The sequence below is a fragment of the Leuresthes tenuis genome, unplaced genomic scaffold (genome assembly GCF_036924035.1).
Source record: "Leuresthes tenuis unplaced genomic scaffold, fLeuTen1.0.hap1 SCAF_13, whole genome shotgun sequence".
NCBI classification, from domain to species: domain Eukaryota; kingdom Metazoa; phylum Chordata; class Actinopteri; order Atheriniformes; family Atherinopsidae; genus Leuresthes; species Leuresthes tenuis.
The window spans coordinates 20,274,350-20,346,438 of record NW_027325367.1 but is presented as its reverse complement, the minus strand read 5'-3'; the positions used below and the strand labels follow the sequence as shown (position 1 = coordinate 20,346,438).

The 72,089-nt window shown below is 39.4% G+C and overlaps 2 protein-coding genes across 2 annotated transcripts; both read left to right on the top strand.

Annotated features, from left to right (window-relative positions):
- Window positions 1–22,775: 22,775 nt before the first annotated feature.
- emilin1a (elastin microfibril interfacer 1a) lies at window positions 22,776–50,927 on the top strand. The gene is made up of 12 exons (XM_072362503.1): window positions 22,776–23,125; window positions 37,992–38,108; window positions 41,840–42,018; window positions 42,609–42,699; window positions 43,163–43,271; window positions 43,369–43,545; window positions 44,665–45,945; window positions 46,756–47,170; window positions 47,473–47,598; window positions 47,775–47,792; window positions 47,892–48,026; window positions 49,241–50,927. Exons 1-12 carry the CDS (start codon window positions 23,013–23,015, stop codon window positions 49,558–49,560), a joined length of 3,081 nt encoding a protein of 1,026 aa, XP_072218604.1. The 5' UTR covers window positions 22,776–23,012; the 3' UTR covers window positions 49,561–50,927.
- A 1,737-nt stretch (window positions 50,928–52,664) lies between these two features.
- ankef1a (ankyrin repeat and EF-hand domain containing 1a) lies at window positions 52,665–66,967 on the top strand. The gene is made up of 11 exons (XM_072361889.1): window positions 52,665–53,004; window positions 53,752–53,959; window positions 54,595–54,756; window positions 59,542–59,741; window positions 59,846–59,995; window positions 60,279–60,402; window positions 60,715–61,537; window positions 63,743–63,969; window positions 64,125–64,270; window positions 66,427–66,582; window positions 66,812–66,967. The coding sequence occupies exons 2-11, from the start codon at window positions 53,770–53,772 to the stop codon at window positions 66,965–66,967; spliced, it is 2,334 nt and encodes a 777-aa protein (XP_072217990.1). The 5' UTR covers window positions 52,665–53,004; window positions 53,752–53,769.
- The last annotated feature ends 5,122 nt before the right edge of the window (window positions 66,968–72,089 follow it).

The window sequence follows — 72,089 nt, the reverse complement described above, 5'->3', positions numbered from 1 at the left end:
GAAAGGTAGCTTGACATGTCCCTGGTGATGGATTGCTTTGTCTGTGCATGCAGGTATGTGCACTTCAAAGAGATAAAGGGATGGCTCAGATTTTTAGACACGGGGTGTTAATGTCTTTCTCACCAATAGTCACGACCTTTATGTACAGACATCCTTAAATGACAAGCATGGATAACAGGGATTGTGGCATGTTAACTATAATAAAATAAGAAATAAGGCTTACACTGATCTCAGAATTTCTAAAGAACATTTTTGACAAAAATTTCCATACAGCTTAAAGGTTTTGGGCTTAAGTACGCCACCAACTTCAACCCAACGAGGGGGCTTGACCTCTCAAGATAATTACATGAACCACGGTGAAAAAAACATGGACGGTCTTCCAAGTCTCAAATGGGCAAAGTTTCCAAAACTTTTTAAGAACATGGTTCAAGGAGAAGCATTAAACTTCAGTGGATGAAGAGGATGTGCGGGAAAAAGTCGAAACACAGTCGAAGCACCTGAGCAGCTTTGTTGCTTGACTCAACTTCAATAGTTGATACAATGCAATATAATAAGGCTATTTCTTTTTTTTACCACGAGTAGTTTTCTTGTAACCCAAGCAACTACAATGCCAACTACCCCCGCCAAAAAAACATTAGTTTCCCACTGTCTTTGGAATAGGAGTTGTAAATAAATAAAATACAACATGAGCTTAACACGCAAAATAGGCTTCACAAATGCCATTTTATTATTTAAATGCCCCAAATAATATCATACAGTTGTGCCTAATTGTACAGTACACCAATGTTTTTTTTTTGTTTTTTTTTTTCATTCTACATACATTTAACTTCACCAATGTTACATCTTGAGCTACATCTTGAGCTACCGAGGTTTCAGAAAAGCAGCAGAGTACGATGACTCTGACCAGATTATAATTGCACTACGCACATTAAGAATGGGCAGAATGGAGGCTTTATGCCATTCTCAGCAACAATTCAAAATTAGTTTTAGAAACAACAGCAGTGGCAGAAGTTAATAAAACTTTTGTGCAGGTTAAATTCTTCTCTAAACAGTCTCTCGGTGGGTCGTAATCACAGCAGGCCAAGGTCAAGTAAACAAGTTAGCTGGATTCCTTCTGGTCCCCAAACAGTCAGTCACAGGCAACTTGGTGATAGTCAGCAATTTCATACACCTATGCACAGAAACACTGACAGATCCAATGCCACAACCTTGTCAGATATTCATCAGTTGGACCCTGAGCTGCAGCTCATGAAATGGGAGATTCCCAAAGTTCCGTGTGATTAAAATGAAGAAATAAGTTAATGTCAAAGGAATGTTTCATCATAACATTAGGGCTAGTAGAAAGAGGTGTTGACCCTGTGTGTATATTTCCCACAATCCACTGAAGCATAAAGATAATGGAAAAGCTTCATGATGATAGACAAATCAAGACATAAAAGATAAACATTGCCTCAATGTATTACAAGAGTCTCTGAATCATTCATAGACTTTTAAACAGTTGAACTATTTTTATTTTTTTACTTGAACCTATCAGACAAATTTGTTGTAAATGTTAGTGTTCAGTGATTCAGAGGCGATGATGTCACGGCATGGCATGAGAACAGTCTTAGGTTGGACCGCTCTATCTGCCAGCTCTCTGAGATAAAAGAATTCTTGTTCACAGTCCAGTGAGCCCTGCACTATCTCTTGCTTGATGCTGAGGTCAAGGTGGCTAGACTTCCCACACAGTTGGCACATGTGGTCAAAACTCCTGGCACGTACATTAAAGTAGGATTTTTGGTATTTTTTTGCCCACTTCTCAAAGCAAATTTACACCCTTTCATATGAGGGCAAATTTTTTCAGAAAAGCACATAACAATATAGTCAATGGTGCATCTGCAACTGCAAGTAAGGGGGCTTTGGTCCAAAGTAACAACGCAAAAGATTTTTCCCAAATCACAGCACAGAGGCCATATGAATTAGGTGCCTCGTCACTTATACAGGTGCTTTAAGAATGAGGGTGTATGAAACGACACAAGTCTAGAAAATAATTTTTTTCATGACAGAGATGGATGAAATGGTGCAAAGAAATGGTACAATTTATTTGCAAATCATACACTGTATCAAATCATATATTAACCTGGAAACAACATTCCTCAAACCTCACACAATATATCAAAATGATGTGAGATAAAATGATAACATAATCAAAAACTATGTGTTAATTATTATCTAACTGTTTTGCTAAATTAACTGTTATTGTTTTTTCACCGTAGAATAAAAAAAACAATAACTGTCTATGCTGTAGTACTGTATAAAGAAAACTAGAGAAATCAGTGGGTTTGGATCTAGTTTTGTTTTGTTTCATACTTGTTACATCATACAAGAGCAGGCAACGCTGTATGAGTTGACCTTGTAAGAGACATAAAAAACATGAAGAGGCAAAGCAAATTTGAGATAGGCAAATACAGAAAACAAGCATATGAGTAATGCCAAAATTGCTGGTTTTCAACTTTTCAGGTATTTCAGCAAAGAGATATTAATGTATTGCTTGATAGTGTGTAGATGGCATTTGATAAGGATTTTATTTCCTACTTGATTGCTACGTAACATTAATTGTCATACATTGCGCCTTTAAATTCTAGCCAAGTAGAGGAACAACAGAAAACAATTGCTGGGATCAAAGTAACAGATAGCAGGCGTGTTAACCAAGCTGGCTGTTTGTCTATGATCATTTCCATTTAAAGCAGCCATAAGCTGCTGGACTTAAGATTCAAAGCATTGTTTTCAGAATCTGAAGAGATCAAGGTTTAAGGCAGACTATGGTTAAGACTTCAGTCATTTAATAAATGGCTGTCAAGCCTGAACAGCTTTGGGAGTGGACCTTAAAAAGAATATACTGTCTCAAGTCAAATCTCTCTGTAAGTCTTTTTCAAGCCGTTTTCTATAGTATGAACACATTTTTTTTTTATCCATGTGATGTACTGTGGTGGCAGTTACACCTTTGCTTTTCTTGATAATTAAAAGACTTTGGTTTTGAATAACTGCAGTGTTATCTTCAAACACTACCCCTTCTAACTTCAATGCTAAAACTGTCTAGGTGTGTTGAGGGGACTATTCATTCAGCACTCTTCGTGTTTTTCCTTTCCATGGAATATCAATTCTGTGTTTCACTTCATCCTGCTGGCTGCTGCTTTTTGTATGCTGTCAGAACTGTGGGCGTCAAGGACCATATGAATGCCTGGCTTTGTATGCTGGCATGTGTGGGCTGGGATCACCTCTACTCTTACCGTTAAGGTGGAGGCAAGAAGGGGAAAACCAATGGGTTGGTCTTATTACCAGTGTATAAAGTCCTTATTTTTAATAGAGTATTCCAGACTGGTGCTCGGGATTTTCAAAAGTCTTTCCAAAGGATTCTATTGAGCTACTTCACACCAAGACACAGGGAGGGGCTGGGAAAGTACTTGCCTAAATAAAAAATAAGCTGTTGCAATTGGAGGCACAAGCAATACTAGCATTTTACTTTCATTGCTAAACCCCTTTGGCATTGCTAAACCCCCTTCTCTTCCAGGGAAAGTTAACAGGAAGGAAAACAGAGGAGGAGGTGTGGGGAGCAGGGAAAGGAATTAGGGCCAGTAATCAACTTTGCTGCTGATCGCCAGTGTGCATATTCAGGTGGCTGTATCTGTTTCAGCTAAAAAGGCCCCCAGGGCCGGTTATAGGTGAAGGCGGACTCCAGCGTACCTCACCAGATCAATACACGTTAGCAAGGACAAAGAGCACCGTTTAGAAAACAAAAATTCCAAGTAGCGGGAAAGCAAAGTGAAACAGAGGCAGTCTGCTATTTGCTTTGGATGGAGTTTCACTATTACGCTCATTCCACCGCAGCTGAACTTGCTGCAAAAAGTGATGGGTGGTGTAGGTGATAGTTCATAAGATGGTGTTCTCTCATAAGCACAAGTATGCCCGTAAAGAAAGAAGTAACGTGTTTAAACAAGTTTTCGCCTCTAAAGCGCTAACAAAGTTTTCTTCACTCAAGCCTTGTTTTTTTTTTTCCAACTCTAACTCTTATTAAAGCTCCTGCTTCTGCTGCTAATACTGTCCAGCTTTCTGGTAAATGAGGGAATCAGTTGACTGGTCAGGTTGGGACGAGTGCAGTCAAGCACAAGTGTGCCCCAGAAGACCCTAAATTCTCAAGGCTGGACATTCCCTTTTAGGGAATTTGAAGTCCAGGGCAGAGGTTTGGGATCATTGCAGAATGACATTTTGATATTTAGAATTAGGATTCTGCTGGATAAGCAAACATCTTTTGCAGTCTTCTCTTTAGGGGGTTGATACCTAACTCTTGCATATCATGTGGCAATATCTTATTTACCTTTTCTATTTTAATTTAGCTTTTCTTTTCACTTTTTTCAGCTGGTGCAGCTGTAATAACTATCTATACTCTGACTTACTGTACCCTTCTCATTATTCTGTACAGACCACAGCTGCTACTTTTGGAAACATAAAACCTGTGTGGATTTTTCCTGACATTATATTTCAGAATAACAGTTTTAAAGTTTGAGCTAAATTAAGGGGAAATCCTGAATGGGGTAAATCAGTTAGACACAGGGAGCAAAATGCTCATGAACATGATCAAAACTGTGAACATGCTTGACTCTGCTGACTTCTGACCTGGGCAGCCTAAGGCCATGCCGATGTCCCTTTTTCTGCCTTCAGATGCTCACCATTAGGTTCAGGAACAAGCACGTAATCTCTTTCATGGTCATCCTGTGTCAGGCGAGGCACATGAAAGAGTAAATGAAAAACTAGCAAACTTGTTCAGCATCCAAAACATTTGACCCTCCATCTTCATTTATCAGTGCAAAGGAAAAATAAGCACTCAGTCTGCTAAGTAAATCACAGCGTAAATGTCAGAACACTGATGCCAGAATATGACTCTTGTAAGTTCAAATAATGGTTTTCCCAAGAGTACCAGCTTCTGGATAAAAGTTAAAATCGGTCTGCTCTGAAGTGATCAGAGTACAGATAATAAACAGTGCTTGTTTTCGAACAGAAAGGCTCTGTAGAGCAATACAGGGTCAAAGCCACCGCCACAAGATGCATGGGATTGCTGCATACACATGGTAAACATTAAGCTTAAGTGAAACACTCATAATATAAGACAATGTGCAAATCTGGGCTTTTTTTCTAGACTTGTTGACAATACTGGACTTTGTTCGAGTTTAGGTCCGAGGTTAAAATTTTCCGGATGGGCACTCGATAGATGGACTCTTCCTTCTTTTCTCTTCCTGTCTGTATGTCTGTTTCTCTTGTACAAGGCCTCTCCATCATCCCCCTCCCCCATGCAGATAGTGTGAGAAAAGGACTTTTATAGTTCAGTAACAGAGCATACCACAACTAAACAGAACTTGTTAAGGTTATTTTACTGAATATAAATATGTTATTTCGGCAGTTTAGCTTGACAGTGGTTTCAACTTTCATGGGACTTAAAGTCAGATTGTGTCAGATACACAAAAGTGTTACACAGTATCTGGGGATGAGCGTACATATAATATGTGTACATGCGTGGCAAGGGTCCTTGGTGCTTAAACCTCAGCGGTTCCTAATTAATTCTACCTCACATCCTTATAAACATCCTGCTGTAGCTCCCTCATGGTGTGTTTATAAGCTCAAACTCTTCTCACACACACATGAAAGCCCACACAAGAGGTTGGTTTCCTAACGTAAGATGAAATGTGAATAACAGCAAAAGGTGTGCCATCACCGGCACATAAGGCAGCCTTCAAAGTGCTATAAAATCAAAAGAATGTAGAGACATCAGCATTTCCTGAATGCGAGCCATTTTCTTGTAGAGTATGCCAGATTGTTTCTTCTACAGAAGCGTATGACATTTCAGAGTAAATTGGTAGCATGCGCCGTGGCTCAGTTTTCTATTTGCACTGCATGGTTTCCCTTATAATCACTTGCCTTCTCTGTTAGGACAATAAGAGGCAATCTATATGATTTGTGGAGAATTGTGACACTTTGCCACTGACTGAATAAACAAAGATTTATATGTTCAGCTAACTGATGTTCTGAGATTAAACTGGTTCAAGGCATCATCTCACAAGGGATAATACCACCCTCATCCTCAGAAGGACTGAGTAAATGCAGGACTTCTAAGACAAACATCCGTGATGATAAGGGCTGGGGTAATGACTATAATGATGAGAAATTGTTTCCCCTGAGCCCCACCCGGCATCACTAGTTCACACGTTTCAGCAGAGCAGAACAGATATCAAAGGCCAAGAATTGAGTCTAGCTATTCATTTCCACATGTAATAGTGATAGGACATTATCTTGGGGAAAATAAACAGAAACGTGCCTACGTTGGTGTTGGAAGGTAGTACATTCTGCAAGTGAAAGTAGTTGAATTCTCAATCAATTCTAAAGCTGTGGTGGTCAATTTTTATTTCAAAACGTATCCAGAAAACTTTGAGAAATGTGTCATAGTTGCTTGTAAAGACAAATAGGGAATGCTCACCTAATTCTACCATTTAATCAGGTTTATTAAACATTTTTTGCATCTGTTGACTCGTTGCAGTGTTTTGTTCTGTTTTTATGGCCTGCAACTGTCATGAAACACTTCATTTTCAAAAGAAAAAAAAACAAAAAACCTGAATAGTAGCTTCCCAGCAACAAAGACAGGAGAGACTTGACATTTTACGAGTTCACGAAAGATATTAACTCATCTTGTATTTGATGCCAGCAACATGTCTCTAAAAATTTGGGACGAGGCAACAAATGCTACAAAAGTGTCAGGAACCTCGGACTCAGGAGCAGGGTCAGTTTGGATTCAAAGAGATGTTTATTATAAACACACAAACCACAGCAAGGCAGGGCGAGGATCTCCAAGCAGAGCAAAGTAAAGGCTGTGAAAGACCTAAGCACTCACCTCAGTAACTATGGGGGAGGATGAGCAATGAACAATTTAACTAAACAAAGACACGCTCTCCTAATGAGGCGGATTTAATAAAGGACGCACTCTAACAAAACAGAGGCTCTATGAAACTAACTATAAACAAAAATCTCTCCTTGAAAACGCAGGAACAAACAAAGCTATGAAACTTACCGTATAGAATAAATAAACTATGACTAAGAACAAGAATAAATTACAAACAAGATAGCACTGCAGGAGAAACGCTCACTGCAGGCTCGTGGAATCTGTGGGTCAAAGTAAGGCTGGTAATGCCGCTCATGAGCGGAGACAACATACTGGCACAAGACAAGGGAAACGCAGACTATTTGAACTCGAGGGACCAAGGGGAACAGGTGGAAACACTTGGGAATCAGGGAAGACAATCAGACGCCTGACACGGGAGGAAGGGCAAGACACCTGAAACGAGTGGGGAAGGTCAGTGATTCTTCAAAATAAAACAGGAAATGACGAGACAAGACATGAAACAGAACGTAAATCGTGACAAAAAGTAACTTGTAACAGCTGGACGAATGTGTTGCAACTAATTAGATCAACTGGCAATAGATCAGTAACATGACTGGGAATAAAAGAGTGCACCTCAGAGAGGCAGAGTCTCTCAAAATTAATGCACAGAAGTTCAGCAACATGCAAAAAATGGCATATTCTGGAGCAATTCTCATAATTTATATATATATAAAACATAAAATTATTCAGATAATCTGAAGACAAAAGACAGGGCTAAGAATCAGTATTTGATGTGATCCTCTGGCCCTCAGGTGACATTAGACCACTGTGCCTTTTCTCAGCATACATGCGTGGGATTATGTGCTGTGCGAGTAAAGATTGAAAACATTCCAACTTTCTCTATGGGTGATCATCATACATGTCTTAATCAGTCTTAATCAAGATGATTTCAAGATGGCAGCTCCCTGAACTCCTTGTGAGTGAGGTCTGTAAATTTTAATGTTTTAGTCGTGTTTCAGTCAGTCAGTATCGGTCATACATACGTTTGAATATGGGACACGTTGCAAGCTCTTTTTGAGTTCCCCATTCTGATATATCTGGGACTTATTTTTGAGACACATTAGTGCCAGTTGTCTCAGAACTGTTTGAAGCCTGGGCCTCTTTGGGATCCACTAGCTCTGCAGTAGCTAGTCATCAGCCACCAGCCCTGAAGAAGTTAGCCTCCACCAGGCTATCAGTCCCCAGCGCTGCAACAGCTGGCCTCCACCAGGCTACTCGCCTCCAGCTCTGCAACAGCTAACTGGCTTTCGCCAGACTACCAGCCTCCAGCTCTGCAACAACCAACTGGCTTCCACCAGGCTACCAGCCTCCAGCTCTACAACTGCTAGCCTACACCAGGCCATCAGCCTCCAGCTCTGCAACAGCTAGCCTCCAACAGGCTACCAGCCTCTAGTTCTGCAACAGCTTGCCTCCAACAGGCTACCAGCCTCTAGTTCTGCAACAGCTAGCCTCCAACAGGCTACCAGCCTCCAGTTCTGCAACAGCTTGCCTCCACCAGGCTACCAGTCTCCAGCTCTGCAACAGCTTGCCTCCACCAGGCTACCAGCCTCCAGCTCTGCATCAGGTTTTCATGCATCAGGCTACCAGCCTCTAGCTCTACAACTGCTAGCCTCCAGCAGGCTACCAGCCTCCAGCTCTGCAACAGGTTTCCATCCATCAGGCTATCAGCCTCCAGCTCTGCTACAGCTAGCCTCCATCAAGCTACCAGCCTCCAGCTCTGCAACAATGAGCATCCACCAGAATACCAGCCTCCAGTTCTGTAACAGATAGCCCCCACCAAGCTACTAGCCTTCAGCTCTGCAACCGCTAGCTGGCTTCTACCAGGCTACCAGCACCCACTGTCTCAGCAGCAGTTAGGGTCAATCAGCCCTGCACCTGCTAGCTTTTACCAGCTCTGCAGCTGCAGCTTTCTCTTTGCTGGTCACACTGACTTTCATGCGCTATTCACTCCCTCTGGAGTGAAGTCCATACGAAGACAATGTGTTTCCCCCTCACTTTGCTTATCGCTGCTGTGGCTCTCTGGGACTTCACCGGCTCCCATAGGGTGTGCACACCAGGGAAGGTGTACTACTCCCTAATTGTTCCAAACTATCAAAGGTCGCTTTGCTCAGTGGTCCAACTGTGCAAGCACTGTCTCTTTCTTACGTGAACTGTTTTAATTATGCTGCTGAGACACTCATCTATTTGATCAAGTTGTTAGCTGACTTGAACTACAGTGAAGTAATTTTGACTGGGGACCTAAATTGGGATGGGTTTAAATCTTCATCTGATGCTTTCAAAGACATCTATGTCTCACTTAACCTTACGCAGCTTATTGAGAGTTCCACACACTCCAATACAAAGTTCCCAGATGATTCTTCACTAATCGACTTGTTCTTGAGTAATGCTCCACATAAGTACTCTATGGCAGATACTTTTGATAATGATATAAGTGACCACAGTGTAATTGCCGCTGTAAGAAATACAAAGGTTCCTAAAACTAAACCTCTCTTTGTGATCAAACGGAACGTGAAGGCATTTGTTGAACAGGGATTCCGTCATGACTTCACAACAAAACATTCTGCACAGCCCTCTCCAAGGCCTTTGACATTGTGGATCAAACAAGGTATCTGTGTTGAAACGTTTGTCGAATATTGGTCTGTCAAATCAAGCAGCTGGCTGGTTTGCTAATTATCTATCAGACAGAATGCAATGTATATATTTTGATGGTAGTTCTTCTATAAGGTTAAATATGTCTTCTGGCGTGCCCCAGGGCTCTGTTTTGGGCCCAATCTTGTTTAGCATGCCTATGCCATGTACTATTGTGGTTCCACCCTTGCCGATGCCCTTGGCTACTTGCAGACTTCTTTTAACCTTGTGGAACGTCAGCTTATGGATTTGAAACTTCTCTTAAATGTTTCTAAAAATGGCAGGAAGATACCTGAGCCCCCTTCAAGTGTGTTCTCCTTACAAGGGAGCACAATTGATGTAGTGCATTGTTATAAGTACCTTGATGTTTTGATTGATGATCGGCTTTCTTTTAGATCTCATATAGAAAACCTGAACAAAAAATTTAACAGAAACTGTGTTTCTTTTATCGCCACAGGACATGCTTTACTTTTGCTGCCAAGAAAAGCTGATTGCTGCCACCTTTCTTCCTGCATTGGATTATGGCGACCTTCTTTAAATGAATGCCCCAGCAAAATGTCTGCATCTCTGAACTCTGTGTACCATGGTACCCTGAGATTTGTTGCAAGTTGCAAAGCGTTCACTCGCCACTGTACCTTATATGGCAGAGTGGAGTGGCCCTCATTGACTGCACGTCGTCTCTCACATTGGCACACTTTTATATATAAAGCCATTTTAGGCCAACTCCCCCAATATTTATGTGGCTATATTACAAGAACCCAAAGTAGTTACTCCGTATGCTCCAACGATCGCTATCTATTAAATGTCCCCAAAGTTTGCACTGAATTCAGCAAGCACTCCTTTATGCATTTTGCACCCGTTGCTTGGAATTCACTACAGAACACTCTGAACCTGAAGGAACCAGTTCTAGTTTCTCTTGGAACATTTAAAAACCTTGTAAGTAACTTGGAATCAGCCTCATACCGTTCTTACTCCTGCTTTACATGAAAGCCCCATTATTTAACTTTATTGCTCTGATCTGACTGTATTTGTTGTTTTTTTTGTTGTTGTTTGACTTATATTTTATGTGGCCTCTTGCCTTGTTTGTTTTAACCCTCAAAACTTAATGTTTTAAGCTGCTGTCTTGGCCAGGGTTTCCTTGGGAAAATGGTCATTGTGTCTCAATGGGACTAGCCTGGTTAAATAATGGCTAAATAAATAAAAATAAAATAAAATTTAAGTATAATCAAATTTACTGCACATATGTTACTTGAATATTGATTTGGTCAAATGATAAATCATGATTTTACAAGAGCAGAGTGGCAGTCTGGAAATGCTTTAAGTGACCTTGATTGATTTTCTATCATAATTTCTGATGTGTTTAGCCATCAGACAAAAAAAAAGCAAAAAAAAGCAATCGAATGAGAGCTGCCTTTTGGGGAATCTAAGTGCCTAGGTTGATTTGAGCCTAGTTGAGTATATAAATGACAGGAAAGATTCAGTCACACTGGGTGCTTATTGTAACAAAATAAGACAAAGAAGAGAAAGGACTGTTGAGCTACTAGAATTCTACATCAAACAGGAAAGGAACAACATTACTCTCCAAACAGTCCAGCATCTGGTTTCCTCAGTTCCCAGATGTTTACAGACTGTTGTGGTAAACAGTCCATCTAAACATGAACCTGTCCCAGCTTTTGAGGTGTGTTGCTGCCGTCAAATTCAAGATGAGCTAATATTTTAAAACCAATAGTAATCCCTCTCACTCTCAGCATTTGACATGCTCTTTACATTCTATTCTGGATCAAATATTGGTTTATGAGATTAGCAAATCATTGCATCTTATTTTCATTGATACTTTACACAGTGAGAAAGAAATTTGGCATTGGAGTGTTATTATAGTCTATAAAAACGGTTAATTTCTAACTTCAAGGTGTAATTACAACTTTGTGGAAATAACTTTATTTGGTGAAAAGACCTTCACATGTGTCAAGAAACATCGAGCATGTATTTACTTCACTTAAAACAGTTTGTATATATTTACTTTAAGCTTTAAGTACTCATCAAAACACTAGTGCCCTGTTTAAGGTATTTCAACAGACCTGTCCCATGGCAGATGTTATAACTTGTCACATAAGCAAAAACACTGGCAGACTAAATGATGACTGTGTTCCATGAATTTCCTAGCAGGACATCCTCTAAGTGGAATGCATCCATCATTGATAGATTTGTACTTTCCCGACTGTGACATGCCAAAGTGTCTGCTGTATCAAAGCTCAAAGAGGTTGGGAACATTGCAAGACCAGTTCCACATCAGAGGTCCTACTCTTTCTCTAACAACATGTGAAATGCAGTATACACAGCTAAAGAACCACATGTTCTCTCAGCAGTCAGTGGCTAAAAACAAAGCTACAAATGAACATTACACTTTCATGCATTTGATGGTAGTAAGTCCGAGTCAGCATTACAAATAAATGCTGTGTCTCTGGTTTTGTTGATGGCTGACTTTTTTTTCCCCAACTTGTTGACAATAAGGTGATAATCTGTCAGTGGGGTGTTTACAATTTGTCAAGTTGCCTTCCAGTTCCTGCACGGTCCAAGAAATATCAAAATTCAAAGTCCCAACCCCTAACGCAAAGAAAAAATTGTCTCTGTAAATATCCTTTCTTTGCATTTTTCCTTTAAAAAAATAAGGTTGTAGGCAGACAAACTGGACTTTTAAAAAGAATGTAAATATGTTAGTCTGACCAAATTAATACAAATCTGAACTTCTCAAAACCAGGCTAATAGATCCACATAATGTAGTTAGGAGTCGAATTCCTCCTGTGTGTATACATTTAGTTAGACTGCATTCTTCACAGTTCCCATCCAGTATACAGAAGAAGCCGGTAACAACAAAGAATAACAACAAGGGATACTGTGCATCTATTTGTGAAAAACAGTCAAGCGTAAGCGCAGATGAATACACAAAATATGATACATATTTTTTTCTTTCTTTTGTCTGACGGTTAAATGTGTCAGAAATTGTCACTGAAAAGCAGCCCATTCGGATTCTGCGTCAGCAATTGGTTAAAACATTTCTAGAATGTTGCCCTGAATTAAAGATGTCTGTGCAATGAATTTGGCTATACTTACATTTACAACGACATTTAACACAGAGAAAGTTAAATGAAGCAGAATGTCTCTCCCTAGAATCTTCACACACATCTCACTTCAGTCAATTAGTCAATTTCCCCTTCTATGCTTGTATACCTGGACAAGAGGAAGAATAGTTGAATTTAACTTTGCATGTTAACATTCTCACGTACTAACTTCCTCCAGAGCTACAGCCACCTCTGTAGCTCAGGAAGAAGTCAGTACATCTGCCAATATTCAAGAGCAGTCATCTGCCCACTGGAATGTCAGTGGTTCGACTCCCAGCAGAACTACGTCTGAAGTTTCTTTGGACTGAACCACAAGTTGCCTCTGATGCATCCATCGATCTGTGGAATGTTTGTGATCAAGAAAAAAAAGCACTGTGTAGCCTCTGTAACACAGTGTATATTGGAAAGACTGAGATGTACTGTATGAGTGTGTATGGGTGAATGTGGCTTGTAGTGTAAAGGTGCTTTGAGCAGTCAACTAGACAAGAAAAGCTCTAAATAAGTACAGTCTATTATCATTCTGCAGTTTGGTGTAGTTTTTGTGAAATGCTTAGACCAAATTATATTTTTTTAAGTACAAAAGCATGGAACTGAATGAGGATGTCCTTTCTTTCTCACATCACTGTACCTATGAGCTGAAACACCCTCATAGAAATTAGTAACGCTGTAATAATTGTTTTTGCATCATACAGAAATCATACTAGCAACCTGAATCAGATGTATATTTTTTTCTGAGCAGAAATGACTCAGTCACTCAAAATTGTTATGTAGCTCAGAACAGACATCATTTGTGTGTTCATATGTAAATCATTGTTTAGTAAATTGAGGAGAGCAGTGAATATCTTGAAGTTATGAGCCATGAATCTCTCCACACAGTGAGTGAAACAAGTCATTAACTTATGTTCAAATGTGTGGAAGCCTCAGATGACCTCCTGTTAACAGGCATGCCTTGAAAGGACTCAGTGGCTGTAATCTGATCGTGCACACAATGTCAAATTTCTTTTATTGCTAAGTGTTACTAGAAACATTTCCACCTCTGTGGAATTCTAAAGGATTAAAAAAGAAAAGAAAAAATATATAAAATAATAATACAGTGAGCACAGTCAAAGAACACAGCACATGTTTTTGTGCACTGAGACACATGAGGAATACAGTATAAGTTATCATAAACAATAATCCTGAGTTTTAATTCCTTCTAAAGAAGGTATTGAACTTGTCGTTCAATGTTGTTTACTATCAGGGAGAGTAACACAAAACCTAAGTCCAAAAATAGACTGATATATCTTTTGTGGAATATTAGCACACCAATGCTAACGATCTCCTATGAAACTAAAGCTTCTGACTCATGATAGTCAGACGATAAACACTGAAAGCGCTGTCTTAGAACATGCTCACCACAGCCCTATTCAACTTTATGCTTTGTTTTGTCTTTGTCTGACGAAACTTGAGATTTAAAGGGGGCTAACTTTTTGTTTGAGGAGTATAAAAGACTCAAGATAAGTTTCCGAGACATAGGCTCCTGCTGTGGTGTGTGTAAAGTCTGGAAAACTGTGGCACTTTTTAGTTTAGTGAAGAACATTTGCTGAACACACAGTAGAGTGCAACTCATAACTGTAGGCTGTCTTGTAAGTACACGTGGCTTTGGAGCTTAAAGCCTGGAAATAAAAATAAAAATGAAAAATCAGTCAGTGAATCCAGAGATTGACTGAAGCCTGAGAGAAATTCACCCAAAAGCCACCTCCCCCGAGGCTCAAGTCTTTTCAGTGCAGCAGAGCATGACACACCAGCAGAGGCATTTTAAAGGTTCCTCCAAAGTGCGAAATAACAACTGGGGGTCTCCCATAATAGTTAAGACAAACAAAGTACCCTGACCTGCACAAATGTGAAATGCAGGCCAAGCCTCTAAGAATGTCAACATGGCAGCTGAAAAGCATCAGAAACATGCACCGATCAAACACCACACACACACACGCACACACACACACGCGCAAAGTCTACATAAAGGCTTGAAGGAAGTGGTGGGAGTAGATAAAAAAGAGACACAATAGACACAATGGAAAAGCACAAACGACATTCTCATTTTTTTGAGTACACACTATTCACTATTTAGCAAACCGTATTGATAGCTTAGAGGAATGGTGGCCTCATAAAACACTGTATTCCACTACAACAGCAAGGTTTGTTGTTTGTTTTGTTGTATATATGGCCTAATCTTGCCTATTTATAATGGCAGTGATACAGTGGTCCCCCCACTGGAATGTTAATCTTCCTAAGGGCTTTGGTCAAGAGTCCAGAGACCCAAACAGCGAATGCGACACAACTGAAAGGTCAATCCGCAGCGCAAGCTGGCTCTTTAAGAAAGATGCAGCTAAAGCCACAGAAAAGGAAAGGAAAGAAATGCTGTCCAGTTACATTTTTTAAAGGCAGCCTCATAGTGCAGTGCAACCACATAAGCTCATGAAAGAGCCAGAGATTCCAGCGAAATAGAGCAAACTGTGAGGAAAGAAAGCTGTGGAGGCCCATCAACAACGTTCACTTTACAACAGACAAATAGACTATCACACATTCAAATGGATTTGAACCCCCTCTGGATATGAACTCTTGGGTATTGACAACATCAATTTTACTGTGGCTTTCGGAGCAGAAGAGGGTCAGTCTGTTGATCCTGTCAGACATAAAGTGAAAGAGAAGCACCTACATGAAGTTGTGGTTTTGCTAGTAACATTTTTATTAGCCACACATGAATAGCTGAAGACTGAAATATCTAAAGAGCAACTTAAAGGATTGACATGATGTTTGGTGATTACATCGATTGTTACTAAAGAATTTTTACTATTTAATCTGTAGCACAACCATCATGTTGATGTTTTCAATGAAAAATTCAATCAAATTTATGAACACAATGTCATGTTCCCCTCAGGATGTTTACTGATTCTTCTCGTGATTTCTTAACTTGATCCACTACTACCATCATCAAGTGTCTTTCTGTAATATATAGCATGTTAGGACATAAAAACTAATATCAATACTTGTGCTTGCTAGATATCAGCAAGTTAGCATTAAAACTACTATCTCATTTCAGCTTCTTAAATTCACATGTATAATTCTAAACTGTGTGTAAATGTATTTACTTGCTATGTATGCACATTTTGACAGGGTTGTGTGTGTGTTATATTGTATGATGTAAGTTTTGTAGCATACATAAAAAAATATTTAAACCTCTGACTACAAACTGACACTTTTTGCAAATTTGCAATTCAAAACTACATGGTTTGGTTTATAAATAACATCGTACATAATATTTACAGCACAACCATACCTTCATGTATACGGTTTCTACACTTCAGATGCAGTTTCTCTCACGAGAGGTGGCATATTCCTAAATGTAATAATACGTTGTATCGGCCTGAGTGAACAAATGTTGTCCATGGAATGTATTTGGATGGAGGTCAGTCTACACTAAGCACAGGAGCTCCTCTTCTTGTTGTCATACCATTCCTTCCTAATACACAGGTGTGGAGATGACACTTTCTGCACTGAAAATCTAAAGTGGTCTCTGGACTTGAAAAGGATAAATCAGCCTTCAGCTGAGCTGAACATGAATTATATGCCAATTTAACTAATTAGAGAATCAGACTCAATAAATCTGCTGTCTCCCTGATTATTAATTCCTATGCTTGTCACAGCACACTGAAGATGAATAAGTTTGTTGTAAGTGTACTTAAGATAATTTGGTGACATATGATTTAAATATTTTATCTGGAAATATTAAAGATTAATCTCTGAAGGGTTTGGATTTGGTGAAGGAAGTAAGAAGGGAAATTTGGCCGAAATTTCACAGGGTGTTTCTGTGTCTATCTGTAACTGTCAAGATGAATTGCTTTCAGAAAATTTATAGTTAACAAAGAGGGGATGTGGACAATACTTTTTGCATTCTAACATGATGAATGCCATTCTCCTTCACAACCTTCGCCCTTCCTTTCAGCTAAGCTGAGTTATAGTTCAGATTCTTCTTATATCTGCTTTGTGTCACAGATCACGTGGTTTGTGAGGCCCCTCATTTATTCTGACTCATCACTCACGCAGCAGCCTGGTCAGTATCTCGCACCAGCCACATGCTATTTGAAAGGTACAGTAGCCATGTTGCAGCCAACATCTGTTGTTAATGAGATGCAAGGCTTTCAGAAAAAGTGCAGTGGGCCTCCAATCACCAAACAGATGTCACCATCTCTAGATCTGATTAATATATACTTTTGTTCAGCTAAGTTTTCATGAAAAAAGTTCAGTGGTCTGGAAATCCACTTCTACTGAGCCATTGTGAATTTTCTGTGTTTCTGATTCACTTATTAAATTTTTAAATGGTCAGATACATTCAAGATGATGAGATACTTGCTGAGATGAGTTAAAAAAGACCATAATAACCACTTTACCACAGTTTGACCTCTTTATGCTAGAAGTGGAAGTGTACTTTGTGGTGACACGTGTCATTTAAATGATGTCCTGAGGTAACATAAATACTGGAATTAAATATTAAGTAACTAAATATCTGTTTAACATCATGTACGCACTTGCAGTTGGCTGTACACTTGTGTTATGGTTTCAGTTCAGTATGCCTGGTTCTGCTCTCAGTGGGGAGTTGCAGAGTCTGTCACAGAGCAGCTGGGAGAGCTGATCTTATTAGTGGGCTGTTAGGCGTATTGCTGAGCTGGGCATTCCTCTGTGGAGGATATGCACAGCTTCCAATGACTTAAATGTTACAGTTAATCAGCAGAACAAAGGAAGTCACAGAAAAGTAAAAAAACCCACAATAAAGAATCTCACAAATTTGATATTGAGAAAAACAAGTGTTAAAGAAGCTTTTTGTATACCTTTGATTAACATATAACCAACATTTGGAGTTGAGTAAATATTTACAAATGTATGTATGTTTATGTATGTATGCCATTGTGTGCAGTGTTACAGAAAAACTGCTGAGACTGTAGCTGACTATTTTTAACTTTTTGGCATGTACTGTATTCTAACTTTGAATACAGATAATTACAGGAAAAAATGTAGAAGGAAAAGTGCAACATAAATCATGGTATGAAGTCAAACCCTCTTGGTTCCGTGAGTACAGCAGCATCAATCACACCTTGCTAACAGACTCCTTATCTGGTAGATAGTTGCTACTATTTGTAATGTGTGTATATGTGTGTCTGTGTGTCATCCACTTCTCAGATTGGAATCTGCCACACAGACCAAAACGGAAACAGGGCAGGCTGGGTGATTGTTTAAAGATTGAATATGATGATGAGGAATGAGGCGAGGGCACTTGCCATCATTACACACAAACACACACACACACACATGCACATTGACGAGGCTGCTGACACTCACGAACAAACAGATTTTTAAAAGAAAGTTTTCCAGAATGAAATGTAATGACGTATGCTGGTAAAACTGTTGCACTAAAATATTCTGAATATACCACATTAAGTAGAGACTACAGTTATTGGTTATATTATAAATGCAAGTGTATTTTACCAGTAAACAAAATGATCTCAACACAAGATCAATTATCTCTTTGGATGGAGGTGTTTAAAACACGATTGTAAATGTTTTCATTTTCTACATGTAAACTTAGATGACAATGCAATTAATGCTTGTTATTGTTAAACAACTCAGTTCAATAGTAAATGTTATGCATCTTTTGTTCAAGCTAGACGTACAACATATAATAAGATTATATGTGACCTGTGTGAGCTTTTGCAAAATGAGCAACAGAATAACACTAAAAATACCACAAGAGAGGCAAGTTAAAAGAGTTTGGTAAGACTGGTAGTCATTTATGCAAAATATGTTGTTAAAAGTCATATAAGCTACCATGCCTGCACTCTGTATGTTACAGCTCTTACGGTCATTTCAATACAATTGCTGGCAAAATACGACTATGAAGTTTTCCTTTTAACGCGTTCAAAACTTGGTAATCAGTTTGACTATTTCTTTGTTAGGCCTCTTGCTATGTCTTGTATGCAATTTCCTGAAACACAATGTGATCTCTCTTCAAAATGCACCACAAAAGTTTTAACTTTTGACATTACTTTGAGTTAGATTCCAGAGGGGAAAATAACTGAAGATGAAGTTTTCAACATCTATCTGAGATTACAAGAATTCCCATGCTAATAAATGAACTTAAATCAATCTCTGCTTGTCTTGTTTACAAACACACATGCATGTACGAACAAAGCATTTGGGCCAACCAAGTAGTTTTACTACCTGAACCTCATTCGAAAAATGCGTTGTCCAACCTTAACCAAGTACTTGAAATGGCAAACTCTTTGTTTCCATCAGATTCAAATTGTTCCTAGTTCTGGCTCCTAAGCCATAGCCAGAGTTGATGGTGGCATCTGTAGTTGGTGCTTTAGTTTCCAACAGATGTATTGCAGCGTGTTTCAGAAATGTCACAGCAAAAGCTTAGCTATTCACTCATCTAAATTGTGCAGCTGGTCTCTATCTATTGCAAGCCATGTTAACCAGCACAGGCAAGACAGTCAGACAGGAAGGGAACACGAGTAAGAATGGTCCATATTCAAAATTAAACACCCTGTGTAGACTCCCAATTGTATATCACATCTCTACATTTAAATAACTTGTGCAAAATCAACCGTTCAGAGCATTTTAATCATGATAATGAGAAGTTCAACAGTTTATGGTGTCATACAACAAGGCATTTTATGACACCATAACCACTGTTTTTTATAAAGCAACAACAACAGATAGGACGAGGTGAAGAAATTATCTGCTCGAGTTTTGGGAGTAGGTAAAAGATTGAGTTACTAAATACAATCTAATACACCCTCATGTGACTTGTACAGTCAAGCAGACAATACAGTCTGTGTCTGAGACACTCGTGGTATGGAATTTAGCTTGATGGATGCAACAATAGCTGCATTTGGACAGAGATGTTCTAAGAACGCAGTTATAAGAACTGTCCACCTCGAATTTAGTTCTGTGAACTGCCCTTCCTCAGGGGAACTGTTTCATTTTGCATTCGCACATGAGTCAGGGACCTTGACATTTTGTGATGCAACCGTCTGCGACAGAGACGTGTTATTTTAGCGCCACACACAACAACAAAATAAAAGTAAGGATAGAAGAAAACAACACCACCAAGAAGCTAATTTGGAGAGCGAGAAGGCCACCATGTTCGTGGTCTGCATGACGATAATATTAATCATGGACGATCACATCAGGCGTCCAAGATCAAGGCTGGAAGAGCACACAGCGAGAGTCAGGAGACGAAGAATCCAGCAGCAGGCGATACTTCTTTGTTTCATGAAGGAAAGAAGGAGAGCAGAGCGCCACAGACAAAGGGGACGACGTGTAAGTTTAACTTATTAAACATGCACCGGTTGTGTTCCTGTCATATGAGTAAACATTTCAGACAAGGGGCGTAGCAACCAACCACCAAACACCTACGTCATATGTGTTCCTATGGAACCCAGAAAAGACCCTGCCTCGGAGAAGGAGCTAAAATGGTTATAGGAACTATTATGGTCCCTAGTTCCTGTATGTCCGAATGCGTGAAAAACATCCCCAATTCCTGAAAAGGTTATAGGAACTGCAAAAAGGTTCCTACAGTGGGAATGCGCCTAATGGAACCAAGCCAAGTTAAAACAGGAGTCAAAGCTTGGGAAAGAACATATTAAACAGCAAATTAAACTGAAATGGCTTTTCCCATCCATTTAGACATTTCAGTAGTATGTTCTTACATACATACAGTGCATACTATCATGATTTTTGCTGTCAGAGAAATATAAATTGTTGGAAACATTCATTTTATTATTAGATCTATATGGTCGTTTAGATCTAAAATGTGCTATATCATCTGTTTCTATGAGCAGCATTTAACTATAAGAATAATACAACCATTAGTTGTTGGAAGAATTCCTGTGTGAGACATTCAAATTGAGGGTGTTACAATATTTAAGAATTAGATTGCCATTAATGCAATTTAAGGACACAGATTGGTGAGTATGTAGCAGTGTTGTGTAGCGATACTTTTAAAAGTAACTAATTCAATTACAAAATCTTATGAAAAGATTTTCTAAAAAACAGTTATTAAATGCAATATGTTACATGCTGAGAAAAGGTGATTCTTTGTGCAGTTTACCAGAGCATATCTACCTATCTGTGAATGTACTGGCTCCACATGGTACACATGATGTACAATCTGAGGTTTGCAGGCTAATGAAAGGAAAGTTGGACCTGGTCCCCACTTTACACACTTTATTGCAGTAATGTTTAGTAGAAAATAGGAAAATCAAATCGATGAACCGACCGCTGGGATAGGCTCCAGCCCCCTCGCGACCTGACCGACAGATATAGAAAATGGATGGATGGAAATCAATGAACCTCAACATATATAACCTAATATGTTGCGGGGATTTATTGACGATGAAAAGATTCCAACTCTGCAGTTGTTGGTAACATCTTTTTCACCACATAACCAGCAATACGGTCATTAATTTTCCTCGGAGTGGTTGCTTCAGTTGAGTTATAAGCTAATTGTTGAAGCTGTGGCTCTGGTGTTGTAGTTTTACCTATTCTCTAAGTGCTTCTTCAAATCTGATGTTGGTGCCAGGCACTTATTATCACCTGGGCGCAATATGCATTTCATTGTGATGTTCTTGTTCTTTTCTCCCACAAATTCTAAATAAATCAAGAAATTCCAGGACATATATACTGTCTTCTCTGCTGTCTCGCTGAGTTAGCTGCACATTTTCTTGAGCGCATCATTTATACTTCCCATCTCCCATCCTTGTACATTACGCACCAAAACTGATGTCACAACAGCTGGCACTCCAAGCGTCTTTGATGTCGTTTTGGCCGGCCATACACCTCTGAGATTTTTTGTTAACCTGATGCGTGCTGTGCAAACGACGCTTTTGAAAAACAGTAATAGCTATAGGGAATAGTGTGTGACCAGGTTCTTTCCAACTGGAATCTGTATGACTTGCCATAACCCAAGACAACTTGAAAGTATGTATACATTTGTTTACGCATATTGTACTATCTGTATGACTTCTTCACATGTTACGCCTGTGATTTTGGGGCACCTTGTCTCTTAGTAGCAACACTTTGTGTTTAGGAAAAAAACTGCAGTGAATCCAATGCCTCAAGTGCCAGCATAAAGGGTTATGGATCTGTGTTGAATTCAAAATTTGGTCGCGAAAAAAAACAATGGAACAAGCAACAATCGCAGCTTCATGTAGTGTAATATAGTTCTGACTGCTACAGAATGTGTGAGGGAATTTACCTCCTTTCTTTGTTTCTTACTTACTAACTGGTCAATGTCAATAGTAACAGAGAGTTTATTTAACAAGGTAACCAATGCTAGCTGGAACAAAATCTGTAATCTGAACACATTACTCCCAAAGCGACTGATTAGCAATTCACAGTCTCACTTTAAGTTGTTTTGGCATATTGGCTATTTGAAAGGTTAGGGGCCTTTCATTAATATGAAAATTAGATAAATGAAAAATTAGATATGACATATAACTTATTTGACATTTTAAGAAATCAACACAGAAGAAAATAGACCCACTATTATAGCATCAAATATACCAAGATATCAGAAACTTGAATCCATCCCTAAATTAAACCATTCATAATCATTATGAAAGCTACCATTAAGAACATTTATGCTGAAAAATATCTTATTACAAGAGGTGCAATTGCGCAAATTTTTCGTGGGTTATTTTCTTAAATTAACGGGGTTTTGTGAATGTCTTTGTTCGTTGCTGGAAAGACTTCCTGTTCACGAGAACTTAATACATGTGGATAAAATTTCTTTAATAATGTTATTCAGATGTAGGATTACTTGGCAGAGTTGAAAATGAATTTCACTGCCAATCATGCGGTTGCAGTTGAGCGTAAAAGCGAAACAGAAAAAATAGTGTGAGGTAAGGGAGAGAGGGCAGTGCGCGCGGACGTGCACACGCGAGCAGTTAGAACGAGAGAGAGAGAGAGGGAGAAATAGAGAGAGTGAGTGAGTGAGAGACCCTGAGCTGGCACGAGTTCTTGGAGGTCTGACAGGAAACTTTGCTCTCGTTACTCTGCTAGTCAGCAGCAGTCAATCTCCAGCACCATCGCAGTTTACCGCCTGAAATGCCCTTAACTGGACACTGCTGGACCCTCTCAAGATGTGAAGCAATGGCATCACACCTTCCTTAAATTTACAAACAACCTAAGTGTATTTCACTTGGACAAACTGTGGACCTTAAATGACAGTAATTTGTTTTTAACCCACGGTGGACTTAATGATGGAGACTTCTTTTTACCTGCTTGCCTTCGTTTTAACCCGGGTTTGTTCGGGTCTCGGATATGCGGAGTCCATTGTTCAGACAGGTCAGAGAGCCGCGAGCAGACACAGGTAAGCTCGAGGGGAATTACACGTGCGTAGATGTTATCAACCTGTGGCTCCACTTCGGCTGGGGTCGGTCAAAAATTGAAAAAGAGTTTTCATGAACCGTTACCGTTTCATTAGAAAACTGCTAATTAAAAAAAGAAAGATGGATGAAGAAAAGAAGTTCAAGCTTCTCTGGGCAATACGTCGCTATTAATGTACTATGACGTCTTTACGCATAAAACAATTAATTGATTAGTCACTGATAAATGCGTCAATGTGCTTTTCTCTCTCATTATATCAACATAAATGTTTTCCTTAATGTCTTGTCACCACGTGGATTAACAGATAATGCAAATCTTTTTCTAACGTTTTTTGTCGAAAAATAAATGAATGGATAAAATTGATTCCCATCTCTCCATGTTGTATGTTGCCTTTTGCATGCTCTTTTTAGACTGCATTTAGTCAATATAAGTCAAAATGAAATATCTTATTGAAGATTAGATCTGTTACTCAGTGAGGAATCTGAACCGGGAGGAATGGATGGGTGGGTGGGAGGATGATGGTGGGATGATTCAGGGGGCCCACAGCTGAACAAGGTTTACAGGGATTACAAATATTTACTGTTCCAGAGCCTCAAGTGTAAAATTTTCAGGGGGTCCAGAGTTTCTACCAAGGCTTCCAGTATGAGCCTTTATCTGAGGGGAATTTATCATTCTGCCCAAGAGGATTATAGAGACAAGGAGAGATAATTATGCTTTGCGGGGAGTAACAAATTGCATGGATTGTGAATGTTAGACACTGTTAATCCTCAAGACTGATACTGATCAACAAGTGTAACAAGTTTTATTTCAGGTTTATCTTAAACTTTACACTTGACTGCTCAAAAGGACGCCCAACCCACCCCCAGTCTTTCTCCTAACACACACATCCCAAGATACTTTGGATTAGTGTTTCAGCTACTAATATATTGACCTCTTGTTTGGAACAGTGAGGAAATCATTTCGATCTAAGTGACTGCTTATGTATAGCCACTTGCACAGTGAAACCCACACTTGTATGTTTTTATTGTGCCGTTGCAGCTCCATCCATTTTTTTCCCTTAAGGGTCCTTGTGTCGAGGCTCCATGTGTACGCGTTGGTGCACATGTGTGACAGTGACTTGTTGGTGTGCTTCCAAATCAATAAATGAGCACATTTGGGAAAGGTGGATGACTGATAATGTAGATGGTGTGCATATGTGAGGATAAAAGAGCTCACAACAAAATGTCAGAATGAGTGAATGACAGATATCTTCCATGTGGTATGCGTCTGCTTGCATGCCTGCATGTGTTCGCACTTTGCGTGTGCGCATGTGTATGCAAGGCAGGCCAAGCTTCTGGGAGTTGAGCTCCTGCAGTATGGCAGGACTGTTGGGTTTCTCTCCACATTACAGTACAGTGTGCTGCTGCTGCTGCTGCCTCTGCTGTTGCAGTGGCTGCCTGAGTGATGAGATGTGGTCAGCCCGGTGGTGTACGAAGAAGATGAACTTTTGGCAGCTGTGGTTGAGAGAAAGTGGGAGCAACATATTGAAGGCAAAGCGAAAGACTGAATTGATTAAATTAAAGTGAAAGATAGTAAATCAACTATACATAAATGATGAGAAGATAAGAAATAGCTTGAAAGAGTGTTGAAAAAGTGAATAAGTTAGAAGAAGACAGGAACATAACACAAACATGTTCTGGACTAGAAAAAACTATAAAAAGAAGAGCATATCTGGAGTGAGAACAAGCAGGCGTGACTGGAGGGGATGAAAGCGCAACAAAAGCCAGGGAGGAGTGACACGACAAGAGAAAAGGCAGATGGGACGAAGAGGGGGCCTGGATTCTTAAATGCTTTCCCCCTGCTGAAACCAGTAGGCCCTGAAGAAGCCAGCATGACTGGGCTGTGACGTACACACACATACATACACAAAGTGACACATCAGAGGGAAGAATGCACTGGCCCTTGGCGATTCAGTTTGCTCCTCTGACATCTGTTTGAACTCAATTGATCTGTTTTGACAGATGTGTGAAGTATTCAGAAAGTGGTAAAGGCTGTTGAATAAAGTCAAGATATATAGCAAAGGTATTATGGGGGTGGGGGGGTGTCAGGAGGACCCAGAGCTGTCCGATACATCTCTTGCCAAAATGTCAGGTCTGCACGTCATCCCGAAAGGGAAGAGCCAGAGTGTTTAAGGCCCAACACAGGTGGACTACTGACATGTTCTGGGTCATTTAAAGTATAATGGAGGTACTGGATCACCACAGGAAGGTAACAAGGAACAGGCTTATCTGGCTCACTTGCGCTTATCATAAGTATCTTCCCTTACACTTTTTTGAATTAGCATTGAAGTTCTATATTCAAAAGCCATGATGTAGACACAGGACTCTTGTGCAGTCATTGAAGTGCCACATCTTCGGGAAAGTCTTCTACATCAGGATATGATAGTAAAATCTCCTTATCCTTTATCCATACCTCATACTGAACTACTGCAACTAATGCTTCAGGAATTCAAGCACTTTTTTTTTTTTACAGAAGCTGATTGATTTGAGAAAAAATTTGAACTAATCAGTGTCATGTAAAGGATTCCTGCATAGACCAAAAGTACAGAATGGAATATATTTGAGCATTTTAAAGAAAATCTATGAAAAAAAACATTTGTGTTTCCCATGTATATTATCTAAAAGATAAATGTCAGAATTTCTAAAAATTTAACTGATCAACCGAGATCTGCTTTCAACCCAGAGTGTATACGAAAGATGGTAGCTAACACCATGATGTCACTTGGTCACTTGGATTAAGTCTTGGTTTGAATGGCATTTTGAAGCTAACGTTAGAACAGGTTATAAATTTACAGACTGTTTAAATGCTAAATGTATTGTACTTATAAAGCGCTTTTGTAATCTAGTTGACCTCAAAGCACACTCATTTACACCCGTCACCCATTTACACACACACTCATAAAGCACTGCTTAGTCTATATTGTATTACAGGCTACCTAGTGCTTTTTATCTATCACACTCCGATTAATACACCAGAGGCAACATAGGGCTCATTGTCGTCACCAATGACATGTAGTCAGTGGAAGCCAGGAATCAAACCATCAACCTTTCAGTTGGCAGACAACTACTCTTCCTTCTGAACTACACCTTATCAGTTTGAAGACTTGATTATTGTCATTAAGATTGAAAACTCATTAGAAAAACTTGTAATAAATCAAGGGAAAAATAGGTCTTCTTCCTTACGGCTACAATCTGCCTCCCTTTTGCAACCAGATGCATCACCCCCTGCTGGCCATTAAAGAGACTGCAGGTTAAGAAGTACTTTTGCATTGACTTCACTTTTCAGATCTGGAACCTAGGGCCTACTTTTATGTACAATTTGTGGATTTTCATGATGGTAGAAGTAGGCAGCCAGGCCCACCTCTGTGTGGGAGACGATGAATCGCCACTTATTGGGGAATTTGAGTCTGAAAAAGTATATCATTTTTGAAAAAGATAATTTGTAAGAGCCCTGCATGTAGAAGTAGTAGTTGTAAAAAAGAGAAGTGTATATGGAGATCTAAGACATTGTTACCTCATGTATTTGTCTTATTCTTGCGGCCAAATGAAAAGATATGTTGGAAACACCAAGATTAGTTCCTATTCCCTCATTATTATACAGCAAGATCATATTTTCCCTGCCACAATTTGGTATTTAAGTATAATTTTTTTCAGCCATAACAGGGGGCTTAGCCTAAGCCAGCTGACACTGAGCAAGAGGCAGGACACACCCTGGACAGGTCACTGCTCTTTTGCACTTTTGCTGTTCATGATTGAGACCACTTTATTGTTTTCTGTGGTCTTTCTGTAATAATTCCATATTATCGGCCCTTGGATCTAAAAACTCAGGGTAATATTTAAACTCTACTGGACCAAACCAATGGGCAGGTTCAAACCAAGAACCGTCTTGCTGTGGATAAACAGTGCTAACCACGAGCTGCAATAAAAGGCCTCAGTTTGGCAGGCCAGGGATCAAACAAGGGGAGTGACTCAAGCAGTATGTGCATAAACTACTTAGCTATTTACTACCCTGCATTGAAAGCTCACAAAAAAAACCCCCAAAACATTAAAACAACAACAAAAAAAAGGTATGAGAGGTATAAGTTATTTTTTTTAAGGTACTTAAGTAAACAGGGTGCAGTGCAGCTGTAAGGAACACATGCTTTTCTTCATTTTGCTTTCTACTAGCATGCATGCTTAGTGTCACCAAGTTCATGTTGTTGAAAGGAACTGTGGGAAAAGTTGGAGCAGCAACTTGGAGACAAGAATCAGTTTTGACAAGGCAATAGAGTTCGCCATTCTGGGCACAGGGAGGCAACAACTGTCTGTAATTTAGCTTCTATTAAAATTGCCTCTGAGCAAGTTAATAAACCCCAAGTGGCACCAGCAGAATTAGAGTGTGCTTATTGTCCTCTGTTGTGGTTGCTCAGGATTTTACCATCAGTGCATGAAGAACTACATGAAAAATGCAGGTCATTGAAAATGCCTTTGTATTTGCCTGAAAAAATAGCATCTAACCAGACGTTCAAGATATCTACCAGATAACACATTTACAGCTGCCAGTGTCAAGATCTATACATGTTACATGTGTTTACAAAAATGAAGTGACTATACCTTTTTTTACAATAAACTGATACACAAAAATCTCATAAACTGATTGTAATATATAACAATTATATTGAAAAATAAAAAATGGCTGTGACAGGACTGGAGTTTTATCTGCTTTCGTGTGCTCCACTTTTGGCTCAGTGGTTGGTAATGTCTGCCAATGTGAACTGGTTTCTCAGCTGTAAACAAGTTGAAAACGTTAGCATTAGCTCTATCTAGTTTTAAGAGATAACTGTAATCATTACATAGCTATTTATTTCCCACAATGTACTACAGTATTATGGGGAAAAAAACCTGGTCACATAAGATTTTTAGACTACACCAAATTATGCCACTATGTTTTCAGGCTATTGGACTATAACAGGATTGTTCTCTTCTCAACCAACCCATGGAACATATCCAGACTCACTTTATCTGTGTGGGAGTTCCTGCATTCTGTTAATTAGGTCAGTAAAGAAACTCCTTACACATGGTAATGCAGTGGGAAAAGGGATGTTTTCCCTCCTCCATTGTGACCTAATTACCATAGATTCCATCATGCTTTGAGCTGAATATCTTTATTTTTTCGAGGATACATGTACAGAACAGTGAAGACACATGAATTTTCTTCCAACAGTCATCACATCCCACCACAGATTGGAACAGTTTTAACGGCAAATCTCCTCTCAAGTCAATGACTGTTTTTAATAGCATGACAAGACATTTGTTCTTCAGAACACCCAGTAAAGTCTAAAGCTTATGGTCTGTACTATTTAGGGCAGCTGCGATTTTGAGGCTTTGAGAAGACTTACGGTTCAAACACAAGTACCCCCATAAATGGCTAAAAGAGAGGCACAAAGAACCGCTTGCAGACCTCACAACACTGACGTATTTGAACAATTCTACTAAAGCTAATGGCTGTATCATGGACACTCTTTGTATATCTTCTTGACCGGCAGGCTAAACAATCAGAGAGAGGTTTACACAGTCACGCTGTCCCTTGATGTTGAAATGGGTCCAAAGGGAAAAGTGTGTGTGTGTGTGTGTATGTCTGTCTGCGTGTTTGTCTCTTGGAGTGTGATCACTCAAGCAGGAGTGAGCGCACTCAAGTGTGTTACTGTCGTCTGTAACAATATGTGTACCTTTGGGTGTGCGTACAGGGTTATGCCTTTACAAGAACGTTTTAGGGGTGCTTGACCTGCGGGTCACAGTTCGAACTTTGACACACGCCCCTTTCCAGCCACTTATTCAGGTCGCAGTCCAAGCCCTCCCTTGAAGCCAAACGAAAGATCCCTGGACAATAGGTGCCGCCAAGTGATTTCTTTGTTAAAGTATTATACCTCAGTAGCCTTTCTTTTTTTCATTGCTTCTTCCCTCTCTGTTAGTCATGGAATATTCCAGTTTTACCCACAATTCGTCCCTCTAGAGCTCATGCAGAGATGCTTTTAAGTAAAAGGAACCTGGTATGTGTGGGTTGAGATGTCTTCCTGACCGGCTGTATAGTGTCTGTCTGCTGGTTTATAAGAGGTGAAATTTATTGGGGAATAAAGCAATACGGGCAGGTGCAAGAGTTCCACTCATGCTGAGTTATGGCTCTGTAAATAAAAATAAATGTGTCCAATGGAAGTTGACTGTTAGGCGCCTTGCATAGATGTACTGAAGACAAAATGAGTGTGTTCCTGTTGTAGGAGATGGACAAGGAAGCTTGTGTATTGACTGACATTGACTTAAATCAGAAGCCTTCTTTTATATTCTTGCTTTTGTTTAGTTGAGGATGAGGAGTAAAATTTCTGGTCACAGTTTCATCATATAGATTAACCAACAGGAGCTTTAACATACAGCTGTTTTGTTTGTTTCACCTTTAAGCTGTAATAAAGAATTTATATTACAATTGACAGTGTGGGCTTAAGATTTGTTACTCTTTATGAATAATTGCTGGTGGCAAATTTGGATCTTTGATTGTTTGTGTGCGTCTTTGACCTGCATCTTACCCCTATAAACCCCATAGATGTAACTTAAAGCTGCTTAGATTATGATATTGTCATATTAAGACTTGATCATATAAGTGTGTTATGTGACTGAAGCACAACTTTTTTGACAGACTTCCAAAGAATACTCACTTGACTTTGTTGCTCAAGTCAGCACTTCTGAGCATTTAATAGCATTTCAGCTCATTGGTTTGGTTTTACGGCCCACAGCTTTATTGTTTTGGTTCTTGAGAGTTGTTTCCAGACGTGTAAGACACTAAAAGCCGAGTATGCACTACATGCTTAGCACCAAACAACAGACAAATTTAGCATATAGCCTTTTTAAAATAGGGAAGAATTTAACAACTAAAATGCAACCATTTTTTTCTTCAGAAGCTGGACATAAATTTTTCATTTGGGTACAATCACACCTCTATATTAAAGCTAATATTTCAGCCCATAGATTATCTGTGATATGTCAATATTATATACTCAAGCTTTGTTTCCAGTAGTTTTATATTTGCCAAAATTTGGCAAGAAATGTAGCAATGTGTGAGCAAAGGAAGAAGACTGCTTACTAGAAATGATGCTGACTATAGGTATACAGTCTTAAACAAACCTTTTTAATGGCTGCAGCTATCTGACATGTTCTAGATGTCATCATATACAGCTGTCACTTTTTCTTTAAAGTTTGGATAACCCTAGTACATCAGTAACCCATTCAGTGTTTCAGACCATAGACTTTACAAACAGATGCATCAGACTCCTAATGTATCAGACAGATGCGTTAAGAATAGTTTTCTTTGGGATCCAGTATCGGCCTAATGAAAATTAAATAGAATGAAATGGAGAGAAATGAAAATAAAAAAGCTACTTTATTTATCCCAAATGGAAAGTATAAAATCTACGGTAATGAATCCCTTGGTAATCTCTTTGTAAAAATGCTATGTTGTTAAAAAAAAAAAGGAAACTAGTGAGCAAAGCTGTCATAACAACTGAGACATAAAACAAATTGAGGATTTTTTAAAAGTATTTTAGATTTTATACCACCAATGGTACAGTAATGACCAAAGATAAGACCATTTGTTAACTTTGTATGAAGTAGCTGCTTACTCTACGTTAGCAGGAAATCTGCAGACCCAGCTGCTCGTTTGCCACCCAAGTGAGGCAGCGGAAGCACCACATATAACCCAGTTTATGTCAGGTATTCAGCAAAGTCTGATTGTGTGGTATTCGGCAGTCAGCTACAGCAGGTAGGCAGAGATTCATAAAACGCAGCACTGACAAGGGAGCAAGATTTATATGCAGAGATGTGCAGCTCATCAATACTGTTTTGGTAGAGGGATTTCAGGAGCTTATGATGAAACTGAGCTATGATAAAATTCCAAGTTGCACAACAATCATCACACATAGCTGTATGACACCACATGGGAAAACTTAAGACGTTACTAAAGGATAAGGCAGTTGTGACCACAGACAGATGGACATCACTGACCACACTTACATTCAAATAAATTTCTTGTTCTACTCAATCCAATATAGTGTTTGGGTTGGTTTGTCAAAATCACATTTGAATCTGGTCACAGCTCCCACAGAAAAAGCACAAAATGTCTACACATTTAGCCTTCAGGTTGAGAATTTCACATAATGTGCTACAGATTTTAACAGTGTTTGGTAGCACAACAAAATGTCTGTAATGGCCGTCCTGTTTGCAAGTTATTGACGTTTGGGTGTATAAAAGCTTTCAAAATTTAAATACAAAGATTGTGAAGGAAGCATTGTACTCTAGTTTTACATTTGTCCCCTTATCTACAGCTATCTGACATAATCTGAAAATACATATTGTAGTTATAATTCAATGATGTGTTCAGGAACGGGTCTGTATATTTGCATTGTTTTCCTGTGGGGTTGATACGCAGTAATACAGGAAACAGGCAGAATGGCTGCTAAATATCTTTCTGCAAGCAGACAGGAACATATACAAGTTCTTTTCCTTATTTCTATACCAAAAGCCCTGTTATGCTATAAAGTGAGATTTACATGTTTAGTTGATGCAAATACGTTTATGTTAAAGTATAGTGAAGGGAAGATTAGCAGGTTCAGTGTTGATGTCGTTTGGGTGAGATATGCAGAGCGATATGTGTTTGTGTGTAAAATGCTGTGCATGTGCTTGTTTTATTTTAAACTATGGAAAAGATGTACAGTCCAGTTTCTGGATTCTAATCTGAGTGATTTCTTGACCATTTTAGATAAATGGTCAGTGGGTTTGCAGCTGACATGTTTGGAGAGTATCACCCCAGGGCAGCAACGCACAAAACCAAGCCTATGGTATCTTCATACAAGATTTGTTTATGTGTTTTTTATATGGACACCTCTGTGCCTTTTTTCCTTTGGAAAATGACATATGGCTATGAGGTTCTTTTTATTTCAAATTATTTTAAAGCTCAAGTGACCTTTATGTGAATTTGTGAAAGTGTAGACCCATGCCTAACCCTGGCCCATTGTGATGAGGCCTTTCAGCCTTTGCACACATGGTGCCCACCCATCCAGTTGAGTTTACCGGCACCCCACGCCTACACACTTATTTCGAGTTAGACTCACACTTAGTCATTTTGTTATAAACACAGAAGCCTCTCTCACACAATCCCATGAAGATAGAAATAGAACTCACTGGCAGTGTGACGTTTACGGTATGAGTTCAGAAGCTGCCAAAATGATTCCAGTAATGTATGTATTTGTGGAAATGTGTGTGCACATCTGTGTCTCCTCAGAAGTGGAAAAAAAAAAAATCAGATATGGTTTACTTGTTGAAGAACAGCGCCTGTTCTCCCTCACGCTTTATCAAGTGAAGATAATAAATTGGCAGAGCAATTGGGGGAGGGTTCTGATTTATAACAGATATCTGATTGATATGTTCCCTCTCACCTCTGTGTTGGTTTAGCATCTGATGGTGGTTAGGTTAGGTTTGTAACACATGTGGTGTCCAAAATACACTGTATATTAAACCAAGACTTGAGTAAGATTGCTCAGCAAAACCTTACACAGCACAATGCAATAAGACAGACTTCAATTAACCACAGGACTCTGGAAGAGTACTGTTGGCAGCCAATTGGAAATGGAAGGCAGAGTTTTGCTCTTAATGATCAGTGTTCTGATAAAAACATTGAATAGTGTACCAAACCACATAATAGCAAAGCAGAATGTTGTACTTGATCAATGTGATAAACACAAATCTAGTGAAATACAAAGAAGGAGCTACAGCACTATTTAGATGAGTGAGCACGAGATGTTTTCAGCCAAATGTTCATGCTGAATCTGCTTCTGACTTCAGGTCAAGTTGATATATGTTCAAAATGCTCTACAAACAAGCTCAAGGCAACTGTGAATGTACCAAGTGACCTTCCTCAACATGGCAACAGTTTATGTTCAATGTCAGTACTTTTTGGTAGAATAGAATATGTTTTGTTTTCATTTAACAGTATGTAACAGTAAAAAACATTTCATCCTGCAGTTTAGTCAAGCAATTGAATAATAAAAATTATTATCTTATTTCTTAGCTATAAATGTCATAAACTGTCTTATGTTTGAGCTATCTTTAACTACTCTCACTGCATAAATCAATGCTTACAAAAGAGGGAACCAGTTCTGCAGAATCAGCTCAGTGACAACAGAAATGTCATTAAGAGTGGTGTAGTTTGCGCTTCAGACTCGCCCATGAAGAACACACGGTAGTTCGGCACTGTGACTACCTCTGACTCAGTATTAGCTAAACACCAACTTCAACTCCCCATTCCCATCTTAAGTGAACAGCGTGAAAAGGACTAAAGCGTCCAATGATTCTCTTGAGAACTTGAATAAGGGCAACTTGACTTCTTGGATCTTGATGTTCATAAGAACTGAAGAACCCTTTCAGATGAGACGTGAAACATCTGCAAGATCCAAGAAGATGTCCACTTGCCCTTGTTCAAACTCTTAGGATTACCATGACCTGGATGACTGAGAATATACATCAACATATCTACAATGATTATCTCCACTGTATTTAGAAGGTATTAACAAACCTAGAATTTGATGCCAGCAACTGAAAATAAGTTAGAATAGAGGCATGCTTGTCATTGTTACACTATGTTAGTCTTCCTTTTGATTACACTTTTTCATTTACCATCACAAACCCTGGCCTTTGCATCTTTACTTGCTAACAGCTGCTCTTTATACACATCAGACTCCCTGAATCTTTTCACAATAATATGCACTTTAGATGTTGAAACACCGAAGTTCTTTAAAAAATGTTGATACACTTCACGGTTCTTTCAAAAATCTTCCAAAAGATGGAACTTTGGAGCATATGTGGATGATCATACATATGCATGCAGCAGTGATTCAAACCCCAACTGCATTATCTGCACGTGTTAATCTCCTTTTGGTATGATTTTGGTTGGACTAACATTTTAACATTTATTATTTTTTGTCTTTTAAATGGGTTTATTGAAAATCATTTATTTTGATCTTGTGCATATTAGATGAAGCTACAAATAAATTAACAGTAATTAAAAGTTTTTGTTGCATTTTAGAAATTTTTTTGGAAAACTTTTCTACTCAGTCGATGTACTTTCAAAGTCTCAAGGAACTGTTCACTAAACTTTAGTGTTATTCAACTCTTTTGTTTGTCAGTTTAAATTATTTCTTTACTTATATTTGAAAAAGGATAAAAAGACAAAGAAAAAAGATTTTGCCCTACCGTAGGGATTAGTGGATATATCTTCTGGACAGACATGTCCCCCAATAACAGCATCTTAAAGCATTTGTTCTTAGTATTTCAAAAACAGTAAGTAATCCTACTTATTTTGACAGTACTAGAGAAAACTTTTACTGCCTGTTATTGTTTCAATATATATGTTTATGTATATTACATGTTATGAGTAAGCATTATTGTCACCCTATAGACTACAAATGTTACAGTACTGGCTACATGCTCGATTTCCCACATTCAGTAGCAACAGGTCATGAGGAGGAGGCCGTGAGGGGTTGGGAGGATCAAAACATGATAACCCTTTCATGTCAGTGAACCAAGCTCTGGTATGAAGGGGAGAATGGTGGTTTTGGGGATAGAGGGCAGGAAGAGAAAAAGGATAATAAATGAGAAACATATGATAAACAGAGACTGACACAGAGAGAAACAGGTGCGAGAAAAATGTGACCTATGAAGAAAACTAAACACAAGTGAAGCCTAAAACATTTAAGGAAGACATTATACAAAGAAGGACATAAAGCAAGAAAGAAAAAGTAACAGAAAAAAAAAGATAGAGACAGACACACTGAAAGACGTAAAGATAGTTAGACGAAAGTTGCTGATAGACTTTCCAGCATGAAGGAACTCTTTGTATGCTCCAACTTTTATCCGTAAAGCCTTCTTAACTCTGCTCAGATGAGTCGGAGAGTGACACTGATTAGCTATAATAACCACCAGAGAAATAGCCATTGATGGGCATTCTGGGTAATATTAAAATGATGATAGAAAGCAACTGAAGGGCATCTGTCTTTTAAATGTTTCTGTAATTGTTATCGAAAGAGACATCTATGGGTCAAGGGAGGGCAGGGGGATGAGGACACATTGTGCAGCCTGCGGACTGTGGGAGTGTTGTAAACTATCACCTTGAGATTAAGCTTAAAGACGTGTTTATTCAGTGATTTTAGTTGTTTTAATACATTTACCAGAGTAGAATGAATTTTCAACGTGGTTGGTGTCAAAAGGTCTTAAGACTGAATTTAACTTTGCGGCTGCCTAGAAAATAATTTTCTTAGATATGGTTTAAATGTAGTGAAAATGTCTTTGTAGTGAAGCAGCTACTGTTATTTTAGCCATAGAATGCAGCTGTTATTAGTGAAACTGAGTGCACAGTATTTGCCCAGCAGCAACTGGGAGGGAAAGTTTTAGACAAGTTAATGAACGTGAAGCATGTAAGATGTCAGAAGCCAAACATATTTATGAAAAACCTCATGAAGAGCAAAGAAATCCGTGAGAATGGATATTGAATTTTAGTGTCTCACATTTGTTGGATGGCCAGATTCAAAATAAATTAAAATATGCTAAAATATGCTAAGTTAATGTGAACTAGAGTAAGACTTGAAGCACCACTTAAAATGGTGTTAAACTGTGAAAGCGTAGTGCTTCAGTGAGTTGCATAAGGCGTGCTGTCATCAGATGGTGTGCGGGTGGTCAGTTGTGTCGACTTGACAATTTGTTATGACTGTGCAGACCTGTCAGCTGAATTTTTTCGTTGTGCATGACATGCCTTTGTACTGTAGATCCTTATTTGATGGACCACCTCCATAGGGAAATTGTTATGCATCCTTTGGCAACCAAAGTTTGTGTGGGTACACTAGCAGCAGAGTAGAATTGACCTGTTAGAGGTAGATATTGGCAGATATAAATATAAACATAAATCAGCCGATTCAGTTTGATGATACATAGCCAATTTGTGCCAAACCAACACAGAATTAGCCAAGTAGCTCTAAGATGCCACTTTTAGGTTTGGGATTACATATTTGCAAAAATTCCCAAAATATGCATTCCAAAATGTGCTTTACTCTCTTGAAAGATAATAAACAGAAATTACCCACCTTAGACACTGTGCTAAAGTTTTTGAGTTTAACTTTTTTTTCAGTTAGATAAGCCAAGTCAGCTAGTTGTGCAACACAAAAAGCCAGTCAAAACAAGCTGGTGAAGATCAAATATCAATGAAGTTAAATTGTGAGTTAATATAGTGGTACATTTGTCAGACTCATGGACTTTTTGTCTAGGTGACACACATGACTGGGGAAGCAAATTTTTCTTTGTTTCTGCTGGATATATTAGTAGGTAGGCCTACAATATACAGTATTTTAATCAAACATGTCATATCAGCTAAAAGTTTGAACCTTAATGAGGCTTCGCAAACGTGTCCACATACATGTTAGAGTGTATTGCTGCCACTTGGGTGCATGCGGTAGGCTATCAGCCGCTCTTGGTTGTGTTAAGGCTGTTGTTGGTGCTTTAGCTTTGTCCTGCTTTGAAAACAACAGAGGTAATAGTTCACAAAGCTCTGCTTTGGGATTGAGTGAAAATAAGTGTTTAAATAATGAAGATGGTTCAGTGTCTGTACTTTTAATCTGTACTTCTGTGCTATGTATTATTTTTGGCTCTTCATACTCAGCATGTCTGTGCTGCAAAAAATACCCCAAACCCTTCACTCTGTGGAGTGAACGTAAATAGCAACGTAAATAGATATCTTTGTGTAAACATAAACAGGTCTTTATGCGAACAGTATGTTGCAACCATTTTGGTTCCTTTCACTGTTTTTGCTGCATTGACACGATCACAAACAAAGCTTTCAATATTATTTTGATGGATTCAACTCTGCAGTTGAAGCAGAGAGGTTGGAACAGCATTTTAGAGGATTTCTTTGCTCATGCCACCTCAAATCTGCCTTTTCATCCTTCAGTCCCTTTGTGCTGTGTCAGCTATTGTTGTTCATTTCTCTGCTGACACAAGAGGCACATTAAGAAACTGAAAGAGTGACTTTTTTTTTTACTTTATGAAATTTATGCACTTTAAATTAGTAGAGTAAGAGTAAGCTTTACCTCTCATCTATTCCACTGAACTTGTGTGAGAAAGGTGTCTCATTACAACCAAAATGTTTTGTAGGGCAAAATAAAGTTTTTCAATGTTTGGCAACTGAGTTGCTGATGTATCAAATTTGAACATTTCAACACATACTGAAGAACATCTCTAAAAAGAGGAAATTTATTATAGTTTTGGTGCTATGAAAATAACCAGTGGTAGTATTTTACAAAGATATGCAGAAACACTACAATGACATGCACGTGTGTGTGTGTGCCTGCGTGTGTGTGTGTGTGTGTGTCTCTGTGGGGGCTGGTTAATGTAAAGTTGGAAAGGCAATACAATGGCACTCTTTGTTGAGACCGTGTAGTTATCCTGAACTGATCTGACATTTGCACCCATTTCTCTTGAGTGTTGTGGAGAATAATAATCAAATCCAGGGTTCCAGATATTGATCTCAAAACTTGTGGTGGAGCCTCACAGTCAACAAGTGAACAGATTTTTTATTATTATTTATTTTCCCTTTTTTGTTCGGAAACAAAAGAGTGGAACTGGAGTGTATACTGAGTGTATGAGATTGCTTTATGTGAGATCTGCTATGTTTGTGTTAACGCCTAACTGACATCCATCATAGTTATTCATTTGAGATTTCCTTTTCCATGCTTGTGTGTTTCATAGGAACTGGTGTGCTTATGTGGTGACTCGCACGGTTAGCTGTGTCATGGAGGATGGAGTGGAGACGTACATCAAACCGGACTATCAGCGCTGTACCTGGGGCCAGTGTCCACGTGTGGCGTGAGTATCTATTCCTCTTGGTGTATCATATCTTCACTAATTCTCCCTCTTTGCTGCTGGAATCTAATCTTTATTTGGTTTTGCTTCTATAACTTCTTGACCTCAGAGTTCGTATCCTCCATTTATCCATCATCTGCCCCTCTTCCTTCTTCACTGACACTGATTTTGCAGAGTTTCAAATTACCTGCTCAGGAAGGTGCCTGGTTACAGCTGGGCTTGTGTGCATGGTGGCAGGATTTCAGCTCAGTATTTGACTGGCTAATCTCAGTGATAAAGTACTGTTCTCACATGTTGTGGTGGAGCTTTCCATTCAGTCTAATGCAGCCCTGGGAATATCCAGTATTCCAAATCCAGCAGCAAATTTGCTATAAATAGGACATACTGGGTGATTTACCAAATGTGGGTGTTGTGCTTGCAAGAAATTTTTTATCAAAAGCTGCTAATGTTTTGCTTCTTTTGATGTTTTTACTGTGTTTTGACCTTGGACTTGCTGCTTGATCCTCATGCCTGCCAGGGGCCTCGATGTAAACCTGGGCTATGCTAAGAATGAAGCCAGTTTTGCAGGCACCACAGTCTAGTCTCTAACCCACTAAAAACAGTGAAAAACTATCTTCTTCTTACCCAGTTTTTCTTTTTTCTCACGATTATCCTCCTTTCTCTCTTCTTTCTTTAACTTCACAAACCTCTTGCTCCATTCCTCCAAGCCTCGCTTTATGTTTCCTATGAGAGGACCCCTTCTTTTTGTCTCACAGTCTAAAAGTATTTTCTTTTATAGCACAGAAACACTCTTGACTGGCATAAAGGGGAGAAATCTGCTAAGTTCTCACAGTCAGGGCTTGTGAGCAAAATTGGGATGTAGCTTTAAACCTTTATTTAGACTTCTAGCCAAATCTTGTCTATTTATTGCATTGTTACTGCAACAGGCAGTCTTTTCAGTTGCAGAGTTAAATGACACATTAATGATAAAACTACACTAGAGGTTTCCAAATAAAACATTCATATTTTTTTTTCTTGGAAATCTTCTATGAACACGAAATTGAGATGTAGTACCTGAATACAGGCAATTTCTTTTGGAAAATAAAAGAGGAATTACAGAGACAGAAATAACGAATAAGGTTTGTAGAGCACTCCTAATCCAACCCATTATATGTTGCTGAAATCCAATAATATCCTGACACACTGCACATTGAACAGTGTTCAAAGAAGTATTGGTTCAGATAGTTGGCTTGGACATCAGGATGGCTCACAAATTTTAAATCCTGTAATGTCATCTGGGCCAAGTTGACGGAAGCGATGACAGAAAATCAGGGGTAATCTCCTCTATGTATATTTTCCATGTTAGTTATGGCAAGAATGTCATGTTTAAACTGGTAGATTATATTCACTCTGATTTAGACTGGACATTAGAGATATATCTGACATCAAGCTTTCCTGCAAAAGCATACATTATATTGCCAAAAGTATCCACTCACCCATCCAAATAATTAAATTCAGATGTTCCAATCACTTCCATGGCCACAGGTGTATATATTCAAGCACCTAGGCATGCAGACTGCTTCAATAAACATTTCTGAAAGTATGGTTTGCTCTCAGGAGCTCAGGGAATTCCAGCGTGATACCGTGACAGGACGCCACCTGTGCAACAAGTCCAGTTGTGAAATTTCCTTGATACTAAATATTCCACAGTCAGTGGTATTATAACAAAGTGGAAGCAATTGGACAAAGTGGTAGGTCACATAAAATGACAGAGCGGGGTCAGCGGGTGCTGAGGCACATAGTGAGCAGAGGTTGCCAACTTTCTGCACAGTCAATCGCTACAGACCTCCAAATTTCACGTGGCCTTCATATTAGCTCAAGAACAGAGCGTAGAGAGCTTCATGGAATGGGTTTCCATGGCCGATCAGCTACATCCAAGCCATACATCAAGTGTAATGCAAAGTGTCGGATGCAGTGATGTAAAGCACGCCGCCACTGGACTCTAGAGCCGTGGAGATACGTTCTCTGGAGTGACGAATTACGCTTCTCCATCTGGTAATCTGAATGACGAGTCTGGGTTTGGCGGTTGACAGGAGAATGGTATTTGTTTGACTGCGTTGTGCCAAGTGTAAAGTTTGGTGGAGGGGGGATTATGGTGTGGGGATGTTTTTCAGGAGCTGGGCTTGGCCCCTTAGTTCCAGTGAAAGGAACTCTGAATGCTTCAGCATACCAAGAGATTTTGAACAATTTCCTGCTCCCAACTTTGTGGAAACCGTTTGGGGATGGCCCCTTCTTGTTCCAACATGACTGTGCACCAGTGCACAAAGCAATAAAGACATGGCTGAGTGAGTTTGGTGTGGAAAAACTTGACTAGCCTGCACAGAGTCCTGACCTCGACCCGATAGAACACCTTGGAGATGAATAAGAGCGGAGACTGCAAGCCAGGCCTTCTCGTCCAACATCAGTGTCTGACCCCACAAATGCGCTTCTGGAAGAACGGTCACAAAATCCCATAAGCACACTCCTAAACCTTGTGGAAAGCTTGCCCAGAATAGTTGAAGCTGTTATAGCTGCAAAGGGTGGGCCGATGTCATATTAAACACTATGGATTAAGAATAGAAGAAGAATAGAAAAATACTTTATTCATCCCCCAGTGGGGTAATTCAAATGGGATGTCACTTAAGTTCATATGCGTGTTGAGGCAGTTGAGCGAATACTTTTGGCAATATAGTGTACAATGAATACATTTTAAGTTCATTCTTTATAGTTTTGATTTGAAATCTCTTTTTATTTTAAACCTGTTGTATTTAGCACCTTTCAGACGGTGCTTTTTATTAAATTGACGGCAGCTTAACATGTTGCTGTCATGTTTGAATGAGCACCCTGGTGCCAATCCATTTTGTTCTTTTCGACTATGTAAAATCAGTTGTTCAGAGGAATCCGACGAATTGCATTAGAAAAAGAGTAAATGATAACTAGCTGCAGCTGCAGTTGTTTTTCAAAGTGTCTGAGCCAAATAGAGAGAAAACTGGGCTTAAAAGGGTTTAAACTCTGTCTGATTATATAACAATACTTTCAATTGCTTCCATTTATTGCCATTTGGGTAAATGCAATGCAACTTGTTTGCTAGCTTAATAGGCATTGTTATGGCTAACGACATATTGTCATGAGAAAACAGGAACTCTTAGAGTTTTGTGGTGCTGTTGTTTCTCATCTCACAAGTAGCAGCGATGGTGTAGACAGTGTCCTCAGCTCAAGTAAAATATCATGTTTTTTCTCAAACTAGTAACTGAGTAAAAGTAATTCAAGTACGTTCGCTATTGTTGTGTAGTTAAACCATCATAATAATCACATCTAGAAATGTGATATTTTCCATTTACCAGTGGTATGTTTTACACAACCACTTTGCGCTTGGTATGCTAATGTGAATTGCTCTGGCACTACGGCATATTGTTGTTGAGATACTTCATTTGATGTTCTGTCCTTTGCTGTCTCCATCATTTTCACAGGACTAACTCAGTTAAACGTGAAGAACGTTAATGCAAAAGTGACCAATGTCTGAATGAGTGAATGCTTACACTTTTACAGATTGATGAAGCCAATATTACATATTATATGTATCTCATGTCTGAAATAGTTCTCAGATCACGTGATTAACACAGTTACCCATATCCCTATCTATGTTGTTACTATGGCAACAACAACAAAACTATAAAGTCAAGACCCAATATTTAATTGTACTGTATTATCCTCAGCTACCGGACATACAGGAGGCCAAGGTATAAGATAGCTTACAAGATGGTGACGGAAATGGAGTGGAAGTGTTGCCATGGTTACTCAGGGGAAGACTGCCATGATGGGCCAAAGGGAACCCCTGACACTCGCATCACGCAGACCAGTTACAACACAGGGGGTGGACAGAGGGGAGAAGAAGGTAGGGAGGATTCTATGGAATTTAATTAAAATATTGATTCATGATTTTTCTGATGTGCTTAATTTTGGGAAACACTATGAAAACACTAAAGATGTGAATATGTGATGAGTAAAAATGGGCAACATTGCTACACCTGAAGTCCTTAAAACCTCAGCTTGATGTTGGACAGTGCGCGTGTGGTTTTATCATTTATGACTTACAGTGTTGGCAGCATCAGCAAAAAAACCTCAAATGGTCGTCAGACGTTGATGGTGACTGCGGTTGGAGCTTGGAAGTGCATGACATCAGTTTTTCCAACTGAACCCAACCGCACTTTGAACTTTTTTCCAGAGAGGAAAAAAAACACATACAGAAATTTTTCAGTTGAAATTACCAACACTGTACAGACTTTTGCAGTTGTGTTCATTAAGGACTCCATTGCACATTCAGGTTAAGATTTGTTAAATCTGTTCACACATTTTTAGGGTTCAAGACTTAATTGTGGTTGTATTTTGCAAACTGTAAATATGAAACTTCAGAATCAAACCGAACACCTTCTTCTCCTCTTATGTATTGACTCTAATCCCTCCCCTTTTGTCCGGGTGACACAGAGAGGATTCGACAGCTGGAGGACACCATCCGTGGTTTGACCAAAGACCTTCACAACATGCAGACCACCATTCATGGAATAAACCAAAGGCTGTATGTGAATGTTGTTATCAATACATCAGCTGTGTGTTTTACTGCATGTTCATTCACCTGTGCACTGAAGTCCTGTTTGTGAACATTCAGGAAACACATGCATATGTCAGTTTTACACTCCCTATATAGGACTTCCTATGTGTCTCTGTTTATGGCAGTAGGTCAGTTTATTAAGAGAGGGAATCCTTATTTGTTTTAAATATACAGATAGGAAGACATAATTGATGAATCCTCAACAAGAGCTTAGTAGGATGTTATGTAAATAAGTGATGCACTCTGCTAATTTTGGACTATAGTTTGTGTATTCTCCATCTCACTCCACACATCACTTCCCTGTTTACACTATGCTTTTAGGTAAATTGAAGTGACAGTTTCCTTTTATGTTATAAATTGAAAAACATCTTAGTTTATAACAAACTTAGACAAAACTTGCGGAAATCTAAACCCTTCTCTTTTTTTGTAGGCCTGGGCTGAATGGGGCCATTGTCCCTGCTGACTCTGCTCAGCCACACATGAAGGAAACCATTAACAGTATTCAGACTAAACTGGACCATCTTTATAACAGAACACAGGTACTCTATGCATCATGTGTCTCTCTGATTGCCTATATAAGTAGAATTCAAATACATTGTGCAAGGATAGACCCTATGCATTAATTTGGTTGCTTAGGTCCATGATCAGACCCTGCTTACAATCAACAACCACTTGGTCAATGGAGGAGGCAATGAACTGGATGGAACAGCTGGCAGGGGAGGAGGAGCTGGCGGCAACCAACTGAATACACTGAAAGAGGAGATACTAACAGAGCTGGAGAGAAGGGTGTCTCTGTCCTGCTCTGCCTGCCAGGTGAAGATCATCATATGACAATCGATACACAAATATTCACTGGATGTTGTTACACTTATATTGAGTACAGCAAAATGTTAAAAAAGTGCTTCTTGGGCCAGATGCAAAAACCTGTGTAGTTTTGTGAATTAAACTGTGTCTGCACACAAGGGCATAAATATACAAATGTATTCTTTTGGCAAGATTTACAAAGCAGTTTGTATAGCTGTTCTTTCAAAAATGGCTTTTCAAATCATTTTGAAACTATGCACACAAGGCATGGGCAATGAGAAGATTGTTTTGAGGGGCTCTCTCCTGAAATCACAAACAGAGCAAAAACTGCTGAATGGAAAAGAGAAACAGGAGTGATTAGCTTTATTGGTGACAAAGAACCCCTTCAGAGGTAAAAATAATTGCCTGGAACCATACAAAAAAAAGTGCATCTCACACAAAGACAACATCATTTCTATGGGAGGAAGACAGAACTGTTGCTTTATCTGCAACCGAAGAACGCACTGTTTCCCCTTAATCATATCAGGCTTCAATTGTCCTGAAAACGTGTCCCTTTATTCTGAACAATGCGTGACATTCTCACTGCACGTTCTTTCTTTATAAATATCAGTTTGCATGTGGGGATGGCATTCACAATGTTTTTTTTGTGCGTGCGCATCATTTACACATATGGCCTCTGGTTTATTTAGCTGTTAAATTTTCATGCCTCTCCCCTTATAGGGCTCTGTAAATGATTTCTGCTGCCTACAGCAGTAAAAGGTAATGACCACATGAAGGCTGTAACACAAGAAAACAGCCCTCCAGCTTGAACCACTATGCAAACAAATAATAAAATAAACAAAATAAAAAAACATTAACAGGAAAAGAAAAGGTTTCTAATCAAGCAGTGAAAGAAAAATGGTAAAAGGGAAGCAACGGCACAGCCAGCCACAGTTTTCCTAACTGTATGGCAGAACTGTAGAGTTAGAATTTAACATAAAAAGTGGAAATCTGAACCCTTCAACTATAGTCACATGAAGGTCCCACTATCATAATTTTTTTGTCATTTGTATAATTATTGCATATTAAACCTGATATTACAAGCCAGATGCAGAAAGCTACTGTCCTCATTATGTTATTTTCCTCCAGACTGGTGTGGATGACCTGAGACGGCAGCAGGATGAGAACAGGGAACAGATAAGAGCCCTGGAGAAGCGGCTCAACTCCATTGACCAGTACTTGAGGCAAAACGTGGAAATCTCCCGCAGTGAGACTGAGCGTTCCCAGGCCTGCTGCAACACAGTCACAGAGCTGGAAAAGAGGCTGTCTGATGTAGATGTTCGAGTCACATCCACTGAAAACAAGTGTGACACCATTAAAGGGCGACTAGATAAGGAGCTAGCAGGTACAGGTGGAGGAAAGGGAAAAGTCACAGAGGAACGGTTCAGTAGCAGACTGAGAGAATTTGAAAAAAAGGTGAATAATACAGTGAGGAAGGTGGAGCAGAGGTGTACAAACACTGCAAACAACATAAAAGACACAGTCCAGAGAGATTTCACCCAGCTGCGGAACATGGTCCTCAGTCGGCTGGATGACCACAGCTTCAAGATTGGAAAAATAGAGCTGGAAGTGGATGTTCTCGGAGACACTGTGACTGATCATAGTCGGCGTCTAAGCCAGCTGGAGAATATCACTACCTTCCTTGACAGAAGCCTAACATCAACCACAAAAATGTGCAATGAGAACTGTGGGCATAATGAAAAAGGCCAGACGACTGATGACACTGTGAAAGTCTTGGAATGGAGAGTTGTTACCAACGAAAAAGACATCAAAAAATTTAATACCAAGCTGAACAATTTGTCTTTGACAGGAGACTCACTGATCGACAGAGTGATCGACTTAACTACTGATGTCAATAGGATAAAAGCTAACACAGGGGAGAATGGTGAACTTTTTAACCAGATTGTCAGGGAAATTGTTGAAACATTGGGCCGTGACTTTGAAGACTGTTCTGTTTGCAGTAGGATAGAGCAAGACTTTAGCTCACTCACCAATTCCACCATGACCGGCCTTAACAAGTGTCAGACAGAACTGACAGATTTGCGGAAAAAATTGGACTCGGGAGAATCCGCCTGCTCTCAGATTTGCTCTAACCTTCAGGAGGAGGTGGGCAGACTCAGAGAGGAAGTAGGAGAATGTACAGGAGAGTGTAAGACCAACATAAATGATCTGAAAATTCGTTTGGATGGTCATACTGTCCACAATGGAAGGTTAGGAGGTGATCTAAAGTACATTCAGGGAGAGCTGGATGAGGTCATGCTCACATTTAACTCCATTAATGACACTCTGAAGGGCCTGGGAAGGACCGTCAAGATACATGGAAACACGCTCACAGATTTGACCAACACCAAGGACAGCATCAGTGATGAGGTGGGCTGATGTGATAACACTTCGAATAAATCTCGTGTGTTTTACTGTAATGCTGACCTTTGTGAACCTGTCGATCTGTGACCATCTGCTAGTTGTAAGGTTCTTAGGCATGCTAAGTTTGCTAAATACTGGAGCAACAAACACATAGTGCAGTTTATTATAAAGAGAACAATGAGTCATTCATTTTGGAAGCATTTTGGTAATGATGTTTAGTTTTTTTTTTAGTTATCAGGGTTCATCCATAAAAGGTTTCCTGTCAATTTATCCAGCAGCTGCTTGGATAGTAAAAAAAGAGCTATGGACTGACCAAATGGCATGCCAAGAGCCAAACTGTCTCTGTGGCTAAAAAAAAGTCTAAATAAGAGAAAAATCTGAACAGTGACATAAATCAGATTTCCCGCCCTCTTGCTTGAATGTCTCATGACCCCCTCTGTCTTATGTTGAAACCAATTTGCTGAACTCAAGGCCAAGGCTGGGAACCATTCTATGATGCTGCATTTTAGCCACGATCCTCAGAATTAGACAGGAAAAATGGTGATATCATAAATTAGGCTGATGTTTTATTAAACTGTACACTGTAAACATACCAACTCAATAGTTTTCACATACTATTATTATAGTTATGAAAATGCTTAAGAATAATATAAGTATCTGAGTTTTCTTTACAGACATTACTTCAATTAAACATGTTTTTACATGTGTAAGATTCCACTGGGACAAAGGCAGTAAAAAGTTTATTTGCAATAGAACTTTGTCAAAGGAAACATATCCAAAGTACACACATTAACATGTTTCTACTTTGTCTTGAAGGTGAACAATTTGCAAAACAAGTTGACGGAGCATGTGGACGACTCGAAGATTCGATTCAACAATCTGGGCAAAGAGATCCAAATAATTCAGAGCAACTATGTGACAGAGGTGAGGGAGTGTCTGCAGTCCAGCGATGGCCTGAACCGAAGACTCTCCAAGTTGGAGGGAGTCTGCGGCCGTTTTGACTCTTTCTCAGACAGCCTGGAGAGGATCAAGGAGGGCCTGAACAGACATGTGTCTGGCCTGTGGAGCTGTGTTAATGGACTCAATGTCACAGTGACGTCTCAAGGAGATCTTATTGACAATATCCAGAATGTCCAGCTGGAGAGCGTCCACTCCAAGATACACATGCTGAACTCCTCAGTGCAGGATTTGGGCAGGCAGTTCCACATTTTCACAGAACAAGACTTTAAGGGTGAGTTACAGAGGATGGGGGCATGGGATTTAACTTGTAGTCAAGAGAAAACTCTCACTTGAAGGATGGAATGGCCAGGGTTGAGGTTAAAACAGACTAAAGAAAGAATTCACTTAGGAGCCTATAATGTCTAAAGATGTTTTTATAAACATGAGTGTGAAAGGCACATCTTAGTCTAGGGTAAATGTCTTGGCTCACTTGACTTGTTTTTGGGCTCCTCCTAAGAGATATCCCTGGTAAACAAGGTTTTCATCGTGGTATTTCCTTGCTGTGCTGTCTCATCAAACGTTCCACCCCTTCAGGTCCACCAGGTCTACCCGGGCCCCGTGGAGAGAGAGGTGAACGCGGACCCCAGGGTCCCGTCGGACCACGAGGAAGTGTGGGATCTCCAGGTAGTGTTGGCAAGCAGGGACCAGTGGGACCCCCAGGTAAAAACAAACTAAACATAAGACATCAGCATTTACTGGTTTACAAGTTGTTGGTGTGATCTTACTGTCTTCACATGTTGTATAGGTACAGCCTGACGACAAATCAAAATAAACAGCTGGAATGGTATTGTTGGATGATTAACTCAGTATTTTTTATCTTTTGTCTTACATTTCAGGTCTCAGAGGGGAACAGGGTATGTACTGTTCTTTCTAAACAAGAGATGAAAGTCCTTTTTACCCTTTGATCTTTAATTCACACTAACTCGTACTCTCTGTTTCTGCTCTGTCATCAGGTCTTGCAGGGTCTGATGCTCATGTGCCACGCCTTTCATTCTCTGCTGCACTGACTCGCCCGATGAAAAGTTCAGGAACCATAATGTTCAACGATGTCTTTGTAAATGAAAATAACGCCTACAATCCCAAAACAGGTGTGCACTGCTGGAATTACACTAGGTCATCATCAATTCAGTTTGCATCTTCTTAAATATTAAAATTAAAATAGTTTATTTTTACTTTATTACAATTCAAAAGGTTTGTTTACCCAAATTACAAAATAAGCCAAGTAGTTCTAATTATTTAGCTCAGAATCTTAAAGTTCATTTGACTATAGCATTTTAATGCTGCTGCTACTGCAGACATAGCTACTGTAATTTAAACTTTTATAGATACACACCAATTAGCCATATCATTTTGACCACCTGCCTAGTATTGAGTAGTTATCTTCATGCTGCCAAAAGAGCATCAGCAAGTGGACAGTAACATCTGAAGGTGTCCTAGAGTCTCAGGTACGAGATGTTAACAGTAGATCTTTTGAGTTGTAGGGTAAGATAGGTAGCAAGTGTCAAAGTAACATCTGTTTGAATACCAGGATGTATGTTTTCCCAGCACAACAGTGTATCATAACAAGATGAGCAGTCTTATCACCTTTACTTGCGAGTGATCTTAATGTTATGGTTGATCTGTATATTTAGCTTGTTTAAGCCAGGGGTTCCAAATTGTGCCTGGTCCCTCTAAAGGGTTATGAGCTAATCAAAAGAGAAAAGAAGAAGAAAAAATACACATACATGCTGTGACAAATTAACTTTATGGGATTATTTCATGATCTCTACTGATTCGTGACGTCGAGTACTTTTCACCCTTAAAGCATTGACTCGTGAGATAGTTAGTCTTCAAGGAAACTTGATAATGAATATTTAGAACCACTACTCAGTAGATGTGAAGCAAAAATAATTTGTCTGAAATTCCCATTTTCATTTATGATTTATATACATTTATTTTTTTCATCCTATAATTTATTTTGGAAAATTTATATCAAAACAGAAAGCTGTGGAAGCTTTCAAAGTATTTGGGCATTTTCAGTGTAATTTGAAAACTCGCCATACTTGTCATCATTGAAATAAAGATTGTAGTGTTCATTTCAACTTTACCTTACCCTAATGTTGCTTCAGTTTAATATGTGCTCACTTTCTCCATCTGTGACACAATTAAAATGCAATTCTGTAATGAGCTATTTTATAGCAGTCAATCAAATCTGATGTTGACCATCCCAAAAATGGTACAAAAAAAGTCTGCTATAGAGTCTGCTATAGCCATGCATAATCAAATGCATCAGCACCCACCTAATTTCGCCTCTGTCTCCTAGGTTTATTCACAGCACCTGTGCGTGGTAAGTACTTCTTCAGTGGCATCCTGACGGGTCACAAAAACATCAAGATCGAGGCAGTGTTGTCCAAGTCCAACATTGGCATTGCCCGGGCGGATTCAGCAGGGTATCAGCCTGAGGGCCTGGAGAAGCCTATGGCGGAGGCCAAACACATCCCTGGAGCTCTGGCTGTCTTTAACATAATCTTGCCCTTGGAGGCAGGGGACACAGTGTGTATCGACCTCGTAACTGGCAAGCTCGCATACTCCTCCGAACCTTTGACCATCTTCAGTGGAATGCTGTTGTACGAGTCCAACTGATTGGATAAAGTGTGATGCATCAGAATATGTTCAATGGACTCTAAGAGAAAGAGCCGGAGACAGTCGAAGAGACTGATATATGTGGACTGGATTCATCCAGCAAAGAGAAAAATGCTTTATACTTTCCTTTATTTGCTGAGAAGGATGAAAACTTCTTTTTGAACCACAATGATTTGTTTTGTGTTTCAAAGCTTTAAAGAAGACTGTTTTACTCTTTGTCATGTATTTTCTTCTGGAAGAAATGCCACTGCAGGGTTATCTTAGAATTTTACATTTTTTTGCCATGCTATAAACTTGAATACATCACTGACTACAACTCCACAGCTTTTAGGTCTCACATGTGTTAGAGGAAGTATATTTAGCAAAAGGATACAAGATTTAAAATATTGGTGTTCTGGTGTCTTTTTTCTTTTGTTTTCTTTCTTTTGTATGTGTGCTGTCGTCCCACAGCATTCCAAATATTCAGAGGTCACACACTTTTTTTGTTGCTTTTTTTTTTTTTAAGGTGGTTTGTCTTCCTATTACTCTCAGTTTCATTCCGACCACAAGCAAATTCCCAGAAACATAACACTGAGTGCCAATTGTATTGGAAAAAATGCAAAGGGGACACAGTCCAAACCAAGACTCTTTGGGAGGAAATATACAAATGAAGTCACTGACAGTTCAGAAGAGAAACCACAGGATTTTATAAATCATGCCACAGTAAAACAATAAGACCATTTTTGGACATTAGCTATGTCCAGCAAAACAAAGGAGGGAGAAGGAGTGTCAGGGAGTAGAAAGGGGAATTTTTTCTTTGTCCTAATAAGGGATATCTAAATTCAGTGGAAGATCAAGTAGGCCAAGTTAAACTTATGAGTCTGTTGCTATCAGTCTATCTTACTGAGAAATTTTGATGGTTTTAGGTTAGAGTTACGGTTAGGGTTATTTCTATAGCCAACAATAATAAATGATTAAGCTAAACCTATTTTTTATTGTCCCATGTCTTTGATGACTACCAGCGCATGTCTTTGAAAGTGTGTTTTTAAAGTGCTCGTGATATAAGGTTTGTAGATATTGTTGAATGGATTTAAAAAGAAACATTGCAGATTTTCTGCAGATTGGGCCGCAAAGATTATTTCATTGACATGAATAGATTAACAGCCTTTCAGATCTTAGAATGTTCTTACCGTTTCTCCTCAGTCCTCAGCATGGGAGTTAAATTTGATCTGTCTATGCATTATATAACCCTCTCAGACTGTAAATATTTTTCAACACATGTACTATTATAAGATTTTTATGAGTTACCATTTCACCTTGACAAGTGATGTATGTTTTCTGTGTTTTGTCATATGTGTGCCTCAAATACAGATACCCAGTTTTACACAGCTCATGTTACCGGTCTCAGTTCCTTAACTAAAATGAGAGTATGCACCAGTTTTTACACACTGTTTTGGCTGCTTTGGACTTCTCTTATTTAATCTGGCACCCTTCAGACCGACACAAATACACACAGCTGGGTTGACTTAAGTTACTGGCTTCTACTTAAGCTTCTCTCTCTCTCTCATCACTTTGTCTGGACTTCAGCAGGCTAATTTTAGCTCAGGACTTCAAGGAGAGTCATTTGTTGCACTCTAGTGACACCTTGTGTTCAGAATCACTACCCCAGTCGCTATAAACTTTCATTGACCAACTTTGAGGAGTTTAACTATTTAAATATCCACTGAAGGAAAGCGTGTCACCTCTCTGTCATTCCTCCCACATCCATTACTTATCAAAGGAAATTAGAAGTCTCTTTATCAGTATCTCTGCACTCAATAGCTGTCATTCCACTGTCACTCACACAAAGTCATTCTCAAGACTATGTAAGTTGATCTATTTGCTCTGTCAGTCAGGAGCAAAGAACTGGTAATTCTACCTAGACTACTTAAAGACATAAGAATGCATACCAAGATGGTAAATAGATGTACACTGTTTTTATGGTGGGATGATTTCACTTGAGCCCCAATGGAATCTGCAGCCACTTTGTGGGAGCTCATTGAAGTTTGAGCAGAGAAAAATAGAGGTCAGAAAAATACCAGTGCAAGTTAAAACATGAGAAAAAAAATGAAACTATAAGAAACTTATTTTCCACAAGTGCCATTTTTTTTTTATTTTGTGGAAAGGTGAAATGAGAGTGAGGGAGCAGATAGATGCATCTGTGCTGGATCCCTACTGGGCACATGGGACCATTTCCGGTTAATGGCCAGCAGGGTGATCTTATTAAAGATGAGCTCCTTAGACTTTTTCAGGTTGAAGATGAACTGAACTGTCTGCTGAGTTTCTGGAAAACACCTTATTGAAGTGTTGGGGCAGGAAGACGTCTGCAGCATTCCAGAAGGCCATGGTCTTTCTGCAGGAAACTGCTCTATCATAGGAATCCAATTACTTTTTAAAATAAATGTTTATATATATTTGTGTTGTTACAAATTTTTCATTTTAAGGAATAATTTAATAGGTTTGCTGCTGTGCACAAGAATAACCACCTGTATTGTTCTTTGTTGTAGTAAAGCTGAAAAAGCCAGTGACTGAATACACTTCATAATTTAATTCCTAAATTGTGGGTGTGTTGTGTTGTCCATAGTATTTAGCAGCTTCTGAGACTTTTTCTTCGTACAATCACAATCATCATCAACAGCATTGTCCACTGTTTTGCTAGCCAGCAAAGGCCTAAAAGATGTCTGAATAATGACTGGTCTTCTTCTCCCATTGATATAAATCCTACAAAGATGTTTCTTAAATAGGAGACACACTGTTGTGAGGGACAACAACGAGCCTCCTTAAATATTAATTGGGAGGTTGTTTGTTTGCAACGGTTAGAGTTGATGAAGATATAAAGAAACCCAAAAGAACAGACTGAAGTCTCATTACCTTCAACAAAAAAAGAAAAGAAAAAAACAAGTCGGGGCTCTATTATTGAATAATTTGAAAGAACAGAAATGTTGTAGGAATAACTAGTTTTGTGCTACTAAATTTGGTATTTAAAAAAAATTGAATTCTCCATTCCAATAGCTGTTTGATCACGTGGACAAAAATTACTCTGACTTGAACACTGCGTTTGATAAACAATAACAACATTACCGATATATGCTATTTGCTCCGTAATTCTACACGTAGTGGGCACCTATCTCCCTACAGTGTCGCATTACGGAGCTCATCACCAGCCCCTGAAAGCCGCATTGACAAGATCACCGACTCACCCCACGTTCTTCCCGGGATTTTCATGCGTTCCGTTGCCATGGAGCTAGTTTTGTTTCCTTCCTCCAGGTCGCACCAAGTGAATGGTTGTGCTTTAAAGTTTGGATAAAAACTTTCATGGATAAACTAGGGGCAAGTGTAGCTCCTCGCTGATCAGACGTGTCGGGTAGGACAACTGAGTGCAAGAGTTCTTCTACACGAGTAACGGGCGCGTGTCAAGAAAAGACGGTGACTAGCTAATCTCAATAGGTGGCCCGTTGCTGATTAATCAATCCGTAAATAATGTACTGTTTCCATGTTTTTTAGTATAGCGCTTGCAAAAATTATTTCCTACATTACGTCATTTTGTAATTATGTTCAGCATAAGGGGTTAATATTTGTTCTTCTTGGCGTAAAAAACACACAAAAAACTTGTTTTCTTGTTTTAATGTAAGGTAGAAAAACAACATTGCAGTTGTGTTTCTCAGAGAGGAAAACTACAACGAAACTTAAACAAATCAGGTAATATTACAGTTATTGTACATTGTAATACAGCAACTCCACAGTCTGTTAAGTGGCATAAAATGAAGATTGGACACTGGTGAAGAATTTGAGCTGTTCTAGTTAGAACCTTCCTTATTAGAATTACAATTTCTCTTTTAAAAGGAACCCCAGCTACCAAGATGTTACTGTCCTATATGACCAATGTTTCTACCAGTTATATAAAAATAGATATATAACTATACTATGTAACTTGTATATTTAAATACATATATGTGTATTTCTGTGTGGAGTTTGCATGTTTTACTAAATTAATTTTTAAAGAAATAACAATTCTTCATGATTTTTTGAACAACACATTCTAGTATAAGGCAAAGTATATATATGCCCATTAGTCCTCACAGCCAGGGTTTCCCTTTAAGCTACAAAGCCTCCACACCTGTGTCTATGTTGTCATGAAGTTCCAACTCTCCTTGGTTCTTGTTTTCCCAACAGCTTCTCAGTAACAACAGAATGAGCGACAGAGTGGCACAGGGCCGCTTGCAGGTCCTGCAAATTTACCGTTTGCTGCAGTACGTCCGTGAAGGAGATAAGGCGCAGATAGAGAAGATGGTGAACTTTGGAGTGAAAAACCTCATCAATCTCACAGAGCCACAGGATGGCACAGGGGTGCTTCACGTGGCAGTTTCAGCAAATGATCTCGGTGATGCACCCCTTTCTTTCTCTTGTCAGATAATGTGCAGTCCCAAGTGAACAAGGGGCTCAATTAGCCTGTTGTGGACAAGAAACTATGTAACAGTTTCATGTTTCTTGAATTAGGTTACATTTGGTCAAACATCTGAAACTAATCACAACAGAACATTGCCATTTGTATATGGAATGTATATGGATAACTGGAATGTTGTAATTATTTATATTAGGGTGATTTGATAGTGTTTACAACCTTAAAAATCTATGTTTAAGTATTAGTTCTTTGGCTAAAAGATATAATGGCCAGTAATATGTAGGCCAGCTTACAAACAAATTTGAAAGTGGCTGTGTAATAGCAAAAATATGGAATTTCATGTAGAATATCTAAAGAAAACCCATGCCTAATAGTGTTAGAGAGTGATGAGTGTGCATAAAAGTCAGGTTGGGCATAAAGTTAAATATAAAGCATTGCACGGCCACTTTTATCAATAATTTAACTTTCAACCATCCTGTGATGACTTTCAGTATTTAGTGTTTGTCACCCACAAGAAATCAAGCAGTTCATAAAGTTTTACTGCTACTATAAAAGTAATCTTACAGAGTCCTGTCTGTCTCCTGAGTGTCTTTATATTCGTTGTCTCTTCACAGACCTCGTCAGCTTCCTTCTTTCGCACGGAGCCCATCCTGATATCCAAGACAAGAGGGGCCGTACTCCAATTATGTTAGCTGCAGAGTTGGGCAATGAAACTATTGTAGCTCTGTTGGCAGAGAACCAAGCTAACCTGAGGCTCATGGATGCTGAGGGAAAAGGTACACTGTCAAAGACATCACTTGGCACATCTGTAACATATCCAAATGTTGGTGGCTTTAAGAGAGAAGCTGTATGAAGAATGCACTTGTATTTAGAAAAAGATTAGTGGCTGACTCTTCAACCGTAGAATAAATAGCAGATAGTGTGGAGCTGTGATAAAAGAGATGGATGCCATAAAAGCAAAGGCATACAGCTGAGTTCAGATCTCTTACACTCATGAATAAGTGAATACATTTTAAGCTATCGCTGCTCTCATCGCTACTTCTTTCCTTTAACACAAATTAGCTTAAGGTTTTCAGCATGGAACATTTGTTTTGTTCTTCTGGGACAGAGAGTAATTACACAGTTTAATGTTTCCCACAGAATCAGACTCTGCTGCTTGTTTTCACACATGTACAAGAGTCCTGAAATGTACTGGACATGTTGTGTAGTGATATATGAGTGAACACACATATCTTCATCTTTTCCTCTTGAATGTCTGAGATTTTCCACCCAAGCCATTTTCATGCTTGAAGACTGGAGATATTCAGGAGAAAGTTCTCTGCAGTTCACACAGGGGTTTCACAGTGGGATCATTTAGGCTGGAGATTCGAGAAAGAGGAGGTGGGGAATCTACATCACTGTGTTTGTTTAAATGTTGAGAATAGCAGGTAGGAGTCCTTGTTGGGTTGATATCAGTAGACTGTATTTGTACGTATGATAATACATCACAAAAGTGATGAGTGAGTGGAAGGCAGCTTAGAGGTCAGCGGAAAGGAAAATTAAGGAGCAACTCTTATCAGCACATACACTCACACACACTACTATGCTTTTTCTTTTCTTTTTCTCTCTTCTTCTGTTATTCATCACAAGGATCAGAAAGTCTTCTTGGATCCCTCTCAGATTTCTCTTTCATAGCCTCCACCTTACTCCTAGTTGCTGCTGTCAGACAGAACAATCTCTGTTGCTCTGTTGATAATTTTATAACTTTTATAACTGTGATGATTTGTCATTATGAATTATTTTGACGTTATTCTTAGCTGAATAAATTGTTCTGGGCCCTTTTCTGTGATTATCTGTATCTACCATAATCTAATACCGCAATAACCTGTAAAATCAGCATAGAAAACTAAAGATCATCTGCCCTCTTTGTAAAAACTCATAAATCATATTCAAGTAGACATCATCCACAAGTAGGACCCTAAAATGCTCCACAAGAATATACTTACAATTCACATTTACAGTAATTTTATATTACTCTAATGAGGTCATGGAAGAGCTTTGGTTTGAGCAATGAATCCTCATTTGAGCTTGAAGTGTTTTTCTTCTCAAGTTAGGTTAACTGAATGCCTTGTGTTGTCTTACATCGCATGAAAATGCATGTTCTTCTGTTTACATATTGATGAGGAGGCAGTATCCCAATAAGAAAGGCTAAAGTTCCCTCTTGTCATAATAATTGCCCCAGCTGCAGTCTGTTCAGGTCTGCACATACCGTAAAAGACCATCCTCTGGGAGTTAGTGACCAAGAGAGGGAAGGCAGAGTATTATTTGTAATGGTTGGCAAGTGAATATACTGTAGTAGCTTACAAGCTTTTGTATGATGTACTCATTGTATGTTATACAGTACGTATGTATGTACATGTGGGTGTGTTTGTGTGTCAGGCCCCACGGCTACATCTAATTACAGATCAAGTCCTAATGGGGATCCTTTCTTGTGAAACCTGATATCACTGTGCTCTCCCCAGGGACTTGTTCAGCTCAGCCTCAGCATGCACATTCAGATCTTTCCTCCAGGAAGATGAGTTTCAGTAGTCACACTATTATTATTAGCATCATTTCAGGCCATCAGCTGCAGATTATTTCACATGGACTGTATGGTCTGTATACAGCACAAGAAATCTGTATATCAATCCAGTGAATTAAAGCGTTTCTGTTTCATTAGGAAAAGGCAGCGCTGTTAATACCTCTCCAAATGCCTCAAGGATTGCTGTTACAGGATAATGAATGGCTGTTACAAATCCAATTGTCAAGTGTGCACAAAATTTTGTTTTTCATTTGTTTTTTGAGTTAGCTTTGAGTTATACAGCATTTACTTAATAGATTTTCTTTGATCTTTTATTTAGAGCTTATTGATGCTCAGTAATTAGCGTTGGCATCACCCAGTTGACCACTACGACCGTAGTGATGGGCTAAAGGTTAGAAGAGCATGGGTATGATTTGGTTTTTATAATCTGAATGGGTAAAGTGAAGCACAGCAGCTGATCCTCCCAATGTGTGTTGGCACAGCAAAGCATTTGTTGAATCATTTGTTGTGCCTGGCAGAGGTAATGTCAGTTGCTGGCTGCTGTGGATAAGATAGTAAATTAAATATCGGCACTCACAATTAACTCTGTAACACCTTCGTTATTTGTACAGCAGCAGATACAAGTGTTCTTCAGCTTTCCCCAGTTAATCGATAAAATAATTAGAAAATGCAATGAAATGGAAAGAGCTTCTCTTTCTGCAAGTCACTGTCCTCACTTATTGCTTTTAATGAAATTACATATATTAACTGCAGATTTCTGTAATTTAATTTTGACTTGTCTAAGCAAAATTAAAGTGACTGTATCAACAACATCCTTCAGACAAATAAACGTAATTGGGAAATGTAAACGGACACATATCTTAAAAGGGGGGGGATTTAAGTTACTTGGTTTGAGATTGGTTTGGAATGAGAGTACCCACCCTTTTTGGAGTCCCTGGAGAAGGCACTGGAGCTCCTGCAGGAGACTCCCTCATCCTGCTGGAGGACTTCAATGTTCATGTGGGCAATGACAGTGAGACCTGGAAGAGTGTGATTGGGAGGAACCCCCCCCCAATCTGAATCAGAGTGGTGTTCTGTTGTTGGACTTCTGTGCTCGTCATGGACTGTCCATAAAGAACACCATGTTCAGGCATAAGAGTATCCATATGTGCACTTGGCACCAGGACACCCTCGGCTGCAGTTCTATGATCGACTTGTGGTTGTATCGTCGGACTTGCGGCCGTACATCCTCAACACTCGGGTGAAGAAAGGGGCGGAGCTGTCAACTGATCACCACCTGGTGGCGAGTTAGCTCCGCTGGTGGGGGAGGATGCCGATCAGACCTGGCACGTTTAGCAGAATCCCCTGTCAGAAGGAGCTTTAACTCCCACCTCCTGCAGAGCTTCAACCATATCCTGGGGGAGGTGGGAGACATTGAGTCCGAATGGGCCATGTTCCGTGCCTCCATTGTCAAGGCGGCTGACTGGAGCTGTGGCTATAAGGTGGTCGGTGCCTGTCATTGCAGCAACCCCTGAACCCGCTGGTGGACACCAGCGGTGAGGGAAGCCGTCAAGCTGAAGAAGGAGTCCTATAGGGCCTTTTTGGCCAGTGGGACTCTGGAAGCAGCTGATGGGTACCGACGGGCCGCAAACTCGGGCCTGGGAGGAGTGCTCCAGGAGTATGGAGTGGGGCTGTTCAGTCTCTGTATGACCGGTGTGAGAGTTTGGTCTGCATTGCTGGCAGTAAGTCGGATGTGTTTCCAGTGAGGGTTGGACTCTGTCAGGGCTGCCCTTTGTCACCAATTTCTGTTCATAATTTTATGGACCTTTTCCTCAGCCAGAAAAGGGTGGAATGCTCTCTCCAGGTCGGGAATGAGATCCTTCCCCAAGTGGAGGAGTTCAAGTATCTCAGGGTCTTGTTCACGAGTGAGGGACGAATGGAGCGGGAGATTGACAGGCGTCCACAGTGTTGCGGGCTCTGCACCAACCCGTCGTTGTAAAGAAGGAGCTGAGCCAGAAGGCGAAGCTCTCTATTTACTGGTCAATCTACGTTCCTACCCTCACCTATGGTCACGAGTTGTGAGTAGTAACCGAAAGAGTGAGATCACGAATAAAAGCGGCCGAAATGGGCTTCCTCCGCAGGGTGTCTGGGCTCTCCCTTAGAGATAGGGTGAGAAGCTCAGTCATCTGGGAGGGGCTCGGAGTAGAACCGCTGCTCCTCCGCATTGAGAGGAGTCAGATGAGGTGGCTCGGGCATCTGGTTAGGATGCCCCCTGGACGCCTCCCTGGTGAGGTGTTCTGGGCACGTCCCACTGGGAGGAGACCCCGGGGAAGACCCAGGACACGTTGGAGAGACTATGTCTCTCGGCTGGCCTGGGAACGCTTCGGGGTCCCCCCGGAAGAGCTGGAGGAAGTGGCCGGGCCTGGGAACGCTTCAGGGTTTCGCTGCTCAAGCTGCTGCCCCCACAACCCGATCCCGGAGAAGCGGTAGATGATGAATGGATGGATGGATGGTTTGGAATTCTTAAATGATGATTCCAAATGAAGTTGCAAATGTGAAATTAAATATGACCAGGTGTGTCATAGTTATATATATTTTCAACATACATCAGTTGAGTCTTTATATAAATAAATGATAAAATGGTCCGTCAAAGACTTGTGCCCCAGAGTTAGATTATTTTAGACCTGTTAGCTAACGAGTTAGCTCTGAAAAGCTCATTATACAATCCCTGTTCAAATCAAAATTACTGATCTTTTTTAAAAAAAATTCCCTTTTTCTTTTTTTGTATATCTAATTTTTTGTATTTCTTGGGGCAGTTGTTGCTTTATTAGGGTATTGGTAGCTGTGACAATCAGGGAACAAGCTATGTTCAACAACATTCACCATGAGAACAAGGGTGCTTTGTATATTAATATATATTTATATGTTTTGTATGATTTATTTATTTTATTTTTTGTTTTCTATTTTATTTAAACTTTTGCTAAACTTGTGTACCCATGTCCTTGCCTCATCTGTAACTCAGGTGTGCTGTTCTACTGCATATATCCCACCAAGCGCCACACCCACTGCTTGCAGGTGGCGCTGAAGAGCCAGGCAGACGTCAACAACGTGTCAGCAGAGGGGATTCATGTCTTCCAGCTGATGTGTGAAAAAGCCCATGTGTGCACCCCTTTGTCTCTCATCATGCTAGATGCTGGTGCAGATCCTAATGCTAGAAATCAGGTAGAAAACCATAGACAATAACAGCTGATGAATTATAGGAATTGAATTTCATTGAGCATGTGGCATCTCCTCTCCACTTCTTTCCTTTTGTGTCCTCTCCACAGGAAACTGGCGTCACTGCGTTAATGGAAGCAGTGAAGGCAGGTTCCCTGCAACTCGTTAGAGCCATTCTCAGGAGAGGGGGAAATCCTAACAGCCTGGACCAAAAGCGTTTCACAGCAGTACACTATGCAGCCATGTGGGGCTTCTTTGAGGTGCAGCTAACTCTCAGGCACACAACTTTATCTCTGCAGGACATCACCGACAGATGAAGCAAAGTTCTGTTTAAATATAAAGTTATGAAAGTGCATTGGATGTTACCATAATTTTAAGTTGATGAGAGATCCTTGGCCTCTATAATGATTAGAGCGTCTCTCTGCCAAGCCGAGCAGTTTTGAATTTGTTGTGCAAGAGCTGAATTATGTTACAATTTAGAGATGTGTTGACAGCACTTTACATTTTGGAATCTGTAACTCTCTGGTGTTCTGTATCTCACAGGTGATTCAGGTGCTGTCTGCATACTCAGCAGACATGGGTGTGATCAACCAAGACAGCTGCACACCTTTACACTACGCTGCTCTCACAGGAAATGCCAACTGTTGCAAGTTCCTAGCACAGCGAGGTACTGTAGGAGAAACGGACAGCACAAGAAATCTTGATATCAATCCAGTGAATTAAAGCTTTTTAGTTTAATCAGGCAAAGGCAGCTCTGTGAATACCCTTCCAAATGCCTGAAGGATTACTGTTACAGGGTAATGAATGGCTGTTTTGTTTTTAGATATTACACCTTATATATTAGCTTTGATACATGTGGAGCCAGAGGCCAGGAAATTGAATCAATCTGAGAGATATGTAGCTGCAGACACAGTCTCAAATTAAATTAGGTAATTCTACCCTGTATTTATATTTTTGTAAAACTCTGCTCTGTGTTCAGGTTGTAACCCTAAACTGAAGAACCAGGAAGGTTTGCTGCCACGTCAGATTGCCAAAGACTCCGGTCACAAAGCAGCCGCTAAGGAACTGAGGAAAGCAGAGAGGCAACAGGGGAAAGGCAAACAATCCAGTGGCGTCAACCTTCTGTCAGATGTCTGGGCTCTGACCCTCCACGACTGGTCTTATGAGTTTGAAGATAACTTACAGCAAGCCTGTGGGGACAAATCAGAAACGGTGGACACAGAGACTTTTATTTCTTTGTTAGAGGATCTACAAGCTCCAGTTGACCTAGATCAGCTCCACACAGTCATCTCAGCCCACGACAAGAAAAGAGAGGGATGTGTCAACGTTACTGACTTCATCAAAGGTGTCAAATATATCAAGAAGGCTTTTCTCCTCTCCTCCTATATGCCCAAAAAGAAAAAGGGGGAAAAGGGAGGAAAAGGAGGTAAGAAGAAAGGTAAATTTGTTCTCCCCCTGCCCATTTGCACCCTCCCACCAGAGCTCATGCCCCGCCGACCTGACGGAGGCCCCCCCTGCTTCATGATTGAGACATTCTGCAACTGCTCAGACATCCAAAGATTTGACCCCGATCACCCACCAGAACATCCAATAATTAATGATTCAGGATGGTACATAGAGAAGCCAGACAAGACATACATCAACATCAACTACTGTGTGAAAAGTGGAAATTTGGAAACCTTGGACCTCGCATTCAGTCAGGGGGTACCGGTGGATGTTAAGGATCAGTTTTACAAGACGCCACTGATGGTGGCCTGCTCCAGTGGCAACTACGAGGTGGCTCAGTATCTTCTCAGTCATGGGTGAGTTATGTTGTCTGGTCAAAGTTTAGAATTTGGTACAGGCTGATTTGTGCTTCCCGTGTCTGTTCTGCAAATAGATTATTCACATTTTCAACTTCTAAAGTACAAAAACGTGGATATTTTTGGCACTGCTGTGAAAATAATAAAGTAGATAGATAAGATCAGTTGACTTATGATAACTCTGGATTCCACGATCTATTGTTCCCTTTGAACCCCTTATGCAGTCACTGGCAGGCAATTTAAATCCCACATAGAAATGTGAACCCATCGTAGCAGCTGAAAAAAAAACTACAAAGAAATAGTAACTGAATATAAATGCATTCAACAAAACAAATGATTTACTGTAAATTATGTGATAAAATCTGGGTTTAATTTGATTGTTTTCACCTAAAATGCAGTGTAAATGTGGCACAATAATTTCCTTAAGGATGGATAAAGTTCTTACCTCTAAACATTTAATGCAAATTTAAAATTAAGTTTCTCCTTTGGAACATAACATGTCAACGAAAACACAATTACTAAAACGTGAGAAGGCATTCTAGAATGCATCCGAGAAGACATTCCAGGACAAGCTAAGAGAAACATTCAGACTATGATGCATAATGACTAAAAACATTTTGCACAATGTACCAAAACATCAAATGCTGAAAGAGACATTTCACTATTTCATGAAAAATATCTGCTCATCTTGATTGTTACCAGCAACACATTGAGACGGGGGCAACAACAAGCTGGAAAAATAAGTGGTAGTAAAAAGAAACAGCTTGAAGATCCATTCATGTATCCTCATTACCTGCTTAATCCAATTAAGGACTGCTGCAGGGATGGGAGATATATTACCTACCATTGGGCAAGAGGCAGTGTACACCCTGGACAGTCACCAGACTATCAGAGGGCCAACACAGAGACATATGAGACAAACAATCATGCACATTTACACGCACCCTACGGTCAATTTAGAGTGTAACAATTAACCTAAAAAACATGGTTTTTAGGGTTCCCATGCATGAGAACGATCTTCACTCAGAAAGGTCTCTGCCATGATGTGAACCAGGAAGCTGTTGCAGCTAATTGTTTTAATGTGCAAAAGGTCTGTAACGAATGGGTATAAAAAGAGCACCTTAGAGAATCTAGGTCGCTTAGAAATGAAGACGGACAGAGGTTCAGCATCAACAAATTGTAGAGTAATATTGGTATAATGCTCCTCATCAAAACATTTCAAAGACTTTAAATATTGAATTTGTACATAATATCTTATATTAGATTCAGAGAATCTGGAGAGCTCTCGGTATGTAATTTACACGACTGAACATCAATATTGGATGCCCAGCATGATGTGGAAGTCACTGCATGAGCAAGGGAACGCTTCCAGAAATCTTTGTCTGTGAACACAGCCATCCACAAATGCAGGTTAAAGGTTAAAGGTTAAAGAAGAAATCATATATGAACATGGTCCAGAAACACCACCATCTTCTCTTGGCGAAAACTAATTTTTAATGGACTGAGGCAAAGTGCAAAACCGTTCTGTGGTCAGACGAATCGAACATTGTGTTTATTGTTTGGGAATCATGCACACTGCGTCCCCCGGACTAAAGAGGAGAGAGACCACCTAGCTTGATATCAGTGCTCAGTTGGAAATCCTGTATCTCTGATTTCAGACAAGAATGCGACAACATTCCTCTGCCAAAAGTCCAACAACTGGTCTCCTCAGTTCCCAGATGTTTACTGATTGTTGTTAAAACAAAAGAGGATGCCAGACAGTGGAAACATGGCCCTGTCCAGACTTTTTTGAGACATGCTGCTTCTATCAGTTTCAAAAAGTGCTAATATTTGTCAGGAAGTACTACTTCTCATTTTTAACATTTGATATGTTTTCTGTTTCCACATTGAACTGATATTTTTACACAACCTCCCCAAATTGTTGGAAAAAGCGGTTGTATTTTACTCTTCACATTTTGCCACACTGCCGTCCATTCTGAGGTTCTATTTTCATTGCATGGTTTAAGCAGATACCATTTACAGTTCTCGTTTTTGATGGTCAGATGATGTTAAAACCTACAAAAAAAGCAGACCATGATCACAAAATACAGGCCTTAGATTTTGAAATGATACTTTCAGACTCAGCTATGGGGTTAGTAACATAAGACCTTATCTTTATTTTGTATTAAGGCGTGTCTAAACAAACCATATTCCTGATCCTGACAGGGCTGATGTTAATGTGTGCGACCAGTTTTTCTGGACACCCCTGCACCATGCAGCTCATGCGGGACAAGTGGAGATTGTTGAACTTCTGATGGAGGCTGGGGCCTCTGTAGATGCAGAGGCCATCGGTGGAGGCACGCCTCTCATGAGGGCCATCGAAAGTTCTCAACCGTCGTGTGTGGACTTCCTCATCAAGGCGGGTGCCAGTGTGAATGCAGAGAACAAGAAAGGTTTGACTTTAGAATATTCCAAAGCTAATTTATTGTTCATTGTTTAAATGCATATCGACAATTTATGATGAGCATTAAATTTAAACTGTTCATCAAATATATACATACATATATATATATATATTATTTGGTTGACTGTTTTTTTTTTTCTTCAGGACAAAATTGTCTTGATATTGCACTAGCTTTTACAGACTCCAAAATAATCAACTTGGTCGAAGACAAGATGGATTCCCTGCCTAAATCAAAGGACTCGTCGAAAGGAAAGGGGGATAAAGCCCAAAAGCCACCTGCAAAAAAGAAGGTCAAGTAACTTTATTAAAGTCTTCTACAAGCTCTCCACAAAAACTATTAAAAATTATTGGGGAGCCCTTCACACCTGCCAGCACATAGGTTTCCTGTTTCAGTTTAGCTTTTGTTCATCAGTTTCCTAAATGTGAGGAGATACATTGCCCGCCTGGTGTTGCAGTGGGACAGTTCAGCAGATTGTGACCTATAAACAATATTAAAGCAAAACTGAACTTCACTGAACTACATACACGCACACACGTTTTCATCTGGCTACTCCCTTTATAGCGTGACGGAAACCCAAACCTGAAGAGATCTGATTACTTTCAGCCTGGAACTCGTAAACAAATTGCACCAAATGTGTCATGTTGCAGGTAGATGACACTGGCGTCTTGTGACCAGATCAATATCAGACAGAATGTCCTACTTCTTTTAGTAAGGCAGTGTAGCTTTAGAAGTAAGTGTAGCTGCAAGCAGTTGTTTGAGAGTGCAAGAAAAAGTTTATCATTGAAAACAAAGTGCATACAGGTATTTTAAGAGCTGATTGACCACTGAGCATTATTCCCATCAACAAAAAAAGTCCACTGTGTGGTTTCTGCTCTGGTCAAAGTTACCAGTTGCCTGTAATATGACTGTAATCCTCAACAGAACAGGTTGGAATCCACTCATTGCTGTAAGAAGCATAAGAATCTGATAAACCTGGTAAACCTCCATCTTCTATGACTTTTTCTTTTCAAGAGGAAAGATATTTCCTGAGGTCAGCTCATCAACACCTAGTTTACAATCCCAAACATGTTTTAAATAGCTGTAAAAAAAAGTCTGCTTCTGTATATGGCACAGATGTAAAATTTCATTTTTCTTTCTTTTTTTCTTTTCTTTTACCCAGCAGTCATAGATTCTTCACACCACATTATGGCGAAAGTCTATCTTGATTTGATGGAGCCATTTTCAGCCATCTATATTTTCAGTCAAGTAATTCATTTCACTCTAGTCATTACTTAAGTCATTACTGCTAAATTAATTTGCATGATAAATGTTCAGGCGGTCAAAATTCTAATGATAAGCCATTTGCTTTTGTTCAATTCAATTCAATTCAATTCAATTCAGTTTTATTTATATAGCGCCAAATTGCAACAATTATCATCTCAAGGCACTTAAATAATATAGTCAAATTCAAGCCAATTGGAATTCAATTCTTTGTAATCATAATCCAATGAAATCCAATTAATTAATTTCAAAATAATCCAATTCATTCATATAGAGCCAATTAAAAAAAATAATATCCTAGCTAAGGAAACCAACAGATTGCACCGAAACTTGACTTCGGTCCAATCTCCCGTCCTGAGCGGGCCTGTGGCGGCTGTGGAGAGCTCCCTCCACAGGGAGTTTCTTCCCTTTTAACAGGAAGAAACCTCTGGCAGAACCAGACTCAGGAAGGGTGGCCATCTGCCTCGACCAGGTTATTAAAAGTCACCATCCTCTGTGAGCCATAGAATAAAAAAAAAACAACTAAATGAGTGAGACATGGTAAAGCTTAAATTTACTTGCTCAAATGTAGGACTGTGTCCAAGGAGAGACAAGAAGTGGCCTTACTGAGAGTGTGACACTGCTTTAAAGATTTAATCTGACATTTCTTAACATTAGTTTCGGCTTAACAGGTAACAGAGCTTCTCCAAGCATTTGACTGTATTTAAAAAGTAAAAGTGTTAAAGTGGCTGAAGCAGTTAGGAGATAGAAGCCAGGCCCAGATGATATATCCCTGCAGATACACAGCCTTCAGTTGCATTCCAGCCTGGCATCACCTACAAGAGCAAGAGAGTCACAGCAGCTGCAGGTTAATGAGGATGTTAACGCAGAGGCTCTTCGTCTTCAGGCAAGAAAAATGTAATATTCACTTCTACAAGTGCAGGTTTCCAGCTTTCATTTTGCGTATGTTTGAGTCCATATCATACATTTTAAACTTAAAAAGAATGCACCTGTTTGTACTGGTTTAGAAAAAGATAAGAGTGGCCCCTTAGACCAAAATATTTGTGTTCTATTTTTTATTTCCTCAGCTTTCTCGATGCTGGTAAACCTTTTTGGACTGACACTTGCTACTCTTTGCTTTCTATTTCCTGTGCAAAGTATTTTGGTGACATGTGGAGGATTTTAAATTGTTGGTGTTCCTCGCAGAGTGCTGCTGCTGAAGGTGCAGTGCGCACAGAAACATTGACAACAACTTCAGGAAAGACTCCTACACAAATGGATTCAAAGAGTGTCATCCTCCAAAACACCAGGATCACTACAGGGAAAACCAACACTGTGGATATCACCTTTGTGCCAAAAACTGTGGGTGTAATCAATACGGCTTGTCTCACTATAGCAACTTGCCAGTAAATGTGAACCAAATCATAGAGTTTATACTGTTTACTGTGAAAAGGCTTCAGTTTATTGTTTGTAAAGCTTTTTACATTCCGTCACACCACTGCTTGCTAGCTTGCTAGTGTACACTAGTTTAAAATGGAATTGAATGGTTAAGTAAACGCAGTCCTGACCCTGACTTATGTCCCCACCTCAGGTTTGGGGGAAACCACCAACCACCAGCCAGCTGATGTCAAAAATAGAGAGACGGAGGGAGCACTTATTCCTCGAGGTGGACTTTGACAACTTTGTGATGCCTTTCAGCCACAACATCCAGAGGAAGATTCTGGAGCTGACAAAAGCCAATGACTGAACTGGAGGAAAGTTAGGCTCAGAGAGACAGAGATATTTCAGAGACCCACCCTATTTCTGTTACCTGAGCTGATCAGCTGTTAGAATTATGGATATTTAATTTAATGGGCATTAACTTTTTTTTATCACAGTTTCTGTTATTAGTATTACTGCAAACAAATATTCACATATTTTGATCTTGTCTTTAGCATGAAAAACAGACATCCATTATATGGATTCAACATGCCAAGTTTGCATTGACAGATTATGCTTTCATTAACAACCAAATTACCACTAAAAATAAAGGGTACTCACCTTATAGTACTGTATACCCATAATGTTCAGCAGGTACTGTTTGCATATGTTAGTGACTTTCAAGCTATCTTTTAAAAAAACAAACTGATAGATATTTATCAATCCACTGTAAAATACATTATACTATCTATAAAGATTTTATACGCAATTACAAAAGAAATGGCTACTGTACTTCAGTCACCTGACCCTGAGAGAATAATCTGCGGGGTAATTAAAGCACAACAGTGTTTGTGTTACAGCAGGGTGTGAGTGGAAACTGTTAGCAACGGATGAGGAGCATCTCTCTTTCTATCTATCTGTCTATCTATCTAAATATCTTTCTATATCCATCCAAAGTCAAAACAAGCACTTTCATGTGGACTGTGATAAGTAAAAGTAAAAGTCGCTTTTGTGACTTATGTGTGTGACTGTTCTCAGAGGCCTTCTGTGGTTGTGTGGGTTCTTGACATTGTTTTTAGTTGGACCTGCTCTTCGACCAGGTGCAGTCCTAGATCTTTACCAGGAGGAGGTGCTGTTTGGCCAATTTAGCAACTTAAGGGTTGTTTATTAGGCTGGTAGATAAGAAAACTTGGAGGGAGCTCTAGTGTTTCTAACACAGAGAAACATCAAAATGGCAGTCATGTGTTTTTACTGTTTTTCATACTAATCACTCAAATGACCGTGAATAAAGAGTCTAAAAACTGTACTGAATTATTAATTTTAAGATGCTCAAGAATAAAACTACATGTTTTATCTTTGCATTGGTGACATAAATTCACTGGAAGTGGAATGATGTTTAGAAATGATTTGTATAAGCTGACCATTTTCTGTGTTGAATGTCGCATCGAGGCACACTCCATCATCACTACCACCATCACTAGATAAAATTAGATTGCAGTCTTCAAGGTCCATGGGGACACAGTTATATAATCAAATATACAAGCAGAGGGGGTGGAGGGTAACAGCTATGAGATTCTCAATATACGGCCAGAATTGTCCAAATATGCATAGTCACAATAGCATCAATGACAAGGATGTGAAGAGTGAGACACTGGAGAGAGGAGACAGCTCTGAAAGGAGAGAGGAAGGAGGAGGTACATTTGTGTTAATATAAAGAAAGACGAACAAAGATGGTGAATTCTGAGCAAAAATCCATGAAATTCCAATAGGGTCAATCATTATGAGACTTTAGCGATGGGGGACGGTGGGAACTGAGAAAGAGAAGCAAGAGAAGGGAAGACGAAAGGATACGAAGGGAGGAAGTGGTTGAGAAAAGGAGGGGGGTAGAGGAGAAGAGAGCACCGGAGGGTGACTCAGAGGATGGCGAGGGAGCACAACAGAGGAGTGGGCGGGAGAAGATGAGGGCTTTTCTAGCACAATCAGTGGCACACAGGTTAGAGGGCGTAAACAAGGCTAGTGGCTCTGATTGTTGGCTGTGACGCAGTGTGTCTGTCAGGGCGTGGGCTCAGGCTTATATGGTCATGCAGCATGTGTACTCTTGTGTATTTTTTTGGTTGTATTCCTGTGGCAATAGCATGCATTTGAAACCAGAGAGAGATACATTATATGCAGAAACATATCTAGTATCATTAAATACCCTCCAACATATATTAGTCTTTCTATGTGAAACATTTTTCACATGTTTATGTATTCAGCATGTGATTGCAGGCTTGTATGATGCATGTCATTTTAAATTTGTGCAGGGATCTATACAAATTGTACTGGATGTGTGTTGTGCTAAAATGTGAATGGGTATACATAAACCAATAGAACATATCCAAGACTGTTTTTTACACTTTAAGAGCTTTTTAGAGCATCTCTCCTCTTCTCTTTTATCCCCTCCCTTCCCTTGCCCTCCCCTCTGTTGAGAATCTGTCTGAGCTCCAGTCACTGTGTGTTGCAGCCAGCAGCACTGCAGTCTCCCAGCTCCGGCCCTGCACCGCTTACTCAGCACTCAGCACCCTTTGCTTCCTGAAACAGCCCACTGGGATACACACGCATGCTTAAATACATATTACAATATTGCTCTTTACCACATTACAGTATGATATTATTAGATATAATCTGTCATTACTTTACTTACATAAAGCTCTCAGACACAGATGCATATGAGCATAAGCATATAATCCAAAAATTAAGCCAATGAAGCATATTTACACAAACACTATGGACGTCATACACTGAAATATATACAGATGCACCTTCCTAACTGTGTCTGCCTGCAGCCTCAGCGCATGAATAGCATATACAGGCAGCCATTCGGTACATTACGCTGAACAAATGGGATTTTAGACTGCAGTACTACTAACTAAATCCTCAGTGTTGTGGCACAGAAACCAGCCTTGACGAGATGGATTCGGTGCAAAAACCAGATAACTATAAACACTAGCAGTGTAGGAGAAAGCTGTGCTTCGCAAAATAAAAAGGCAACATTGTACAGATGCTGGTTTTCCATCTATTATTGATGAGGTAGTCGAATTTCACACTAGCCTGACTCAATATACTGTACTGTATGTGACACAGTAGGAGCATATGTGTGCAAGTATTTTTTTTTACTCAGTGTCAGTGTTTAGGACTTCTGCAGGTTAACTGAGTGGGTTACATGTTTCTACATGTGTGTATGTGTGTGTGTGTGTTGCATCATTCATTAGCGCAGCCTCTGCAGTGTCATGGATCTCTTTGGCTTTCTGAGCTCTAGATTCCAATTTGCTGCAAGCCTGGAACTTTTATTATGAAGATATTGATTCGAATTTCAGCGTGAGACCAATATTGCTGGCTGGTAAACAGAGGGCTGGATCTTAGCTCGTAAGCAGTCCTGGGAAAGACACCAAAAACCAATATGATGAATACCTCACAGGATAGATTACAGCTGTGTCATTTTAGAGGGTATGCCTCCTGTATATGAAAAAAGAGGATTTAAAGAGGTGTTAAGAGTAAGTTATCACCGTACAAGACATGTTATTTAACTATATTTGACTCTAAAGTAACAAAAGTGATGTTTTCTAAAATAATTTGAATCAAAACTGAAAAGGTTGAGTATCCATGTAAAAAGCAGGATCAATGTAATCCATAATCTGCCTCCATACAGTTTCAAAATGTAAAAAATAGCAGAAAATATTCTTGTATTGTTGTATTTTTGTAATTCTGTTTAGCAGGGGAGGCCATGGAATAGTTTTTTACTTAGAGTAGATAATGTGAATTTTAGGCCTTTTTTGTATCTATATCTAATAATCTGAGTAATAGATGTCCTCTGCGGTTAATCATACTCTTGTGGAAAGAAGAAAGTATGCTCTCTTTTATTTCTAAGGTTTTTATATATCAGGAAAAATAATCTGGTCCGTACAGGTCTTAAATGAGGTTAAAACAACCTCAGATAAACAACATCAACACGTGATACACAGTGCCATTATCTATTTTAAAAAAACTAAGCCAAAATGCATATGTAAAACTAAGGGAATTCTTACTGCTTCTATAGGAATGAAGAGGATAAAGAGCTTAGGCAGGTGCTGCTAATCAAACACACTTAATTATCAGATTTTTGGTAGTTGTGAGCACCTTTATAAAAGTAGACGTTTTGGCAGTTTGTTTGTCTGGAGTGTTGGTGTGTGTTAACACAATGCCAAGAAAGCAAGGTTAGACATCAGCAATGTTCTTATTGAGGTAGCTGTTCCTGACAGGGAATGCTTACAATGCCATTTCCAAACAATGTGGAGAAAGCCACTTCTCTCTAAAAAGAACATGGCATGAACATCAACAAACCACTAGATTTCTGGAACAATGTCACCAGCACAAACACTTTAAAAATGATGGTGATTTGGACTTGTTTTACAGACACAGCACCTGGGTCCACCATGAACTTCTCAGTATACTAAAGTTTTCTAAAGTCAAATGTGAAGCAGTATTGTAAAAAAGAGCGTTCCAAAGCTCCTACACAATGATGTGAGAGACTGATGACTGATGGGTACTTTGGGTAAGTTTTTCTCACATTTCTTCTCCATACTTTTTGTGAGATGAATGATGATGCAGTACATAATGTCACGTTGGTCATCTGAGGCTGAATTTACTTTATAAAGTAACCTAATGAAGTATAAACTTCATTAGGTCCTGTTACCAAGAAACTTGGTATTGTACCATTTCCATCACAGTAGATATTTTTATTGTTTGTGCAATACTGTATTGAAGCCCAACTAACATGAGAAGGATTTTTTTAAACACTACAAGTGGAAGGTCAAGATGTTGTTCTCATAATGTATTATTGTGCTGAAGAAAAGAATGATTCATATTTCACTATGGAAAGAATGTGCAATTTCTTCCTTTTTGCACTCCTTATTCACCAAAAACTGCTACTTGTTTTTCTGTTTGCTGTTTAACGCAGCACTAAGCAATAATTCAGTTTATCATAGTAAAAGTAATGTTTGTGATATAAAAAATCAGAGATTTTAACTAGCTAAATTGTAGAGTATTGCTCTGTGATTTCACAGCTCAATTATCTTTTAAGTCTTATAAGTCTTTATTCCAAATTCAATTTTGCTTATCTTCAAGTTGTTATAGGTTGCAATATTTCTGCTTTTCTGTTTTTACGCTTAGCTTTGTTTCATACTGCTTTATTATCTGTATCCTCCCCAAACTGTCTCATGAAGTCCTTTGGGAACAAAAAAAGAAAGGCGAGATAGATTCAGCCTTTTTTGTCTTACTCTCAAACCCACAGACACTTTTAAACACACACACACACACACACACAAACACACGCACACACTTCCCTTTGATTAAGGCTTCCTCAGAGGCCAATTGCTCAGCAGCATTTGAATTCCTGCTCAAGAGGGACATTTTAATCAAACCTAAACCAGGAA

Excerpts from the sequence above, each read along its gene's own strand:
- emilin1a (XM_072362503.1), top strand. The coding sequence starts at position 23,013 with ATGATGGAGACTTCTTTTTACCTGCTTGCCTTCGTTTTAACCCGGGTT. Across the intron at positions 43,546-44,664 it reads TGTCCTGCTCTGCCTGCCAG|ACTGGTGTGGATGACCTGAG; the intron begins GTGAAGATCATC and ends ATTTTCCTCCAG. Across the intron at positions 48,027-49,240 it reads CGCCTACAATCCCAAAACAG|GTTTATTCACAGCACCTGTG; the intron begins GTGTGCACTGCT and ends TCTGTCTCCTAG.
- ankef1a (XM_072361889.1), top strand. The coding sequence starts at position 53,770 with ATGAGCGACAGAGTGGCACAGGGCCGCTTGCAGGTCCTGCAAATTTAC. Across the intron at positions 54,757-59,541 it reads CATGGATGCTGAGGGAAAAG|GTGTGCTGTTCTACTGCATA; the intron begins GTACACTGTCAA and ends TCTGTAACTCAG. Across the intron at positions 59,742-59,845 it reads ATCCTAATGCTAGAAATCAG|GAAACTGGCGTCACTGCGTT; the intron begins GTAGAAAACCAT and ends TCCTCTCCACAG.